This window comes from Nicotiana tomentosiformis, chromosome 6, assembly GCF_000390325.3.
Source record: "Nicotiana tomentosiformis chromosome 6, ASM39032v3, whole genome shotgun sequence".
Lineage (NCBI taxonomy): Eukaryota > Viridiplantae > Streptophyta > Magnoliopsida > Solanales > Solanaceae > Nicotiana > Nicotiana tomentosiformis.
In genome coordinates this window covers 38621788-38693876 of record NC_090817.1, presented here as the reverse complement: position 1 = coordinate 38693876, position 72089 = coordinate 38621788, and the positions used below count along the sequence as shown (strand labels likewise).

Genomic DNA, 72089 nt, shown 5'->3' with positions numbered 1-72089 from the left:
ACGGGTTTCTGGTTAATGTAAGCTATGGGAGAACTGGTTACTATTATTGGATCGGGTTGCGCGCCGCAACAGACTAATATTTGGTTATTGCATTTCATCTTTACTTGAAATTCCCTCGACCGTTTACCTGATTTTACTTGCATATCTTCATTATATGCTGGATTGTTGACTGAGCAGAACACTTTATAATAAAGAATTGTGATCATCAAAGTGGTTTTACTTGAGATTTTCTGTTTTGATCATGTATCTGTTCTATACTTGTTGAAATTATGAACTGCACAGGTGTTAGTGAGTATCATCTATAGTTCTTGCTTCATTTACCTCGCCGAGGTTAGTTAGGATACTTATTGAGTACATGGGGTCAGTTGTACTCATACTACACTTCTGCACCTTGTGTGCAGATCTTGGTGTTGATGATGCTGTGTGTATGGAGAGAGCTGTCATTGAAGATGTACATACGTTCTAGTTATGGCTATCACTTGTCCTTGGTAGCTTTAGATTTGAATTCTGTTCATGTACATTTCAAACATACGTGTATTTATTTCATATCAATTTTGTAAAATCTATGTCTTAGTAGCTCATGACTTGTACTACCAGTCCTTAGGGAGTTATATAAAATTAAGTTATTTCCTTCTTGACTCTTAGCATTATTACTATATTGTTTTTTATTGTTATTTGGCTTACCTAGCGGGTTGGGTTAAGTGCCATCTCGACGGGTTGGATTTTGGGTCGTGACAAAATATATCACATAAACTTAGTTTAACCCTCAAAATCATGAACCAACTTGATATTCCTAGAGTCGAGGGGTAAGGTCATTGCTTAATTCTTTTAACCTTCCAAATAGCAATATAGTGTTCCAAATATTTCCCGATCCCTTTAGGGTCCAAATTACCCATAACCATAAGTTATAAAATACTAAATAAACCTGTATAAAGTTTTAAATTAGGAAACTTGGTGTAAACCTCAAAATGATCGGTTGGATCGTTACATTCAACACCTTTTAAACAAATACTCATCCTTGAACGAGTTTAAAAATGTACCTAGGCTATCAAATAGGTGAATACATATGCTACGCATATCAGAATCAATCTCCTAAGTAGCCTCCTCGCTTGCTTGACCCTGACAAAGCACTATTCACTAAAGCGGTTCCCTTTGATCTTAGCTACTGAACCCGTTTATCCATATTAGCAATCAACTTATTGGCCAAGTTCTCATCCAATTATACTGTGCTGAAGTCCAAAACACGTGACTTATTCTCATTTTACTTTTGACACATGGATACATGAAATGCTGAATGTACCACCCATAATCAAGAAGGCAAGGCAAGCCTATAAGCCATCTCTCCAACCCTCTCTAAAAATCTCAAATGGACCTATGAACCTCTGACTCAACTTTCCTTTCTTACCGAACAACGTCACACCTTTCATGGGAGAAAATATCAATATTACATTCTCACCTCCATGTATACAACATCTTTTACCTTCTGGTCCGCATAACTTCTTTGCTTACTCTAAGTAGTGCAAAGTCACTCCTGGATTAACTTGACCTTTTCCAAAGTCTCTCGTACCAAATTTGTAACTTACCCTCGCCAAGCGTAAATTAACCAATAAGATAACGAGACTGCCTACAATATAAAGCCTCATACTATGCTATTTAAATGCTGGACTAGTAATTATTATTATACAGAAACTCTTCCAAAGGCAAGAACCGGTCCTGAAGACCTCCAAAGTCAATCACACATGGTCTCTATATATCCTCAAGGATCTGAATAGTCCGCTATGATAGGCCATTAACCCGCAGGTGAAAATCTAGGCTAAGCTCAACATGTGTACCCAGCTCTTATTGTACAACCCTCCAAAAGTGAAATGTGAACTGAGTACTCCCATCTGAAATGATGAAAATAGGCACCCCATGCAAATGAACTATCTCCCGGATATAAATCTATGCCATTTTTTCTCGTGAGTACATAGTCAAAACTGGTATGAAGTGCACAACCTTAGTCAATCTATCAAAAGTAACTCAAACTACATCGAACTTCTTCAAAGTATGTAGTAAGCCTACCACAAAGTCCTTAGTAATATGCTCTAACTTCTACTACGGTATAACCATCTTCAGAGTTAAACAACACAGTTTATAATGTTCATACTAGACTTGTTGGCAATTTAAATATCGCGAAACATGCCCAATAATGTTCTTCTTCATCCTACACCACTAATAATGTTGTTTGAAGCTATGATGCATCTTTGTAACCCCTGGATTAATGGATTATCGCGAACTATGAGCCTCCTACAGTATCAAATCCCTCAATCAATCAATATTAGGCACACAAATGTGACCTTATAGTCGTATAACACCATCATCACCTATGACAACCTTTTTATCACTATTGCTGCACCGTGTCCTTAACTATAAGAAAATAAAGATTATCATATTAGAATCCCTTGATTCTCTCAAATAATGGTGAATGGGCAACAACATAAGAAAAAACCATGCTAGACTTAGGAAATTGAATCTCACAAATCTGTTTGACAAAACTTGAACATCCATGTCCAAAAGGATGCTCCTCAACTGAAATGTATGCCATACTAGCCATACTCTCTTCCTTCACACTCAAGGCATCTACCACCATATTAGCCTTTCTCGGATGATACAAGATAGTGATATCGTAATCCTTGAATAACTCAAACTATCTTCACTGCCTCAAATTCAAATTCTTTTGCTTGAATAAATACTGAAGACTATGACGATCAATGTAAATCTTACAAGACACACCATATAAGTATTGCCTCCAAATCTTCATTGAAAGAATGACCGCCACCAAATCGAAGTTAGGGGTAGGATATTTCTTCTCATGCACCTTCAACTACCATGAATCATAGTCAATTACCATATCATCATGCATCAACACACTCCCAAGACCAATGCATGAAGCATCAAAGTATACTGTATAAGTTATTGACTCATAGGTAACATCCAAAGTGGAGTATTATTTAATGTGGTCTTTAACATATGATAACTCTCCTTGTGCTCATCAAACCATATAAAAAGAATACATTTCTAAGTTAACTTAGTTAATGTGCTATAATAGATAAAAACCCCTCCACAAAATGATAGTTGTAACCTGCCAAACATAAGAAACTCTAAATATTAGTAGGCGTAGTATGTCTAGGATAATTCTAAACTACCTCAATCTTTTAGGATCAATCTTGATACCTTCCCTAGACACTATATGACCTAAGAAAGAAAATGAATTCAACCAAACCTCATACTTGGAGAACTTAGCATAAAGCTTGTATTCTATCAAAATCAAAAGCACAATTCTCAAATGTTGCTCATGCTTCTCCTTACCACGAGTGTAGATCAAGATGTAATTAATGAATACAATAATGAAAGAATCCAAATAAGGCTCGTACACTCAATTTATCAAATCTATAAATGTTGTTGTGGTATTGGTCAATCCAAAGAACATAACTAGAAACCGATAATGCCCATAACTAGTCTTGAAAGTTGTCTTAGAAATGTCAAAAGAAATAATCTTCAGCTGATGGTAGCCAGATCTCAAGTCAATCTTAAAGACACCTTGGCACCCTAAAGTTGGTCAAATGAATCATTAATGTGAAACAGTGAATACTTGTTCTCAATAGTAACCTTGTTCAACTGTTGAGAGTCAATACACATCTGTATCGAACCATCCTTTTTCTTTATAAATAACACTGGTGCACCCCAAATGAGTAACACTCAATCTAATGAAATCCTTACTCAACAAATCTTGCAACTGTTCCTTCAACTCAGTTGGAGCTATACAATAGGATGGAATAGATATGGGTTGCGTGTCTGATACCAAATCAACACCAAAATTGATATCCCTATCAAGTGGGATACCTACTAAATCCAAAGGAAATACATCACAATTGGTATCGTATCAACAGTAGGAATCTCTACACTAGTATCTTGTTTGTAAGCTAGATATGCTAATCATCCCTTCTCAATTATATGTTGTGCAATCAAGAACGAAACCACCTTAATCATGGAGTGTCTAGGTGTCCCCCTTTATTCCAACCTAGGCAAACTTGGCATAGACAAAGTAATAGTCTTAGCATGATAATTCAATCTAACATGATACATAGACAACTAATCTATCCCAAGAATCACCTCAAAGTCTACCAAATGAAACAATAAGAGAAAACTAACATGTCAACCATTAATAGTAACCACGCAAGACCTAAAGACCCGATCAACAATAACATAATTTCCAACCAACAAAGATGCAAAAATATAAATATCAACCGACTTATGAGGCATACCCAAATATGATGTAGAGTAAGATAATGCATAAGAATCCATAGAACCAGGGTCAAATAATACTGAAGTATACCTTGAGAAAACTAAAATTATACATGTGATGATTGCTTCTAACGAAACTACCTCTAGCCTCCCCGAAAAAGCAAAGCAATGAGCTTGACCTTCACTAGTATGGGATGAACTCTGCTAGGTTGGGCACCATCCATGGCTGGCTAGGTAAGTGATGAGGCAACTGATCCAGAACCAAAGCCTGAGTGCCTTGCTAGCTGTGACTAACATTTGTTTGACGTTTGGGACAAATTTTCCTATATGGCCTAACTCTCCACAATCAAAACAATTTCTAGTGGAACCTCCATGCTATTGGGACTATTGAGACTATCTTGCAGGTGTACTCTAGGTACCCTAACCTGCTAGAGAACCATAAGATGTTTGGAGAGATGACTGAACTGTCCTACTAAACTAGTCTCTCCATGATAACCCTTGTTTCCAGACGAGGAACCATTAATACATTTGAGCTATGAGCCTTATTGGCCTCACGCTCATCCCTGTCCTATTTTTGAATGCGCTCAATCCTCTTTTTGATCACTACATCCTGGACAAAAGTAGTCCCCTTCTCGACCTTTCGTTCTATTTGCAGCCGTGAGCCCCTCAATGAGCCTCCTAACTTTCTCCTCTCGTAGGGAATCAATAAATAAACATGGTAAGAAAACTCTATGAACCTTACCTCGTACCAAGTAATTTCATTCCATCTTGGTGGAAATTCTCAAATTGACCATGCAACCAGTTTCTCTCTCAGTAAGCAAAATAAACGTCTCTAGGAAGAGATGTGAAAAATGAGTCCAAGTAGGTGGTAATGATTCGGCTAGCCTGCTCTTCTCATAAGTCCTCCACCACCGCTTGGCTTGGCCCTTAACTTGGATTGTAGTGAAATTAACCCTATTGAACTTGATAAAGCCAAAATTATGTAGAATCTCATGGCACGTGTCTAAGAAATCATAAGCATCAACTGCCAAGTAACTATTGAAATATAGAGGAAACAACTTACGGAACCTATACATCCTCTTGTTCTTCTCAACAAACATAGTAGCTCTAATTGCCGACTGGGTTACAACAATGGGCTATGGGGCAATAATAGACTACAGTACCCCAATAGGCTGAACTCCTTGAGTCTAAAAGATAGGAGCTTGCTGCTTTGGAGTGAGAATAGCTGGGGTATGGCTCCCCCTCCTACATGAGAAGTCGCTAAAGCTATAGGAAATACTCTGGCCTAGGTCATGCTCTCGAAAGATACCATAATATGGATCAAAGTTTCTTGAAGCACAAGGGTAGCAGTAAAACCCCCGGGAAGCTGTGCTGGACCCCGCCGAACAACTTGAATTGGAACTTACTCAACCTTTGGAGTTGCAATTGGATCATCTGAAGCAGCTTTAATATGACTGTGAGCATTTGTAGGTGCTCTAGCTTGAGGGGGTGTAACTATCTGAGCCCTGGCTTGAATTCCATCCAGTCCCCTGCCTTTGCCTCTACCTCTAGTAGTGGATGCAACCTCGCCCACTAGCTTCTACTCACTAGCCATCGATGCATGTGTCCTCACCATCCTTGAGAGAATGAAAGAGAAAGATTCAAACTTTGAGCTGAAAAAAGAATGCACGATATGGAAAGAAAAGAAGGTTTCCTAAATATCCTATAGCCTCTTGAAAATAAGTGTTGATATCTCCGTACCGATCGGTAAGACTGTATTAGACATCATTCATGACTAGTATCACGCGTGAAACCTATGCTCTAATACCATTTGTCACAATCCAAATCCCACCTTGGTCGTGATAGCACCTAATTCAACCCACTAGGCAAACTAACTAAGTCAACAATAAGATACCAGATAATATAATAAATCCAAACAGTTGAATCATCAATAATGAAGCAGTAATATGTCTATTATCATGCGAAAATAATCAAAATATCCCTAGGAACTGGTGTTACTAAGTCATGAGCTACTACAACTAAATAATACATATGTTTGAATAAGTACATCATTATTGAAATACAAATAGTAACATAATAATAAGACTCGAAGGCACTACGATCCAATCTAAGAAGCTCACCCTAATAGTCATAGACTACTCCTAAGCACCCTCTTGAGTATCACCCATACCTGGACTAGTATCTGCACAAAAATATACAGAAGTATAGTATGATTGCACTGAAACAGTACTAAGAAAGTATCACTGGCAATTTTCCCAATGAAGTAGTAGCGATGATTTAGTCAAAAGATACTTAGTTTAACTAACTAGGCAGTTCATATACATAACCATGATAGAAAAGAAGCACAAAAATAACATAACAAGATATGCACAAATACAACATGTAACAACCTATCTCGACTACTCATGTCTAATGCTTATGAAAATTGCATCAATTCAGCATATATAAGTGATATGCACAATAAAGCAAACAAGAATGCATAAATTGGCATAAAGGATCACATAAAATAGAATAAAGCTTCCATATTTCTGCTCAAACTCATCAACCGGTATCACAATCAAACTTGAGCGCACATTGGCGACACAATTCCGGTGTTTAGTGACTGTAGAGGGATGAATCCTTTTCCATACACACCGGGAACATGATATCGCATGCCCTATAGGAACATGTATGACATTCTCTAACTGATACTTCAATAGGAATATGGATTCACATGCCGTAACAGCTAACAAGCTCACAATAGTTTCAAATAAGTATAACTAAGTAGTTTAACCATACAAAATAGGTACATTAAATTCATAATGTTAAACAACATAAGAACGATGCCTGTAATATTATACTTACAAGAATAAAATGCTCAAGTAGTCATTTCACAAGTAAAGCAAGTAGAGGAAGTAAGGAATACAAAGATAATATTCTACCCCGAAGATGGAAATCCATGGTATCCGCATGTATGCTCATCACCTTGCATATACGCTACCCCATGCACGTGACAAATAGCAAACAAGGTCAATTTGGATAAAATTTCCCTCATTGAGGTTAAAGTCTCAACTTACCTCGATCCAAGCAAGCTCCACTCCTCAAGAATACTCTTGCCTCGGTCCAAATCCATCAAAAAAGCTATTAGACTCCTTAAATCAATCACAATATAAGGTTAGGTCAAAAGTCAACTCCAAGTCAAACCTGGTCCTACATGGTCAAACTCGAAAACCAAAGTCAAATCTCGTTGACTCCTAACCTCACAAGTCAAAATCTATTCTTAGATTTCCAATGTAAGGTCATTTAGACATTCAGATCATCATTTAGGTGTTTCTAGGCTTTCTCCAAAATCTTATTAAATTGCATCTTTAATTCATGTTTCTAAGACAAAATTAAAACTAGATTCGTGATATAATCGTATATTCGGGTTAGAATCACTTACCCCATCGTTGTAGATAATAAATTTTCTCAAAATATCTAAACCCTGATCTCCCAAGCTCTAAAAATGGTGAAATAAGCTCAAAATATAAAACAGGAGTTATTTATACAAGTGGCGGCACGACGTAGACCACGATGGATAGGTATGCAATTGTGCAGATTCTTAGTTTCTCACTTTACACCTCCCTAAATTCCTCAAAACTTACTCGAGTCCTTAGGGACCTCTCCAGACCATCTCGACAAGTCCAAATACCCTAAATTGACATATCTAATGACACAAAACATGAGGCAAAGAGCTACAACTCCAAACGATGACTCAAGTCAAACATAAGCATCTTAAAGTTCCATTTTTTTTATAAAATAGTGTCGAAACGCGCCCAAGCCCCTCAATCCTTAATCCAAACATTCAAAAAATCCCAGTATATCATATAAACTTAGTTGAAGTCTTAAACCATAAACCATGCAATATTTCTAGAGTCAAAATGTAAGGTTGCTACTTAATTTTTATAACCTTTCAAATAGCAAGATAATATTTCAAATCTTCCTCGATTCGTTTGAGGTCTAAACCACGCATACACGCAAGTCATAAAATACTAAATGAGCATACAAAAAGTTTTAAATTACGAAATATGGTACTAAAACTCAAAACAACCGGTTGAGTCATTATAGGTGGAAAAGACAACTTCATGAATTGGTATATGGGAAGCAAAATGGTGAAACTTTTCACATAGATTTATAGAAAATAGGAGTGTAATGTAAGTAAGGTTATTTCCTAGCGTGTGCATTTTCTTTTTCTTTTTTACGCTAATTTGTTTTTTTTTTCATTTGTCGCATTGACACATCAGTCGTGTGTGAACCTCACACATCTTCGGAGCTTTTGTATCATAAAAACATGATCAATATGCGCATTTTCGACTTGTATGTGGTGTTCAATAGGCTACACCTTTAGTAGGCATTTGGACATAAGAATTGTAAAATTTGAAACAATGGTGAAAATTTTTTTCAAGTGAAAATGGTATTTGAAATTTAGAGTTGTGTTTGAACATAAATTTCAGTTTGGGTTATTTTTGAAATTTTGTGAGTGATTTGAGTGAAAGTTTTGAAAAACAGCTTTTTGCATTTTTTCAAATTTTTGAAAATTTTCAAAATGCATCTTCAAGTGAAAATTAAAAATTTTATGAACAAACGCTGATTTTGGAAAAAAGTGAATTATTTTTGGAAAAAGCCAAATTTTATGTCCAAATGGGCCCTTAGTTAAAGTGTTTGCATAAAGAATTTTTGCTAGTTAGGTGGTCCCTATGTATTCTGACAATTTTGATTTGTGTACGGATTGAGGATCACTTTTATTAGTATTAAAGAAATAATTGTGTGTGATCGATCTCTCCAACAAGTTTGAGTACGCCAGGATCCAAATCCCATCTGGTCGTGATGACACTTAATCCAACTTGTTAGGCGAACTGATCTATCATAATTATAACTAACACTAAATATTATCATATACAAGTGGAAGACAAAATGCGGGAAGCGAAGCATAGATAACTCGAGCACGTGTAGAGGAGAAGTCTAGATGCCCTGGTTAGGAGGTCCAAGCGGTTGGCCTTCACAGGTATGAGAAGAGGTAGAAGACGTCCTAAGAAGTATTGGAAATAGGTGATCAGGCAGAACATGGTGCGACTCCAGCTCACCGAGGACATGGCCCTTGATAGGAAGGCATGGAGGGTGAGCATTAAGGTTGAAAGTTAGTAGGTAGTTGAGCATTTTTCTACTCGGTTCTAAGTGTGAGGCTAGCCTATTAGTGTCTTGTTTTAGTATTCTAGTGGCACATATTGTGTTCATACAATTTTTCCGCTCCGGTTTCCTAGTACATTGCCATTGTACTGATTATTGATATTGCTTTTTCCATTTATTTTTCTGATTCTTAGGTCGCTAGTACTATCTTTCTGGCGTCTGTTATTGTTAATGTTCTATTGTCACTTTTCATCTTCTTGTGTCGAGGGTCTACCGAAAATAACCTCTCTACCTTTCAGGATAGGGGTAAGGTCTGCGTACACACTACCCTCCCCAGACTCCACTTGTGGGACTATACTGGATTATTGTTATTGTTGTTGTTGTTGTAATCAAGTAAAAATGCATAATTTACAATAGTTACCCCAAGAACTGGTGTCACAAGTGATGAACGACTAAGAATGAGAGTAGAACATGGATATGAAAATTCAATATATGTTCGAAATATACAAAACAAATATACAAGTCCTAAATTACCGTGAACAAAATCAAAAGATTGCAACTGGAACAGTGGTACATCTCCAATGCTCACCCTCGAACTTTGTATCATCTCAGCCCCAATATCTGCACATAGGGTGCAAATGTGTAGTATAAGTACACTGATATACTACTCAGTAAGTATCAAGACTAACCTCAACAAACTAGTGACGGGGTTTTGTCAAAAGATACTCACTTGCATAACATGTGAAATTAATATACATAACAGTAACAAGAAGAAAGTATAGAAATTGCATATAAAGGTACGCACATATAGAGCATGTAATATGAAACACCCTATCTCAACTAAGCAAGTCCACTACAAGTAAAAAATATATCAAAGAAACATATAAAGTGTCATGACCCAAAATTCCACAAAAGGTCGTGATGACGCCTAACTGGCTCTCTAGACAAGACAACACTCAACAATAATAAATAAAGCCAATTATTAAGTCTTTTACTGATTTCTGATATAAATAACAGTGCAGAGCAAGCCTCAAAAGCCAATATTATAAATATAAAATCAAGGCAGGGTCTAAACATGACCATCACTGTCTAACAATACACTCCAAAAATCTAGTGTCACGGCATCACGAGCATCTATAAGAGTAAGCAATCTCAATACAATGCAACATCTGTCTAGAAAGGAAAATGCAAAGACCAAAATAGAAGAGTAGGGAATGGGGACTCCTTGTGCTGTAGATCGGATCAAGTAAGATAGCTCACCACAAAGTCTCTAACATGAATGCTCATACTCAGCACAACAAGTACAGCTAATACCAGCCTTAGAACCTGCACAAAATATGCAGAAATGTAGTATGAGTACATAACCACTGTACCTAGTAAGTATCAAGTCTAGCCTAGAAGAAGTAGTAGTGAAGGGCTGAACTAACACTTCGTAACAACTCAATAAGTATGTGAAAACATAATTGGAACAAGGAATAAAATATGATATCATCAATCAAGTTCACCAGTAGAAACATAGTAAATCTAAAATTTAGACATGTTTTTTCATATAAGAGATAGAAGGCAGTATCAGTTATCTTAGTTCCTTTCATAGTCATGATACAAGTCAATCAATAGTCATATATAAATAAGAGACACTGCATGGGTCAAAGTTAATAATGCATGCTCATGAAACAATACCAATACCTCACCACACAAGTCCATATATCCGACAGTGGCTAAGTGTCCAACTTGTACCAAATCTGGGTGTTTGCGCTCACAAGGCTCAAAGTAACATGGGTAAGTCCCTAACTTTAGAGGAATTGATCCAATCTAAAAATAATAACGTTGTAGCATGCAACCCGATCCAATCACATAACCGTTGTAGTGTGCAACCCGATCCACACACAATATCATTGCGGTGTGCAACTTGATCTAATCACAATATCATCAATAATCAATGTCCATTCATAATGTCCTTGGTTCTAAAGTCCTAAAATTTTATCAATAACCAACTCTCCAATCATGCATATACATGCGAGATGATATAACAAAGATGCACCAGGACATAATAATAAAATGCGGATGCATATTTACTTGAATAAGAGATGGCTACGGTTAATCATGTATTTCAACTTCATAAAAAAGTTTAATATACTTATTTATACTTCTTAAGTATGATCATGATATCAACAAGAGAAAAATAAACCAATAACCATCAAATTATAAATCAAGAAAGGCAATTGTATAACTTTGGCTAAATTAAAAAGCCCAACACGATAAAAGAAGTCAGTCATCTCAAAATCAATAAGTCATAGCCCAAGCATGGTGTCTAATCATGATTTAAGATTCATCACGTTGTCATAGCAACAAAGAAATATGGATAAACAATTCACATAGTCCAAAAAAGGCAAAATATAAATCTAACTCCATCTGGCTATGGTCATAATCTAGCAATGTATATACGCTCACTACCTCGCATATACGTGGCACCTAAATCAAGCAACAAATAGAAAATAGATCACCTATGGGAGAATTGCCTCTTACAAGGATAGACAAGAGACTTACCTTCCACCCGGTAAGCTTCTCCAAACGACTTGAATCTAGTAAAATATAATTCAATAATGTCAAACAAAGCCATAAAAATTAATTTTAAACAATAAAGCTTCATCTTTAATCAAATCCCCAAAAGTAAACCCAGGTCCACATGGTTAAAACCCGAGTCTAGGGGTAAATCCCGGCTATTCATAACCCCACGAGTCCAAAAATATGATCAGATTTAAAAATCGAGTCTAAATCGACCCTCAAATCCCCAAAATATGTTATCTTAAAGTGTACAAAACCCCCAAATTTCTCTTTAAATTACATGTTCTAAATGTATAAATCTACGGGGAATCAATATATACAATCAAATCCAAGTAGAAATTACTTACCCTCATAGCAGTAGTGAAAATCTCTTCTAGAATCGCCTCTTCCCATGCTCCAAAAATAGAAAAATGGCGGAAAATGAGCCAAACACGATATAAAGTCCCTGGAAAGATATTCCGCATCTGCGCCAAAAATAACGCGTCTGCAACATCGCTTTTGTGAGCATTGACTCACTTTTGCGAGCACCCCACCGCCTGACCATCTATCCTTTGCAAAAGCGAAGGCCGCATCTGCGGAACCACTTTGCATAAGCAGTGTCACATATCCGCAGGTGCAACCACTGCGTAGATCCTCCTTCTCCGCAAGTGCGCACAAAACTTTCCCAGGTGCAATTTCACACCTATACACCTTCCTCCCACAGGTGCGATGCACCAGAACCAAAAATGCCAAATAATACCAAAATGGCCTGTGAACCATCCCGAAACATACCCGAGCCGCTCGGGACCCCGTCCAATCATACCAACAAGCCCAAATACCTAATTCAAACTTATCCAAAGCCTCCAAACACTACAAATAACATCAAAACACGGAATTGAAGATCAAAATCTATCTTTTAACTTTCAAACAATCCAACTGCACCAAACATGTCTAAATCACACTCACAAATAAACTTTGCACACTAGTTCCAATCAAATCGAAATTCGATAACATCAAAGTCAACTTCCGTCTAACCTATGAACTCTCCAATTCTTCAAATTTCTAACTTTTTACAAATAGAGTTAAAATACACTAGGAACATCCAAAATCAAATCCAAATATACTCCCAAGTTCGAAATCACCATATGAACCTGTTGGAACCATTAAATCACCAATACGAGGTCGTCCATTCAAAAGTCAAACCTTAATTAATTTTTATAACTTAAGCTTCCAAAAAATGAAACTAAGTGTTCCATCACTCTCAAACCTTATCTAAACTAACGCAACCATCTCCACAAGTTATCAACATCAAATACACATAGAGAAAGCATCCAATAGTATATAAATATCAATACAAAATGATATGCACAGTCAACATTTACTCGAATTACATCACTAAGAGCCTAATATCAGGAACGTATGATAATGACTCAACTTTTATATTAATCGGTACTACCTAAGTGTTCAATAACCTACTAACAAGCCTCATGCATGTGTAAAATGCATAAAACATATACAAATGATATGCATGAATATAACATGTAAAAATACATGAATATGAATAAAGGATCTCTTAAAACAAAATAAATTTTCCACCTTTATTCTCAAACTCATCATTTGGTATCATAATCAAACCAGAAACCCGTTGGGCTCTGAACTTTTGCGCACACTATCCATATTCACACGCCGATAGGAACATAATCTCATATGCCCAAATAGGAACATAAAATAATCATGCTCAAACTCATACCTCAACAGGCACATGTAATGATATGCTCAAACTGATAACTCAACAAGAACGTGAATGCACAAGCTCAACAGTTCAATTCTTCATATAACAGTCTCAAATAAGCAATGATAACAAAGTATATATGATAACAAGGTGCATATAAAAAATAATATATGAGTAAGTAGTTTCATTATGTAAAATAAGTACATAAAATTTATAATGTTAAATTAGTATGTGAAGAATACATATAATATTATTCTAGTATAAATAAGACGCTCAAATGGTCATATAACAACTAGTCGTGACATATAATATCCTATCATATTAGACTAGCATATGAGCTATGCCTATAATATGATACTAGCATGTAAAGATGCATATATAGTCATGACACAAGTAAATCAAGTGTAGCAAATGAAGTGAAGCATATACCAAACAAAGCATAAAAAACTAACAATTACCCTAAGCATGGATAAACCTTGGTATTCGTATATACGTTCATCACCTTACATATACATTACCACCAACATGTAGCATCTAGTAAACAAGCCTATTTTAGGAAAACTTTCCTTAAGTTGAGGTTAAGCAAGACACTTATCTTTTCCCGGGCTACCTATATTCTTCAAAATCTGCCTTTTATTGTTCCAAATCTATCATATGAGCATGATCTAGCCCAAAGAATGTGTCATGACTCATAATCCCACCTAGTCATTATGGCACCTAACCCAACCCGCTAGGTAAGACAAATTACATATAACACAACTCGAACGAAAAATCATTAATAAATAACAAATAAGACTGCAAAAATCCATACAACTATCCCAAAGATTGGTAGTACAAGTTATGAGCGACTAAGAATAAGAATACAAGTCTGATTTGAAGAAAGATTACATCATCCATTTGAAATTTACATAAATAGAAATATAAGTCCTGAACTACCATGAACAAAGTGGTAACTTGTAATTGGAATGATAATACATCTTTAATTGTAGCCTTCATCATCCACAATAGCTAAACTCCAAAATTTACACGCAAGGTGCGAAAGTATAGTATGAGTACAAACGACCCCATGTCTTCAATAAATATCAAGACTAAACTCAAAAAAGTAGCGATAAGGTTTAGTAAAAAATATACTCACTTTGCATAACCTATGACTATCCAAGAAGATAGTCAGAGACACCTCGAATATCATTAATAAGGGCTCAAGTTGAGAATAAGGCAGTAAGCATGCTTTTTAAATAACTAAATCATGAATGTATAGTTGCACCAAATACGCATATCAATACAATTTTGCACCAAGAAGATCTAACTCAATTACTTTTACATGATCACGAAGAGGCTGCATAATAAAGTCATTTTCTCAGAAATTTCCAAATAGCATTTATATGAATGCTCCAACATGAATCTAAGAGTCAATGACTCAACATGTACATCAAATCCCACACTCTCCAAGTGTCCATTAATCCACTACCAAATTCCATGCATATGTAAAATGCATGAATGTACATATATCAATGTTTTGAATAAATATTTCTACATGAGTCTAGGATGTAAATGCATGCCCAAGGCTCAACTTTCCATTATACCCGTGTACTACTACATGTACCATCATAAGTCTCAATATTCCAATACAACCATGCACCCAACACAAAATCCATGTTTTAATTACAAGTCACAATACCTCATTATAATCCGGTACACAGTCCATGTACCCAACTCTGCCAATAAATCTCATGCATGTATGAAATGCGTTAGATAACATCTTTAGATGCTATATATAAAGATATATAAATATGCATGAGCACACTCACCTGACACATCATCCATGTGCTTGACACAAATCCATGTGTCCAATACCAAGCACTATACCAAGTGCCTATGCTCTCATGGCCCAACGTAATATGGGTAATTACATGACTCAGGAGGGACGAATCCGTATCCAAGCATCAACACATGAACCCATTGTCATGGTATAAACCTTGTGCCATAATCATCTAAATATCAATCCACTCATAATGTTCCAATGTCATAATTACATCAATCCGTATGAGACTCCTATTTCTAAGATGTATGCATATTCTTTAGAGTAAATGTAACGATCCAGTTGGTCATCTTGTGTATTTGAGCACCATTTTCCCATTTGATGCTTTTTGTATTATTAGTTATTATTTTATGAGTTTTGAGAATGGTTGGTTTGGTTCCAGGAAGGTTTTGGAGCGAATTGGAATACTTGATTCCGTTGTTGGAAGCTTAAGTTGTAAGAGTTGACTAAGGTTAGAATTTTGTGTAAACAAACTCGGATTCATATTTTGATGATTCCAATAGGTTCGTATGGTGATTCTGGACTTATAAGTATGTCCTAATTTGGATTTGAGTTTTAGGATGATTTAGCTGTATTTGTCGAAAGTTGGCAATTTAGAGGTTTAGAAAGTTCATAAGTTTAACCATGAGTTGACTTTGAGGCTATCAAGTTAATATCATTATTACAGGACTTGTAATAGGACTGTTTTGTCATTCATGAGCTGTATGCAAAGTTTGGTTTTATTCCGAGTTGGTTTGGTATGAATCAGACGCTTGGTCGTGAATATTTAATGTTTTGAGTTTGAAGGCTTACATGATGTGATTTGGTATTTGATTCGTGGTTGTGGATGTTATTTTGATATTTTGATCTTACAAGCGAGTTCGTGTGAGGCTTATATACTTGTGTGGATATTTAGTGTGGGCCCCTAGGGGCTTGGGTGGGTTTCATATTGTTTTGGTAAGTTCAGATTTTTGTTGGAGCTGCAGACCTTGTATTTGCGATGTTCTGCTCGCAGTTGCAAAATTCCACAATTGCAGCATCCTGATTGCTTTTGCGATGGAGGCCTAAGAAGGACAACTTCATATTACAACGTCCGCAGTTGCGTAAAAGAGTTCATTTTTGCAACGTTTGGTTGCATTAGCGAACTTCCTGGTCGCAATTGCGATGACCACTACTGAGGGAGTCTTCACATTTGTGAGGCTTGCAATTGCAAACCCGTGATCACATTTGCGACTTCTGCAACTGATTATTAAGGAAGGATTTCGGGACTTAGATTCATTTTCTCATATTTTGAACCCTAGACTTGGAGAAGGGCGATTGTTAAAGAGGAGTTTCACACAAGGCAAGAGGGTAAGTGATTTCTACTTTATTTTTATATTATATCTTGTTTTCCCATGGATTATTACACTTAGATTAAGGTAGTGTTTTTTGCAAATTATACTACTAGGCGGGCTGCCTAGTAGTTATTTTATTAATAATAAAAGAAAAAAGAAATACCACAAAGGAAGAGTACAAGTAAGAGGGGGGGGGGGGATAGAAGCTATAGTAGTGTTGCCTCTATGCCTTGGCTATGTAATCAAGCATGTGCGCCTCCATTGCCTTATAGTGGCAGCCTCATGATGAGGATCATGGTGTGGCTGCCGACAAAGTCTCACGAGGGTGAATGAACGAAAGCCATTTGGATACATTCCCAAAGGCATAGGACATAAGCAAACACATACTGAGCTAGACCTTACCTTACAATTCCTATTGAGGCAAAAACAACCTCATCTACTAGCATGCATGTAAAAAATAAGAACTATAATGAACTAAATATTCAATGATCATCATAGAGTTTATAACACACTCTATGATGATATTACACATGACGATGATAACAAAATGATAAAATAAAATTAGGAAAACATTAGAGTCTTGCCCCACTTTCTTCAAAATTGTGAACTCTTCAATTTATTGCTCCTTGTCTTCTTCTTCAACTCTCTTCAAAATAGCTTCAAACTTCATCATTTCTTCTTAGATCGATTGGACCTTGTGGATGTGGTAGGGGGAGCCCCCTTTTGCTTTGCAACTCGCATTGGGAGTTGCCTAATGGCAACTCCTTCTTTCATATTAGGTTTAACAATTGAGGCTTGAGATAGAATATTTGTGTTGATGTTCTTACATGAAGATTGCAGCACTTGTACACCTGCTGAGTGTGCAAATTTGTGTGGTGTTGGACTGCCCAATGCATCTAAGAGTGCCCTATCATGAGCTGTAATCATAGCCTTATTTGAAGGCACAAAAACAGGCACAAGCGGGCTCAATTATTTCTTAAGTGAAGTTTGAGTAGCTTTGTTACCTTGTGCCGTTGGTGAACCCACTGAAAGTGGGCTGCCACATTCACTTTCCTTGCCATCACTATCTTCAAAATCAACTTCATCATCATCCTCTTCATCCTCAACTTGATCAGCCCACAATTTTCTTTGGAACATCATGCTATGTAAGAGTTCTCTTTGATCTTGTGCATTGTCATATTGGCCAATTTGCACATTATTCTCCTCCCTCATATCCTCTTTTACCACATCATAATCATTCTCTGTGGACAGTAGGAGCTTCCCGGATTCAATACCATGCTCACCAAACGATTCCAAAGATTGAGAAGGAATCTTATGTACCGATGTATTCAAAGTGAGCAAAGGTTGCTTGGTCATAGGATTGGCATTCATCATCATGGCAAAATGAGTATCCTTGATGATTTTTTCTACATGTGGATTGGAAAACTGCAATTTAGGAGTGCTGGAGCTAAGTGCTTGATAGCCCGTTAACCCCTCTGCCAAATTGTTTACAGTAGCATTTCGTCGAGCACTAACATTCTTAACTGTTGGTTTACAGATATGTATAGTGTAGTCTTGTCCCGCATTGGAAGAGGAGTAATATCTCCTTGTAGTGTATAGCTATAAATAAGGACCTCTTGTATTGTATTTATCATCCAATATCAATAACATATTTTCTCCCGTACTTTCTCACATGGTATCAGAGCATTAATGAGAAAAGATCGACGTGCGCCATTCCAGCATTAACCGGGAAGAAAGAACTTAGTCATCGTGCAATTTTTTCTGGTGACCATTGTCTAAGTGAAAGTCACTTTTCTATCGGTGTTGTGCTAAAACCAACACCACCACGAGGTAGATTACCCTCCGATGACCAACCCCTGAAAATTTATCCGGCAGAAAAGCTGTCACGCTCCTCCACGCGTTGGCAACAACAACTTTTCGGTGAGGATTCTGGCCACTTTCCAGCCATTTGTTCGCGAAACTTCTTTAGGACATTCTTCTCTTCTCAAAATTCCGAGCCTACCCATCTAATTCAAATCAAATTCCGACCACTTTTATATTTTACGGCGTGAACAGTGACCTTTCCGACCATTTTTTTGAAACTATTTCCTCAGGACAGCTTGCTCGCAAGGGAATTCCGAGTCTATCCATCCTGGTTATGACAAATTTCGACAACTTTGGAATTCCGGTGAGCTACAGTGTTTCCGGCATCTTCCTTGCTAAATCACATGGACTCACATCTTGTCTTCCTTCTACAACTTGTCCTGTTACTGATTCACCAGATTTATTACATAAACGGTTGGGACATCCCAATTTGTCAAAACTTCAAAAAATGGTATCTGGTGTATCTCACTTGTCAGCTCTAGAGTGAGAGTCATGTCAGCTCGGTAAGCATACTCGCTCCCATTTTCCTCGGCGTCTTGATAATCGAGTAGAGTCACCTTTTACTTTAGTCCATTTAGATGTTTGGGGTCCTAGTCGGGTCAGTTCCACCTTGGGATTCCGCTACGTTGTTAGTTTCCTTGATGATTATTCCAGGTGCACTTGGATAATTTTGATAAAAAAATTGATCTGAGCTGTTTTCTATTTTCTAGACCTTCCACGCTGAAATTCAAAATAAATTTGGGGTTTTTATTCGCACATTTTGTAGTGATAATGCCCAAGAGTTTGTGTCTTCCCCATTTCAGCAGTTTATGAAATCTCATGGGATTATTCATCAAACATCTTGTTCGTACATATCTCAACAAAATGGGGTAGCTGAAAGAAAGAATAAACATCTTATTGAAGCTACTCGTACCCTACTCATACAATCTCATGCTCCGTTGCATTTTTGGGGGGATGCAGTTCTTACATCTTGCTATCTTATTAATCGTATGTCATCTTCAGCTATCCAGAACCAAGTTCCATTCTCTGTCATGTTTCCCCACTTACCTTTGTTCTCTATTCCACCCCGTATCTTTGGAAGCACTTGTTTTGTCTATGTCACGCCCCAAACTCAGGGAGCGCGACCGGCGTCAACCGAGAGAACCCGGCCGAGCAAGCCTATTAGATTTTCTTCTACCCAAACTCATCCATGAATAAAGAGTAGATGTACTCCATTAATCATTCACTAAAAAGATTTTATTAACAATTTCCTTTTCATTCCCATTAGCAGTTTCATTCATAATTTCCAAAACATTACGAGTTTATAGAATTAATGAAAAACATGATTTCCAATTATCAACATATAGAAAATTTCAGAAATCATATACTTCAAATCCATTTGAAATGGGAACTTCAAACACAAATGGTTTCTTTCCAAAGAATGAGGCATACCAACCAACAATAGAAACACATATGAAAAATCATAAACAATCAATACACCATTTACTCTTTCAATACTCTTTCCCAGAAATGACAATGTACAATTTTAACACATGAGTATATAGAACTCGAATCACACTGGATATATTTATAAAGCAAAGTATTAGTTAAAGCAGCCACTAATGGGCATGAATTTAGTACAAAAGCTCTTAGGCAAATTTTATTTTCCAAATCACTTTTAACACAGTTGAGTCGAGGCTCATTTCATATTCCTTATTGCATTCTATCAAATTATTTGCACTACTAGCCACAGTCATACCTTAAATTCTTGGCACGTTGGCCACACTTTATATCCCCAATTCACTTATTTCATTTCCAACAATCTTTATAGGTTATCAACAATAAGATATTTCCAATCAAGACTTTAGGCACACATATGAGCAATTTTTAGTCTTAAGCATATCGAGTTTTTTCTCTCTCACCCAATTGGTATACTAGTTCTCATTTAAAGCACGACTAAAGCCACAACATTTTAATACGCAACCCATACTTTAAAACTTACGGGAACATAATAGAATTCAATTCCAAGAGAGAAAATTTAGCCAACATACCTCAAATTCTTCCCTTATTGATACTACAACGATGCACTACACTAATAAACTTCAATCTACAATAACAACATCCAATGAGACCAATATTAGTAACAAATCCCATAGGTTCATTGTATTCATAAATTTCATCGCCAAGATTACCATTCACCTTCTCTATTATTTTCTCAAAAGTACTATTCATGCCATGAACTAAAGTTTTATAATCCAATCTTTCAACCATTAAAACTTGTAATAAATGCTTCAAATACTTCTAAATACTCATAATAAATTAGTTAGAAGCATTGGAATTACCTTTAGTAGATCAATCTTGAAAAATTACAACTTTGGTGATTTTTGTGTTCTTGAAGATTTGATGATGAAATCTTGTATTTGGATGTAAGAATGATGTTAGAACTCATGTATATTGAGTAATAATCAACCCAAAACATCACTAACAACTTACCTTGATCGATTGGACTTGATTTGAGCTCAAAATCGCCCCTTCACTTCAAGAACCCTAACCCCAAATACACAAAATACCCTCTTTACCCGACCTTGTATTTATAGGCCCAGATTTTTGGGTTTCAGATGCGGCCCTGGATGCTTCGCATCCTCACTTCACTCCTCTTTGAAGCTCGGATGCGGACCTGGACGCTATGGCAGCACTTCACTGCCAGTCTCTCTTTCAAACGCGGCCTCAGATGCTTCGCATCCGTAGGCTCCTCCGCTAGCCTTTGGTAATTTGGTCATAACTTCTTGTAGGAATGTCCAAATAACAATCGGTTTGAAGCTTTAGAAACTAGACTCAAAGACCTTTAATTGGATAGGTATATATATATATATATATATATATATATATATATATATATATATATATATATATATATGCCCGTCCAAAGTTTGGTCTTGTGCGTACTCATTTGGAAGTTTAGTCTATCATGAAATTTTCAACTTAACTTGGACTTAGGGCTTTACCTAGACCCCACATAACTTATAATATGATTCGTACACTTATTATCATATCCAATTGATATCCATCCCATTAATAGTCCTCGTCTTCACACAAAATAATATAATTAGCGCACATCGTCTTTCTTAATAGCGCTTCAGTACTTTGAAATTTTTCGGGGTATTACAGTCCATAACCTTACTCTAGAAATAGATAAGTTAGCTCCTCGTGATCTTAAGTGCGTATTTCTGGGTTTCTTGAGAACACAAAAGGGGTATCGATGCTACTCTCCAGACCTCCAGCGGTACCTTATGTCAACTGATGTTATCTTCTTTGTAACCCAATCATATTTTACAGGTTCAGGTCATCACTTAGATATTTCTGAGGTACTACCAGTTTCATCTTTTGGAGATTCAGTCACTCCAGCTCCACCACCTATAGCTCCAGTTCCACCACCTACAGCTCCAGTTATAGCTCCACCACCTATAGCTCTAGTTCCTCCACATAATCCAGTTCAACCTTCTGCAACTCCACCACTCTTGACTTATCATCGTCGTCCACATCCAGCATCAGGCCCAGGTGATTCACGCCCCACATCAGATTCTGTACCTACTGCGGACTTGTCTCCTCTTAGTCAACCAATTGCACTCCACAAAGGTGTATGATCCACACTTAAACCTAATCCCCATTATGTCGGTTTAAGTTATCATCGTCTGTCGTCACCTCATTATGCTTTTATATCTTCTTTGTCCACTGTTTCTATCCCTAAGTCTATAGGTGAGGCACTCTCTCATCCAGGATGGAGACATGCTATGATTGACGAGATGTCTGCTTTACATGCGAGTGGCACTTGAGAGCTAAGTCTACTGTTCGTTGTCGTTGGGTTTATGCAATCAAAGTCGGCCCGGATGGCCAGGTTGATCGGCTTAAGGCTCGTTTTGTTGCAAAAGGATGTACTCAGATTTTTGGGCTTGATTATAGTGATACTTTCTCTCCCATGGATAAAGTAGCATCTGTTCGTCTCTTTTTGTCCATGGTTGTTGTACGTCATTGGCCTCTTTATCAGTTAGACATTAAGAATGCTTTTCTCTACCGTGATCTTGAGGAAGAAGTTTATATGGAGCAACCACCTGGTTTTGTTACTCAGGGGGAGTTTAATGGGTATGTGTGCAGATTGCGCATGTCACTATATGGTTTGAAACAGTCCACTCGAACTTGGCTTGGTAAGTTCAGCACAATTATTCAGGAGTTCGGCATGACTCGTAGTGAGGCTGATCACTCTGTGTTTTATCGGCATTCTGCTCCTAATCTGTGTATTTATCTAGTGGTTTATATTGATGATATTGTTATTACTGGCAATGATAAGGGTGGTATTACTAATCTGAAGTAGCATCTCTTTCAGAACGTCTAAACTAAGGATCTGGGTAGATTGAAGTATTTTCTAGGTATTGAGGTCACTCAGTCTAGCTCAGGTATTGTTATTTCACAGCGGAAGTATGCCTTAGACATTCTCGAGGAGACTGGAATGATGGGTTGCAGACCTATTGACTCTCATATGGATCCGAATGCTAAGCTTCTGCCTGGACAGGGGGAGCCTCTTAGAGACTCTACGAGATATAGGAGGTTGGTTGGCAAATTGAATTACGTCACAGTGACTAGATCTGACATTTCTTTTCCGATGAGTGTTGTAAGTCAGTTTATGGATTCTCCCTGTGATAGTCACTGGGATGCAGTTTTTCGCATTCTTCGGTATATAAAGTCAGCTCGAGGCAAATGATTACTATTCAAGGATCGAGGCCACGAGCATATTGTTGGGTACACAAATGCTAATTTGGCAGTATCACCTTTTGATAGACGTTCTACGTCTGGATATTGTGTTCTAGTAGGAGGTAATTTGGTCTCGTGGAAGAGCAAGAAACAGAATGTAGTTGCTCGATCTAGCGCCGAAGCTGAATATCGGGCCATGGCTATGGCAACGTGTGAGTTAGTTTGGGTCAAGTAGTTGCTCAAGGAGTTAAAGTTTAGAGAAATAAGCAAGATGGAACTAGTGTGTGATAACCAAGATGCTCTTCATATTGCATCAAATCCGGTGTTCCATGAGAGGACTAAACACATTGAGATCGACTGTCACTTTGTAAGAGAAAAAAATACTTTCAGGAGATATTGTTACAAAGTTTGTAAAGTCGAATGATCAACTAGCAGATATTTTTACCAAGTCTCTTACTGGTTCTCGTATTAGTTACATGTGTAACAAGCTCGGTACATATGATGTGTATGCACCAACTTGAGGGGGAGTGTTAGTTTACAAATATATATATATAGTGTAGTCTTGTCCCACATTGGAAGATGAGTAATATTTTCTTGTAGTGTATAGTTATAAATATGGACCTCTTGTATTGTATTTATCATCCAATATTAATAACATATTTTCTCCCGTGCCTTCTCACATTAACGAAATCATCACTGCCTCGTTTTTCATTTACTGCTGGTACTTGGAACCAATTTTTGTGCTAAATTAGCATCATTTAAGGTTGGTGAAGTAATACCTTCCTTATCTGCTAAGACTTCAAAAACATTAGGACTAGTAATCATATGTGAGGCACTTTGACGAGAACCTGGATCACTTAATTGTTGTTGCTGTTTCTTCACGTCTGAGGGTGTTTTTTTTCAGTGTTGGGGACATACTTTGTTTAGCTGGAGATCGTGGGGTTAATTTCACTTATGGTCGTTCAACTATCTTTCAATTTCACTAAAGTCACTCAATTATTTTTTGTCACTTAAAAGTAACTAAACTTTATCATTGTCACTTAAAAGTCATTTTGGTTCAAACTCCTACCATAAATATGACATGGCATAAAATGTAATGAGAAAAATCCAAAAATAAATTCCACATAAGCTTAAATGGACCATACCCACTTTAGATCCATTTCTCCCTTAATGTGATTTGACCCATAACCCAAATGGTTTCGATAAAATAAAAATTTAATTCCACATTAGTTTAAAATAATTACCCTATACTACAAAATTCTTGCCTTTTCCGTTAAATAATGCCCATTTATAATTATTCTATACTAAAAAATTTCTTCTCTTGTTTGTATGCCCCATCCGATTCGTTTTATAACTCTACTGAAACCCATTTGGGTTATGGGTCAAATCACATTAAGGGAGAAATGAATTTAGTGGGTGTGACCCATTTAAGCTTATGTGGTATTTATTTTTGAATTTTTCTAATTAAATCATATTTATGGTAGGGTTTGAGCCAAAATGACTTTTAAGTAACAATGATAAAGTTTAGTTACTTTTAAGTGACAAAAAATAGTTAAGTGACTTTAGTGAAATTAAAAGATAGTTGAATGACAATCAGTGAAATTAATCCGGAGATCGTGTCACCACTGTCCAGCCATCCCCAGTTGGATTCCTTGAAGTTCCATCTCCCGTAAGCATGGTTCCCTTTGATCCATCAACCTGCCCAGCAGTAGCATAATTACTGCTGGAAATTTCGGCTTGTAAACCAGGCTCTTGATCCTCCTTGTTGCCCACTGTATGTTCAACACCTGCTTGTGTACCTGCTTGATGAGAAACCAGTGTTTTTTTCCCAGCTTCACGTAATGATCCTTCAGCTAATGAAGTTTGCACCTCACCAATCTGATCGCGTTCTAACGTAGGTCCAGCATTAGGCTGAGCAACTGCAATTATTTGAGAGTTCTTGCCATCTTTAATCCCTGCCGTAACACCTGTAGCAGCTGCACCATCCAATGCATTAACATGCCCTTCAACATGCACAACTGTAGCCTTGAGACCTGCTGGCTTTTCAATTAGTTCAACAGGTCGATCACCAGTTGCATTCAATGCAACAGTAGCCTCCAACTTTGGACCTACAGTAGCTGCTTCAATTCCAGCTTTCTCAACATGTCCTACCACTACAATTGTTGCATGATTCTTGGCATTGGTTGCTCGATCAGCTCCAGCGATCGCTCGACCTTTCAGATTTTTCTGTCCAGCTTCGAGATTTATCTGTTGATCCCTACTCGCTTGAACAGTTTCTAGAGCATCAACCTTACTACTGCTACCTTCTTGATCCACCAGTGCAACCCCTTGTTTGCTTATTATCAGCAGTAGCTCGATTCAAAACATCATCACGACCAAAGGCACCACCTGAAGCAGAAATCTGTAAAACACCAACAGTCCCCGTCAACATAGGATTAGAGTTGTCCTTCTCCTTTGTTGATCCCGCCTCAAGCTCTTGTGGAGCCCTACCTGATGCACCATCAACCACATCTTCTGTAGACTTAATAAGCTCCAGTTTTTGTTGTTTCTTTGCATTCAAAAAGTCCCTAGCATCTCCTTGTAAGTTTTCAATATGTTGGTCGTCTTTCTCAACTAAATCATCAGCAACTCGAGCTGTTGCTACTGTTTTTCCTTTTAACACACGACATTCTCTTTCTTCATGGATTTGGTGTTTACAATGACAACAATATGATGGCAAATTATCATATATAATTTCCTGGAAATCCTCCACGACCTTACCAGTTATGGAATCGACATGTCGAAGTCGCACCTTTTCAGGAAGTTGATCCAGCAAATCCACGATCACTTTCACTCTTGCTGTGCTTGGACGAGACCTTACCTGAGTTGCCTTATCAATTGCAATAGGTTTTCCCACTGTAGCTGCAGTAGATAGTAACGTCTTGCGCGCAAACCGTTCAGGTGATAATTTTGGCAGAGAAATCCAAACAGCTGCCTTCGAAGTTTCCTCGTTTGGATTGAATCCGACACTCCATTGGAAAACTCTATATTGATGCTCTTTTCCATTGTATTGAAAGTAGTTTACAGCTCTTGCCAAACAACACACTTAATCTTCATATTGATCACAACGAATTAAGAGTTGTCCGTTGGGCCAATAAACCTAACAAACAATTACCTTTGATGCCGATGATTTTTGGCAGAATATTCCTTAAAACCTATAAATTTAGTGCGTCGCCGGACAATTTAATGATCACTGCTTGGTGTAATCCTTCCTCCTTTGCAAATTCTTCACGTTCATCCATTGAAAACTGAATCGTAGGAATTCCATGAACAAGTTCAATGGGTTTCAAATTCGTTTTCGAGAGAGGGGCGGCAGATTGCTTGTAATTCAAGCTTGCTGCATACGAGATGATATTGTTAGGGTTTGGAATAGCTTCATTAGGGTTTGAATTCGTCTCTCCCACAACCAAAGGCTGGGGAGAGGCATTGGCAGCCATGGGAGCCCTAAGTCGCCATTCTCTAGAGAGAAAACGGGAGGAGAGAGTTTGTTTGTCACGCCCCGAACCTAGGCCTGGGCGTAACACGGTACCCGGTGCCTGACTACATGCGACCGAGCGAACCAACTGGCTGATTGAATCAACATGTGATATCATAACATACTGAATGCGGAAGATAAACTAATACATGCTGATCTACTGAAAGTCTGAATGATATAAATCAATGTGCGGAAACACTAACATAAGTCTGAAGTATATATGTGTAGCCAACATTGCTTAACATGAAAAGCCCGTGACTCTGTCTAACTGTTACTCTAGTCTATGAAAGCTCTAATGAAGTACTAAAAACACTGACTGTCTGAGAAATACTGAAGACTGTAAGGTAATGATAATGCCTCGAAAGAACTGGGGCTCACCAAATAGCTGGTACGAGAATCTTAGCGCTCTGAATCGTCAACCTGTAAATCATTACCTGCATCGTGAGATGCAGACCCCGGAAAAAAGGGACGTCAGTACATTTGAATTGCACTGGTATGTAAAGCAACTGAAAGAAAGAAATATAAATGCCAAAACTGATACTGAGCTGCTAACTAAGAATTGATAATTGATAACTGAAATGATAATTGATAACTGATAACTGATAACCGATAACTGATAACTGAAATGATAATTGATAACTGAAATGATAACTGATAACTGATAACTGATAACTGATAACTGATAAATGAAATGATACCTGAAGTGAATAAAGGAAATGGGTAGATTAAGGTATTTGGATGAGAATTTTGGTTTTGTTTTAATTATGTTTTGGAAAATAAAAATTTGGGGATTTGGGAGTCGATTTAAACTCAGTTTTGGAATCTAATCATATATTTGAACTCGTGGGGTTATGTGTAGTCGGGATCAATCTCTTGACTAGGGTTTTGACCATGTGGGCCTGACGTTGACTTTTTGGGAATTGGGTAAAGGTTGAAACTTTATTATTTGGAGTTAATTCCTACTATATTATTTGATGTTATTGAGTTGTTTCTTGCTATATTTGACCTAGACGAAGGTAATCTTTAAGAGAAAGGCTATTTTTGAGGGTTGATTCTTGCGCATTTAAGATAAATTTCTTACCTAGGATTGGCTTAAGGGTATTCCCCCGTAGACTGCAATGTTTGATATATGTTGAGGGTGACACGTATAAGAGGTGACAAGCACATATGCGGCAGTATTATTAATGGCCGGGATAGATTCTAGGATCTTATATGCCTTGTTTGGCTATCATGCTTTATTGATATCGTGTTTCTTTTCTATACTTGTTGACTACATGAGCTATTTTTCATGCTAGAAATCATGTCTAGGCCATTGTGTTTCTATTCGAGACATGATAGAGCTAATTTTGCTATGTTGAGCTATTTTCCGTAGCTGTAGTCATATTCCCCAATCATGATACTAAGTATATGGGTTCAATTATACTTATATTAAACTTTGCATTTGAAGTGCAGATCCAGGTGCTGCTGACAGAGCTGGTTGCTAGAGATTTGTACCGGTACCCGTTGGTGATTTCAAGGTAGCAATGCCGTTTCTTTCCGCATGTCTTGGATTCCCTTTCCTCAGTTTATGCTATTACTGCTTATGTTCTTCAGACAATATTGTATCTTTTTTCAGACTGTTGTATTTAAATATTCTATAGAGATCACATACTTGTTGACACTAGATTTTGGGATGGTTTTTTAGTTGTAGCGCTATTTTGACTTCCTTAATCTATTTCTATTCCATTGTTTAGAATTTTATTGATATTGTCAAAGTTTGTTTCTGAATATTATATGTTGGCTTACTTAGCAAGCGGTGTTAGGCGCCATCACAGCTCCGATGGGATTTTGGGTCGTGACAAGTTGGTACCAGAGCACTAGGTGGCTAAGGTCTCACGAGTCATGAGCAAGTCTAGTAGAGTCTTGTGAATAGGTACTGAGGCATTTGTACTTAACTTCGAGAGGCTACGGGGCTGTGAGGAATCTTTCTCTATTTTTCATTCTCTGTTGTGCAGATTTTTCTATTCCTAAGTCTGAATCTTTGTTCTTCCATTCTTTCATTGATGGTGAGGACATGATCGCCTGGTGCAGCTGAGTAGGTGTTGATACCCAGGCTGAAGCCGTGAGAGGCTGGGACTAAGGCAGAGGCGGAGCATGCATCATAACTAGGGTCCCTATTGGGGCAGTTGCCGTAGAGCTGCCAGTAGCTCCCACTGAGGAACATGTTCATGACTATGATGGGCCAGAGGTACCAACTCTAGTTCCTTAGGGTTTACTTATTTCACCAAATGTTTAGGATGCTTTGGTCCGTATGGTTGTTTTGTTCGATAGTTTGGCTCAGGCCGGGTCATTTCCTACTGTACCAACTACTTCCCAGGCAGGGGGTGGAGTGTAGACTCTAGCTACTCATACCCTAGAGTAGGTGTCCATTGGTCATCAGACCCTTAGAGTATTACGAGTTGGAGGAGTTTAGCCTAGTGTTCCCGCATAGCTTGAAAAGAGGCCCATGATGTCAGCCGATGAGCTGAAGAGATTGGATAAGTTCACAAAGTTGCATCCTCCTCACTTCAGTGGTACACCTTCAGAAGATGCTCAGGAAATCTTTGATCGTTGTCATGAGATTCTTCATAATTTGGGACTAGTAGAGTCTAACAGAGTTGACTTCACCGCCTTCCAGATACATGATCCATCCAAGAGGTGGTGGCAGGTTTACGAGCTGGGTAGACTCACATGATCACCTCCTTTTACCTGGGATCAGTTCTCCAGGGTATTTTTGGAGTCGTTTGTGCCCTGCACTAGGAGAGGGGAGCTAAGAAGGCAGTTTGAGCACCTTTAACAAGATTCGATGTCAGTTACCAAGCATCAGATGAGGTTAAAAAGTTGTCCCGTCATGATACTGTCTTTTTTCTTACGGAGAAGGAGAGAATGAGGAGATTCATTAATGGCCTTTACTAGGTATTCGTCTTGCTATAGTTAGAGAGGTAGAGACCGGAACTTTATTTAACCAGATCGTAGAGGTAGCACGTCGTACTGAGTGCACTGGCATTGAAACCAAAGAGATGTCGCAAGGTAGGGACAAGAGGGACTGACGTTCAGGAAACTTCAGTAGTGCCTAATTTAGAGGCCGATGTCGATTTGGGAGAGTCCATTATAGAAGGACAACTTATAATGCACTGTCACCCAATTGAGGTATCCTGGTTCACGGGGTTCAACTCTGGCCCAACAATCATTTTTGACTAGAAGATGCTATGAGTGTGGGGACTTGGGGCACGTCAGGAACTACTGCCCTCTTCTTCGTACAGGTCCAGTGCAACAGGAAGGTCAGACTATGATTCCCGTGATAGTTGTATCACCACGTGCTTTGCCAGCCTGGGGTGGAGGTCAACCAGGATATGGTCGTCCTAGAGGGAGAGCCCAGTCTAGCAGAGGTCGGGCTAGATGCTATGCATTTCTAGAGAGGACCGAGGTTGTTGCCTCTAATGCAGTTATTACAAGTATTGTTTCTACGTGCCACAAAGATGCTTCGGTATTTTTTGATCCTGGTTCTACTTATTTCTATGTGTCATCATACTTTTCTTCTTGTCTGGATATGCCAAGTGATTCACTTGTTACCCTGTTCATGTATCTACATCAGTTGGGGATTCTATTTTGGTGGATCAAGTTTATCGATCCTATGTGGTTTCTATATGTGGTTTTGAGACAAGGGCAAACATTCTATTGTTAGATATGGTGGAATTTGATGTGATCTTGGGTATGGATTGTTTATCTTTGTACCATGATATTCTTGATTGTCATGCTAAGACTGTGATATTGGCTATACTGGGGTTGGCGAGGTTAGAGTGGAAGGATTCTCTTGGTTGTACTCCTAGTAGAGTGATATATTTTTGAAGGCTCAATGGATGGTTGAGAAGGAATACTTGGAATATCTAGCCTTTGTTAGAGATGTTAGTGCTGATACTCTTATTGTTGGGTGAGTTCCAATAGTAAGGAAGTTTCTGGATGGGTTTCTAGTAGACCTATCGGGCATGCTACCCGATATGAATATTGATTTCGACATTAATTTGGTACAGGGAAATCAACCTATCTCTATTCATCTGTATCGTATGGATCTAGTAGATTTTAAAGAATTGAAGGAACAATTTCATGAGTTTCTAGATAAGGGGTTCATCAGGCCTAGTGTTTCACCTTAGGGTGCGCCTGTATTATTTGTTAAGAAGAAGGATAGTTCTATAAGAATGTGTATTGACTACAGGTAGTTGAATAAGGTTATCATCAAAAACAAATATCCATGACCACACATTGATGATTTATTTGATAAGCTTCAGGGTGCTAGGGTGTTCTCAAAGATTGACTTGAAATCGGGGTATCACCAATTGAAGATTAGGGCTTCAAACATCCCTATGACGGTTTTTAGGACTTGTTATGGGCATTATGAGTTTTTAGTAATGCTGTTTAGGTTGAATAATGCCCCAACAACTTTCATGAATTTGATGAGCAATATATTCCAAACTTATTTAGATTCTTTTATCATTGTGTTTATTGATGATATATTAGTGTATTCCCGTAGTAGGGAGGAACACAAGTAATATTTGAGGATTGTGCGTCAGGATTTGAGGGAGAAAATATTTTATGCTAAGTTCTACATGTGTTAATTTTAGTTAGACTCGGTGATATTCTTTGGCCACAATGTGTTTAGTGATAAAATCAAGCTGGATCCGAAGAACATTGAGGCAGTTCAGAGTTGACTCATACCTTCTACTGCTACTGAGTTCCAGAGTTTCCTAGGTTTGGCTGGGTACTATCGTGGCTTTATAGAGGGTTTCTCATCTATTGCAGCTCCATTGATCAAGTTGACTCAGAAGGGTGCTCCATTTAGGTGGTCGAATGAGTGTAAGGAGAGCTTCAAAAGCTCAAGATAACTTTGACTACAACTCCAGTTTTGATTTTGGCTTCTAGATTGGGGTCATATATTATTTATTGTGATGTGTCCCGTGTTGGACTTGGTTGATTAAGCAAGATGGTAGGGTGATTCCCTATGTGTCGTGCCAGTTGAAGTCCCATGCTAAGAACTATCCAGTAAATGATTTGGAGTTAGCATCTACTATGCATGCGCTCAAGATTTGGAGGCATTACTTATATGTCGTGTCTTGTAAAGTGTTTATGGATCACCGGAGTCTTCAACATCTATGCATGTAAAAAGATTTGAACTTGAGGAAGCGGAGGTGGTTAGAGTTATTGAAGGCTATGAAATCACTATTCTTTATCACCCGGGGAGGGCTAATATGGTGGCTAACGCATTGAGTAGGAAAGCAGAGAGTATGAGGAGTTCAACATTAATTCTAGTTATGGAGAGGCACTTAGCTATGGATGTTCAGGATTTGGTCAATAGGTTTGTGAGATTGGAATATATCGGAGCCTAGAAAAGTCCTTGCTTGTGTTGTATCTCAGTCATCCTTTTTTGATTGCATCAAGAATCATCAGTATGCTGATCCCCATTTGCTTTTCCTTAAGGACACGATGCAACGGGGTGATGCCAAGGAGGTGACTTTTTGTGATAATGGTGTATTGCGGCTTTAGGTCCCGATTTTTGTTCCTAATGTGGATGGGTTTAGAGAGTTAATTCTTGAGGAGTCCCATAGTTTGTGATATTCTATTCATCCGAGTGCTACGAAGATGTACCATGATTTGAAGCAGCATTAGTGGTGGCAGAGGATGAACAAAGACATTGTTGGGTATGTTGCGTGGTGTTTGAATTGTCAGCAGGTCAAGTATGAGCATCAGAGACTTGGTGATTTTCTTCACAGGTTAGATATATTGGTGTGGAAGTGAGAGCGCATTACCATGGATTTTGTGGTTGGATTGCCACCGGCTTTGAGAAGATTTGATGCTGTTTGGGTCATTGTGGACATACTGACCAAGTCTACACATTTCATTACAGTCATGACTCCCTACACTTCAAAGTAGTTGGCTAAGATCTAAATTAGAGAGGTTGTCTGCTTGCATGATGTGCTTGTGTCTATCATCTCGGAGTGAAGCACTAAGTTTACTTCGTACTTCTAGAGCTATTTAGCATGAGTTGAGCATGCAAGTTGAGTTGAGTACTACATTTCACCCTTAGACGGACGGGCAGTTCGAGTGGGCCATTCAGATTTTGGAGGATGTCTTGAGGACATGTGTTATTGATTTCAGAGGCCAACGGGATCAATTTCTGCCATTAGCGGAGTTTGCCTACAGCAACAGATATCAGTCGAGCATCCAGATGTCTCCTTATTAGGCACTATATTATATGCAATACTGCTCTCCGATTAATTGGTTTGAGCTTGGCGAGGCTAGGCTATTGGGAACATATTTGGTTAGTTATGCTTTGGAGAAGGTAAAATTGATTCAGGAGCAGCTTCGCACATCGCAGTCCAGGAAAAAGAGTTATGCTAATAGGGTGGGTGAGAAGGTTCTTCTCTGAGTTTCTCCTATAAAGGGTATGATGAGATTTGGGAAGAATGGAAAGTTTATCCCTCGATATATTGGTCCATTTGAGGTGTTATAGAGAGTGGGTGAGTTGGCTTACAAACTTGCTATGCCACCCAGCTTACCAGAAGTTTTTCCGGTGTTCCATGTTTATATGCTTCAGAAGTATAATGAAGATAAGTCCTATGTTTTGGACTTTAGCATAATGTAGTTGGATGACAACACCCATACTATTGAAATGGTTAGTCAGTAGAGATATTCCCACATGTGGCCTTTTTTCCAATGGTACTATAATTCCCATTCCTATCCCGACAAGGTGCAACCTTGAAAGGAATAAGGTGGAAGTAGAGTATGAAGAGTTTTCACAAAAGAGAAGGAATGGGTGAGGAATTGACACATGTAAATCCTTTATCAATTAGGAGAGACATCCCGTGCTAGGAAGCATTACTCATATTTTCATTCCAAATTCAAGAATACTACCGATACGATTAATTGGTCTGTGCGCCTCTCTTATTAATTTTTTGTATCCCCATTTTGGATAGGCAGGTTCAGAAGCTCAAGTATAAGGAGATCACATCGGTGAAGGTGCAGTGGAGAGGTAAACCAGTCATGGAGGCAACTTGGGAGGCTGAGCATGATATGTGAAGCAGATATCCTCACCTTTTGGCATTTCAGGTATGACTCTTAACTCATTCAAGGATGAACTTTTCTTTAAGAGGGGGAAAATGTAACGATTCGACAATTATTTTGTGTATTTGAGCACCTTTTTCCCAATTGATGCTTCCCATATACTTAGTTATTGTTTTATGACTCACATGGATGATTGATTTGGTTTCGGAAAGGTTTTAGAGTGAATTAGAACATTTGGTTACATTGTTGGAAGTTTAAGTTATAAATTTGACCAAAGTCTGACTTTTGTGTAAAAACCCTCAGATTCGTGTTTTGATATTTCTAATAGGTTTGTATGGTGATTTTGGACTTAGGCATATGTCCGTATTTGAATTTGGTGGTTCCTTGGATGATTTGGCCCTATTTTCCGAAACTTGGCAATTTGAAGGTTTAAAAAGTTCAGAAGTTTGACCATCAGTTGACCTGTAGGCTGTCGAGTTTGGATCATTTTTTCTGGACTTGTAATAAGTCCATTTTGTCATTTTGTACTTGTGTTCAAAGTTTGGTTTCATTCCGAGTTAGTTTGGTATGAATCCGACATTTGGTTGTGAATATTTCACGTTTTGAGTTTGAAGGATTGCATGATGTGATTTGTTGTTTGATTCATGATTGTAGATGTTATTTTGATGTTTTGAGCATATGAGTGAGTTCGTATGAGGTTTATATACTTGTGTGGATGGTCAGTGTTGGCCCCGGGGGGTTGTGGTGAGTTTTGAATTGGTTTCAGATTGTTTTGGCAAGTTCAGATTTTTGTTCATGCTGCAGACCTCACATTTGTGATGGTCTTCTCTCAATTGTGGAGGTCTGCAATTGCAAAGTCCTGATCGCTTTTGTGATGGATGCCTGAAAAGGCCAGCTTCACATTTTGCAAACAGGTGTCGCAATTGTGAAGGGGAGTCCGCATTTGCGACACTTGGTCGCATTCACGATCTTCCTGGTTGCTATTGCAATGATTGATGCTGAGGGAGCATGTTCGCTTTTGCGAGCCTTTTATCGCATTTGCGAGGCTTGCAATTGGGAGTCCTTGGTGGCATTTGCGACTTCTGCAACTGATTATTAAGGAAGGATTTCTGGACTTAGACCCAATTTCTCATATTTTGAACCCTAGACTTAGAGAAGGGCGATTCTTAAAGAGGATTCTTACACAAGGAAAGAAGCTAAGTGATTTTTACTTGATTTTGATATTATATCTTATTTCCCCATGGATTATTACACCTAGATTAAGGATTTTGGATGAGAAGTTTGGGAGTTTTGACTATATTTTGGAAAATGAATTTTGGGATCTGGGAGTCGATTTAGACTCAGTTTTGGAATCTAACCGTATATTTGGAGTAGTGGGGTTATGGGTAGTCGGGATCTACCCCTTGACTCGGATTTTGACCATGTGGGACCGGTGTTGACTTTTGGGAACTGGATAAAGATTGGAACTTTATTGTTTGAAATTGATTCCTAACATTGTTTCATGTTTATTGATTTATTTTTGGATAGATTTGAGCCAGACGAAGGTGATTTTTAAGAGAAAGGCTATTTTTTAGGGTTGATTCTCGTGCATTTGAGATAAATATATTGCCTATGCTTGCCTTGAGGGTATTCCCCCTTAGACTATAATGTTTAATATATGTTGCGGTTGACGCATATGCAAGGTGGAAAGAACATATGTGCGCATCGATTTATTCATTATTCGGGTGAATTCAAGGCTCTTATATGCCTTGTTTGGCTCTCATGCTTTATTGATACCGTGTTTCTTTTCTACACTTGTTGACTACGTGAGCTATTATTTACGCTAGAAATCATGTCTAGTCCATTGCTTTTCTATTTGAGACATGATAGAGCTATTTTTACTATGCTGAGCTATTTGCAATAGCCGTAGTCATATTCCCTAGTCATGATATTGTATCCTTGTGTTAAATGTAACGAGCCGACCGGTCGTTTTGAGCTCTAGCATGTCTTTCGGCGGTTTGAGACCTTGAGTAGATTGACTATATGTATTATGACTTGCACGTGCAGTCGATTTTGCTTTACGAGAAGTTCGAAGTTGATTTAGAAGAATAATTCTTAATTTGAAAGGTTTATGTTGGAAGAATTGACCAGTGTTTCACTTTTGAGTAAACGACCTCGGAATTGAGATTTGAAGGTTCCTATAGGTTCAAAGGGTTATTGTTGATACCGAATTTTGCCCTCATATTTTTATAAATATCATATAGGCTTTAAATATCATTCCTGCACCATCACCGATCTACAAAGAGTCATACAAGAAATTTCTATAATTTTTCATAATTTTAAAAGCTTTAAAATTAATTTTCTTGCATTTAAATTACTTGAATATTTATTAATTATCCTTTCAAATTATTTTGTGATGACTTAATCATCTAAATTTATTATTTGTGTCCACATATAGGTTTTATAATATTTTTACCTCATTTTGTATAGTTATATTTGTATTTTTAGGCTATTTATATAATTTTGCAATAATATCCTATATGTTATGCATAATTACATTTTTTCACATTATTTGTGCCAAATAGCATCTTTATATTTTTATAATGTTAAGATATTACTTTCAAATACTTTACTGCATAAATTAATATTTAATTATGTGTTAATTACTTTTTATAAATTATTTTTGATAAATTGCGTGTATTTAAATTATGGCCCAGCTTTAAAATAAATTTCAGACCAAAATAGGCAGCCTAGATACCTGGCCCAAACCAAATTACCCTTTGGCAAACCCGATCGGCACTCGTTTAAACGATCCGCCCCACTTCTATTCTAATCCTGGCCATTGATCTCAAATGATCAACGACCCACAACCATTCTCCCATTTTTAATTACCCGCTCTAACCCTAATCTTCAAATTTCACTCTGCCCAACCACCCCTAAATGCTCTCCTCTCTTCTCATACTAAACCCTAGCCGCCTCACCCAAATCCTAACTTGTACCCAAGAGAATATGGAGATCTTCCATATTTCCTTTCCTTTTTCTGTACTCACAACGTTTCTTTCCCATTTTCTTGACATTACTCGTTTGGTACTGAGTTATTTATGGAAACTCATCAACAGGCATTCGTTCGACTCCGATTTTGTATTATTGCCAAGTTCTTGACTTGATACATTCACTACCAGGTTATATGGGTTCGATTTACCAAGATCCTCGGCCAATCTTTGATTTTCGTCGAACTAGGGTTTGAAATTTCAATTTTTTCTTCTTTACCGGTTCTATTACTGATTGCATCTGATATTCTTTCCTTATTTTGTGATTGATTAATTGTTTTCCATGTTTTCTTGTTCAATTTCCACCACTATATAACCCTTCCCCAATTTCCCCTTATGGGGGACTTTAATCACATTAATCACTATCACTCTCTTACTCCTTCGATCTATATTGTTCTGAACTTTGGCTCTTGGCTGGCTGAAAGCCAAGGCCACTGGAATTTGGCTAATTGACCTTTCTTGGTGCGAGCACTGTCCGGGGTTCATCTGTAACCCTTGGGAACTCTGACGCACTAAGACTTTGGGTTCTACTGCTCTTTGTTGACTTTTTGGAGTACTATTGAGACTGTTCTTCCTATTTATCTGTTTATCAATTGTTAACTGGTAATATTCTCGGCCTTCGCAGTTTCATCCTCTTTCATCTGTGTTCATATTCTGTATACTCATGCCACTGAAACTTTTGTGAATCAATATGTTTCTATGCCATCTCTGTTTGCAGCCGTATTGGCCCTGAAATTGCTTTGTGACTCTGAACTTTTCTAGCATTAGAACTTTCCTAAAATTCCCAACTCCGAGATATGTCTATTACATATGTTTAATATGAATGATTTTTGGCTCTCTTAAGCTCATTTAGCCTAGTGTGTTTGTACTTGAATTCTTATATCGACTGCCTGGCATGAGTTTACTTCCTTGCCTTGTTCTGAACTCTTGTGATTAAACCAATTCATTCCAGGAATGTGTTATAATCCCTATGGAGTCATTCATATGTAGCTTGTTATCTTTATTAATGATCATGTAATTTTTTGATGTCATCACTACCTAAATCTCTTAAAAATAGCATGCCATGTTTCCTGTAATTCCATTGTGTGATCTGCTCGACTCTATGTTGCTAAGTGCTTCCCAAGGCTTTCTAGTGTCAATTTCAATGTTCAGCCTCTTTCTATATATGATCAATTAGCACTAGTCTTGATAATTACCTATCCTATTAACTTAAGGTTGATACTTTCATCCATCATGAATCCTAATGTCTGTTTGTCTTGTTAGCTTAAGGCTGACATATTATTTACCTGCTATGAGTTCTTAGAAACTTGTGTTGCAGTTAGTGTCATCTTGTTAAATCTCACGATCAACTAAGTAGGTTTGCCAAATTATGCTACCAGTATGATTTTTATGCAAGTTTTTCCTGTTAGAATCTTCATAGGAAGATTGTATTCCACCTTTTTCATGTGTATGATTCTTCTTGGGCTGTCGTATGTAATTCTTTGAGTTGGTTTTGTTTTGAAGCAATGTTTGTAGTGGTTTGGTGGTACCTTATCTTGCCCTTGTTAATCTTGTTTTTCTGGAATTACTTGCATGTATGTTTTTTGGTGCTTGTCAACTTAGCATGACCCTGTATATTGGTTGAAACTACAGTTCTTTTAGTTGTTAAAATTAAGTGTTTAAATTACTCTAATGTGTAGTTCTTAAATTACTCTGATGTGTAGTTCTATTACCTGTATGGCCAATCTGGTATCCGTTAGCTTTATTATTTGGCCCTAGTTTATTAGGCCTGCCTTTAGTGTTCGGGGGGTCTAGAGCGCACTGTCTGCACCTGGAATTTGGGCCCGTTGTCTGCATAAAGTTCTAAGCATATTTGAAGGCCCAGACATGTTATTGGGTTATTCTTTATTTGTATTTGAGCCTGTAATCATTCAATATGGTCTGTAATAATTTGTATAACAAATGATGGGGAGATTAATGAAAGGAGGGGATGAGGCATTCTAATATTTGCATGAAAGGGTAGAAAAAATGCCTATAGGGTATCTGTGTTATATTTGCTATTTCGTTCAACATGCCTTATTTGTTATTCTGTTTGGTACGTTGCACACTAATAGAAAGCATGCCTATAGGATGTATAACATATGCTTTATTAACCTAGATACCATGCATATAACTTCAAATAATCAATTGATCAATTGCTTCTATTACTTTAGTATACTGCCCATCCAGATATCATGACTATAGGATTCTAATCTTTAATCGACTATTTTCATTGTTTTCATTACACTGCCCCACCTAGATGATATATCTATAGGAATGAAGTGTTATAAAATAAAGCCTAATTGTCAATTGTTAGAAATCCTGCCTATAGGATGTTATTGCACGCATAAGAACTTGTTTATGAGATCAACGTTGTTAGTACTAGACTCTCAAAGTTGTCTCACTGCCTAATTATGTAACTATTAGAAACCATTCCTATAGGACGTTAACGTCTGCCTAAGGAGCATGCTTATAAAATCAGCATCAGTAATCTGGTAACTCTTATCGCTTTACTACCTCACCAACAATTAGAAATCATGTCTATAGGAATTGCGATATTTTAACCTGCCTATACGCTGCTTGTACAATGCTGGAAATCAGAATCGCCTAGAAATTATGCCTACAAGATCTAATAACTCTAATGCGTCTTAACTCCATAGAATATGTACTGCCTAAACGGCACACGTGCATTTGTTGTTTATGAGTGGAGGCTAACTTGGGCCTTTAATTGTCTTTACGTGAAGTCCTATCTGTTTTGAATGTCACCTAGTTTTATCATTTTGAGCAACCTAAGGTGAGTCTAGAACCGCCTAATAGTAGGTCCAAAGCCTCCTGGACCATAGGTATGGGACAAGTAGTGCATGCATAGGGTACGATTTAGAATTGAATTAGAGCTCCTTTAAGTAACAACCTCAACATAGTAATTGGGTAGTAGGAGATGATAGTCTGTGCCTGCTGAATAATATAAGCAACCCCCTACATTAAGAAAGTTGCGAAATATTATTTATGTTGTACGGGGTGATCCTTTAGGCTAAAAAACTTAGGACCCCCTTTCTTTATGTACTTGTTATTTACACTTAGTCATTTAACATAGACCAATGTAGTTGTATCCTTGTAGTCATTAAGATTTGTACCGATTCTCATGTGTTATAATAAGACTCTTTGACTTCTAAATTGCTCTTTGTTTATTTGATCACCTAGCCTAATCACATAATTCACATCGTTTAAAATTCGTTCGGGACCCATAGTTGTGGACCTCGAAGAGTGCCTAACATATTCTCTTTGAGATAATTTGAGCCCTTACCCGACCTTTGGTGGCGTTGACTAGTCAAACAAAGTTATTTTCAAATAGGTGCCCTAACACACCTTAAAATCATTAGGTGGCGACTCTTCTCTTTTAGTACCTATTTAAAAGAGTTGTCACACATCAAAACCCACATTCGCGAGAAAACGAGGCGCGACAACATGGTGACTCTTCTGGGGATATACTTAGGCTTTTACCATAACGAACTTGATTTATGTGGATTAATTTCTTTATTTGTTCTAAAATGCTATGACATGCACATCCCTTCCCTTATTCACCTTTATCTGATTTAAATTGCTATGACATGTATCCCTTCCCTTCTTCTCCTTTATTCGCTATGACATATGTGACCTCTCTCCATCTCCTTAATCTTGTCTAAGACTGCTATATTATGACTCTCCCATCACTATTTACCTACCTGCTTCATTACGTTCTCGCATATTTTCATGAGCTAAACTGACTTCTCTCTTTTGTCTTTCCTTTCTTTTCTCTTCTTTTCATGTTCGCCTTTACTATGTTATTTATTGCTTCTTAATACTTTTATCATGCAAATATTTGGCAATGTGCTATTATTCTTTGCATACTGAAGGCTCCACATCATAATCCATTCGTTCTTATTATCCACATAGCGGTGCTTGATGAGTTCCCGCGCTTTCTTGAAAATCACCCTTTTTAAATCGGAAAGGCTTATTTGCGGCAGACTAGTCGATCAATGGTGCAGTCGATAGTCCCGTGCCTTTCCCTCTCAAGTTGTCCACTTGGGAGTACCATTCTAGACCCTTCTATAAATCCCACTCCAATTTGAAATGTACATGCATCATGCTAAACCTAGTATGGGTTGAAGCGTTATTAACGTAACAACCTGCTTAGGTAAACCTTTTCCAAAGTCCAACGTGATTTCCATAATCCCAAAGGACACTATCATGTGATGTGCATTACTTGGAGAAAATATGCCAACATGTTGATCATTATTGCGTAAGTAGTCGAATTTGGAGGGGGAAAAGGCTAACTCTTATTTGTTTGCAGAAATCCCCAGGTTCGGTATGGTCCAGAATATCCCGCCTTTGCTACTTGACTGGTGGAAATACTGTGACAAGAATCATGTGAGGAGAGTACTTGGTGACCTGTCATCTTTGCTGAACATTCAACCAAATAGGAAATTGATCGAGGCCGCTACCATATTCTGGGATGAGAAACGAGCTATTTTTTGGTTTGGCAATATAGAAATGAATCCTCTCTTAGAAGAAATAGGGTTTTTTTCCAAGTTACCATGGGATAGTCCGGGACTTCTAGTACCAGAGAATCGCACTCCCCGTAGTTTTCTGAAAATATTGGGTTTTAAGAAGAATGATGAACTGCTCTGTCTGAAGAAATCATACATCCCTTTTGAGTTTCTTTACAAGCGTTATGGGCATAGCAAGTCATATTGTCTTCATCATGATGAACTAGCCATTACTTCTTCAGTATGGGTGCATCACCGAGTTTATGTTTTCATTATCTGCTTCCTGGGGTTGTTGATATTTCCAATGAAAGGAGGAATGATTCATACTCGCTTAGCCATGGTCGCCAGGACCTTAATGGATGGTATCGAAGGACAAACTTATACTATCATCCCAATGATCTTAGCTGAGATGTACCGCGCTCTAGATCGGTGCAAGCATGGGTTTGGACACTTTGAGGGTTGCAATCTATTGCTACAAGTCTGGCTGCTGGAACACTTTCAGAGGGGTGAGTATCGTCAACAGCTTCTGCGAAGGCCACTAAATGACTACATAGCCAACCATTACCCAAAGAAAATGACGTTTATTCCAAAAAGGTTTGCAAAGCCTGGAAATACTGTAAGTTGGGTGCGTTTCTTCAGCAATCTGACAGACGAGCAAGTGTATTGGATGTTTGAATGGTTTCCTAGTAGTGAGTTCATCATCAGATCAAAAGGAACTACTCACTTAGTACTGATCGGGATGCGAGGCAGTTACCCTTATGCTCCTATAAGGGTAATGAGACAAGCTGGAATAAAACAAGTCATACCTTGGGTTTTCCAACATGGTCCATTACAAGGAAGATTTAAAAGCAGATGTCATCCCGTTCAAGTTTGAAGCGCAACACATGTGGAACCAAAAGATCATTTTGGAGGAAGAAACTATTAAGCCAGACATGTATCACGCTGGTCATATGTACTACTATCTATCATGGATGGAAGGTGACGTAGCCAGGGACATCAAATCAGGAGTCAATCTGAAGGATAGGATCATAGATGAAGTGGCTGAGGCACAGGTGAAGTACAAGAGGCTATGTAAAAGGGTGTTCGAGTCCGAAGCTAAACATCTGGAGCAGCACAAAGTGAACATGGAGACGATAAGGGAATGGAAGGAGATTGCCACTAAGTCAACGGAAAGATTGGAATACCTGGAACAAGGACTGATGGAGCTAGAAGGGAATATGAGAAAGAGACTTTTGGATTGTCAAGGCATGGACGACGATGAAGGAGGAAAGCTGGCAAAAGCTTACTTATTGGTGGATATGCACGATCTGGGAAACATGATTGATGGGGTCAAGAGATCCAAGCATGGAGAAGGTCCTTCAGGGACCAAGTATATTAGGAGATGATGTTCTTTACGACTTTCTAGCTTTTATTAGATTTTGATGTAATAAGGCTAAATGCCATTAGTAACGTTATTATAATTCTCAATTTAGTAAAAGATTATTTTGGATCATTTTCGCACTAATAGAATGAAGCAAACGTTGGCACCAATTTTCTCTAAGTCTATGTGTCGCTTAGGCCTACCTTAGGCACAATGAGGCCCCTAAATTAGGACGCGAATTATTGCATGACTTTGTGAAACATGTTTAAATATTGCAAACACTCTTTTATTTCACCTTACTGACTTGGTTACCTTTTTTTTTTCTTTCTTTTTGATTATTCCCATTCCCAAAGGTTGGTTCATGTATACTGTCATCATCAGCAGACCACACTAGATCCAGAGGTCCTCCACCTCCTCCTCGATCTAGCGACCTGAAAAGCAAAAGCAAGGGAAAAGGAAAAATGGATGATTTAAGTGGTATCCAAAAAGGCAATGCCACTGTGGTGGAAAATGTTGAAACTTCAGATGGTAGAAGTACTTAGGGGCAGAATGAGTTGGTCTTACGTTTGGAGTAGAAAATCGTGGAACTACAGGGTGAGCTTGAGGAGGTCCGAAACCTGGCAAAACTTTCCCATACTCTCAATGTTCCCGACATCAGCCAGCAAAACCCGACTACCCAGAACTAAACATTACCACAAAATGCACAAAATCAAAATCCACCACCCATAGTTCCGAATCCTCCCGCACAACACCAGTATCATAATCCCGCATCTCCCCAGAACCTTAACCCGCCACCAGTGCCAACTCCTCAACAACACCACCATAATCCAACTTAATACCCACAAACACTACTTATCACACTCCCCAAAATGCACCACAACCTACTCCCGATCCCCAAAACTCGACTAACGATCACCCATATACCCAAGTTCCAGGAACTCATCAAAGCAATCCGATATATGTGGAAACCTTACCCCATACCCCGCAACAAAACCTATACATACCCGAACCGACTGAGAAGGACCTGCTCATTAGAAACATGGCGGAGGAACTCAAGAAGCTCACAGGGAGAGTCCAGAGTGTTGAAGGTGGGAAAGGCATTGGAGTCTAAACTATGAGGACCTGTGCATTCAGTCGGATGTGGAACTGCCAGAGGGTTACAAACATCCCAAGTTCGAAATGTTCGATGGCACTAGTGATCCAAAGGTGCATTTGAGAACCTATTGTGACAAGCTTGTAGGAGTGGGCAAGAATGAACAAATCCGCATGAAACTATTCATGCGAAGCCTTACAGGAGACGCTTTGTCTTGGTATATTAGTCAAAACACAAAGAAGTGGGTTAATTGGGTACGTATGGCATCAGATTTCATGGACAGATTCAGGTTCAACACGGAAAACACGCCAGACATTTTCTACATTCAAAACCTCTAGAAGAACCTGCCAGAAACCTTCAGCGAGTATGCTACTCGTTGGAGATCAGAGGCCGCAAAGGTAAGGCCATCACATGAAGAAGAACAAAGAATAAGTTCTTTGTTAGATTACAAGATCCACAATATTATGAACGATTGATGGTCATCGAAAATAACAAGTTCTCAGACATCATCAAGTTAGGGGAAAGAATAGAAGAAGGAATCAAGAGTGGTATGGTAACTAATTTTGAGGCGCTACAGGCCACGAATAAAGCTTTGCAATCACGAGGTATTTCAAAGAAGAAAGAAGTGGGTACCATGATGGTAGCCCAGGGTCCTAAGTATCCCCTCACATACCAAATACCTCCACCCACATATGAACCCTCACCCCTAAATACCAATACCCTACCGCCACCTACCATACCTACAACACGCAACCTGCATATTACCATTCACCTCCACTCGCCCGCCAATACTACCCAAAGCCACGTCCAAATTTTGACCGCAGGCCTCCTAGACAATACACCCCAATTGCTGAACCCATCGCCCAATTGTATAAGAGACTGAAGACCGCTAGGTACGTCACCCCTATTTATGTTGTTGTGAAAATTCCTTCCCAATGGATAAACCCCAACAAAACATGTGATTATCATTCAGGCATGAAGGGTCATACCATTGAGGAATGCCGCACGTTGAAAGACAAGATTCGGACGCTGATCGATACTAAGGTTATACAAGCAAAGGAAGCTGCACCGAACATCCACAATAACCCTCTCCCAGATCACAGAGGTGAGTGAGTGAATGTGATAGAAACTGACGAGAAGTGGGATCAGGAAGGGTCCATTGGACTCATTCAAGAGGGAGACACTTCTAAAACATCTTCGGTCACCCTCACGCCAGTTGTGGTACAAACCCAGGAACCATTTGAAGTTGAGGTAGCTATACCCTTCACTGTAATGGTAGCTCCCACACTATATTACAAGTATGATGCCGTCCCGTGGGATTATGATGCGGAAGCAAGAAGAAAGGGAAAAGCCAAAATGGAAGAAACAAGTATCGCACAAGGTATGACTAGAACTGACAAAGTTTACACACCAGAAAAACTGGGAGGGACAAGCAAGGAAGCTACACCTAAGCCGCATGTTGTTGATAATGGAAATTACGATCTTTGGAGGAAGATACAAGCAAGGGAATACTCTGTTGTTGACCACTTAAACAAGACTCCTGCTCAGATATGCATCTTATCATTGTTGCAAAACTCAGACGCGCACAAGTATACCTTGATGAAGGTGTTAAGTGAAGCTTATGTACCCGTCGGCATCACTAGTGGAGAGATGGTTAACATGGTCGGGCAGGTATTAGAGAGCCACAAAATCACTTTCCATGAAGATGAGTTACCACCAGAAGGACTGGGTCAAAGCATGGCGTTGCACATCACAGTGCAATTCGAGGACAAGTTTATTGCCAGGGTCCTGATAGATGGAGGTTTGAGTCTGAACATATGTCCACTGAACACTCTAAAGAAATTAGGTAAGGTCCTGCACGAGATACAAATGGGAAGCATGAATGTGAATGCGTTCGATGGATCTCAGAGAGTCACTATCCGAGAAAACAACCTTGATCTACATATGGGTCCAACTTGGTTTGATGTTGAGTTCCAAGTGCTAGATATATCGGCTACTTACAACCTATTGTTGGGACGGCCATGGATACACGCAGCTGGGGTAGTGGCTTCTACTATGCACCAGGCTGTGAAGTTCGAGTGGAATCATCAGGAGGTGATCATTCATGGAGATGGAAGCAACCCCATCTACACCAATCAGACCGTTCCAGTCAACGAAAATAGGAGGAAGTTGGGTGAAGAAAAATATCATCGCATTGAATGGGTTAATGCAATCGAAAAGGATTGATGGTGGAGCAACAAGATAGAAAGCATATTGTTGTGGACATGATATGAACCAGGAAGTGTCTCGGCAAAAAGCTTTAGGGGATCACTAAACCCATACAACCACAGTATCATGGAATGACCTTTGGACTCGGATATGAATATACTATGCATGAATATCAGGATTGGACACCGCCATTGCACGCCACTTATTATCCACTGGAACAACCTATACCACCTCTGCACCAGACATTTCATCAGGCTGACATGATATGGGGATTTGAGGAAGATGAGATTTTGGCTGGCATGAGAAAGCTATTTCTGGATGAAGAAGACATGGACTACAGTGCAAGTGTTGAGAAGGAGGAGGAGGAGGAGGGGGAGGAGGAGGAGGAAGACCTTACTATTCAGATAATGGAAGGGGGATCTATTCTCAAGAACAGGACTGCTGCACCAACGTCGAGTTCCTGGGTACCCTAGAATATTAGCATGAATTATTTTCAAATAGTTTGGAGAATTTAAGACATTTTTAGTATTTTGTTTGAAATAATTACTCAAGCCATCGAGTCGTACTTGTTGACATTTTAAAGTTTTATTAATGCATTACTGCTTTTCATATTTATTATTATTTTTTCTACATTTGTTTTAGAATAATTATTACATATCTTGATGAACCTACGACTGTGACATGTAATGAGACAACGCAACATAAGGACAGTGATTCGGAAGATCTGGAGGATGATATAATACCTGAAGAAATCATCAAAGAAGTAGAGAATTTTGAAAACAAACCAAAGTCTAATTTGGAGGAAACCGAGGCCGTTAACTTAGGGGATTTCGAAACAGTCAAGGAAACTCGTATAAGCATTCATCTACCACCATTAGAGAAATAAAAGTATATCAGGTTCCTAAAGGAGTATGAGGACATCTTTGCCTGATCGTACAACGATATGACTGGTTTAAGCACATCCATAGTAGCTCACAAGCTACCCATCAATCCCATGTGTCCACCAGCAAAGCAGAAGCTCAGAAAGTTCAAGCCGGATATGAGTTTGAAAATAAAAGAGGAGATCACCAAGAAAATCAAAGCCAAGGTTCTCCGAGTGGTCGAATACCCAACATGGTTAGCCAACATTGTCCCACTTCCAAAGAAAGATGAGAAAGTTAGAGTATGTGTCGATTACCGAGATCTGAACAAAGCGAGTCCTAAGGATGATTTCCTGTTGCCCAACATACATATACTGATTGAAAACTACGCCAAGCATGAACTCCAATCCTTCATCGATTGTTTCACATGATACCATCAGATTTGGATGGATGAAGAGGATGCCAAAAAGACCGCCTTTATCACACCATGAGGAATATATTGTTACAAAATGATGTTGTTCTGTTTGAAGAATACTGGGGCCACCTACATGAGAGCCATGATGACTATCTTCCACTGTATGATACATAGGGAAATAGAAGTGTACGTGGATGATGTTATCATCAAATCTAAAAGGAGTTCAGATCACATAACAGACTTGAAGAAATTTTTTGGCCGGCTTCAAAAATATAATTTGAAGTTGAATCCTGCAAAATGTGCCTCCGGAGTCCCTGGTGGAAAGTTGTTAGGTTTCATCGTCAGCCGCCGAGGTATTGAGTTAGACCCGTCAAAAATCAAAGCTATCTAAGATTTACCGCCGCCAAAGAATAAGAAAGATGTGATGAGTTTTCTAGGGCACCTCAATTATATCAGCCATTTTATAGCACAATCAACGGAGATATGTGAGCCAATCTTCAAAATTCTAAGGAAAGACGCTGCAACAAGCTGGACTGAAGAATGTTAGAAAGCTTTCGACAAAATCAAGAAGTATTTATCTAAACCGCCCATATTGGTCCCACCAGAACCAGGAAGACCCCTGCTGTTTTATCTATCTTTGTTAGATGGGCCTTTGGTTGCGTTCTAGGATAACATGGCGAAACTGGAAGGAAGGAGCATGCAATATATTATATGAGCAAGAAGTTCACACCTTATGAAGCCCGGTACTCTTTGTTGGAACACACCTGCTGCGCTTTGACATGGATAGCCCAGAAGTTGAGACATTATTTTTGTGCGTACACCACATATCTCATATCAAGGATCGATCCGCTAAAATACATCTTTCAGAAACTCATGCCTACGGGTAAGTTAGAAAAGTGGCAGATATTGCTGAGTGAGTTCAACATCGTCTATGTAACTCAAAAGGCAGTCAAAAAGGAAGCATTGGCGGAACACTTGGAAGAAAATCCCGTAGACAAAGAATACGAACCATTAAAAATGTATTTTCCCGACGAGGAGGTATCGTTTGCAGGAGAAGATATTACCGAGGCATACGATGGTTGGAGGATGTTCTTCGATGGCGAATCAAACTTCAAATGAGTAGGTATCAGAGCTGTCTTAGTGTCAGAAACTGGTCAAGACTATCCGGTATACGTAAAACTCAGGTTCCCATGCACCAACAATATGGCAGAATACGAGGCCTGCATCATGGGAATCAGGTTGGCCATCGACATCAACGTTCAGGAGTTGCTGGTAATCAGAGATTCTGATTTATTAGTACACCAGGTACTAAGAGAATGGGCCACCTAGAATACCAAAATACTGCCATACTTGCATAGTGTACATGGGCTGATCAAGAGGTTAACAAATATAGAATTCAAACATGTTCCAAGGATTCAGAATGAGTTCGCAGAAGCGTTAGCCACTTTGTCTTCCATGATTCAACACCCAGATAAGAATTTCATTGATCCTATCCCAATAGGAATTCATAAGCAGCCAACTTATTGTGCACATATTAAAGAAGAGATTGACGAAAATCAGTGGTTCCATGACATCAAGGCATACTTGGAAAATAGAGAATATCCAGAACACGCTACACACATCAAAAGCGCATGCTTCAAAGATTGGCCAACCATTTCTTTCAAAGCGGAGGAATTCTGTATAGAAGAACATTTCTTTCAAAGCGGAGGAATTCTGTATAGAAGAACTCCCTACCTGGGATTACTGCGGTGTGTCAATGCCAAGGAGGCATCTAGATTGCTTGAGGAAATACATGCCGCAACTTGCGGACCTCACATGAATGGTTTCGTTTTGGCCAAGAAGATATTAAGAGCATGGTATTTCTGGATGACTATGGAGACAAACTACATCAAATATGTTCAAAAATGTCACCAATGCCAGATACATGCTGATATGATACGAGTGTCACCCAACAAATTCAATGCAACGAGTTCGCCCCAGTCTTTCTCTGCTTGGGGAATGGATGTCATCGGACCAATTAAGCCTGCTACTTCAAATGGACACTGGGTCATTCTAGTGGCTATAGATTACTTCACAAAATGGGTTGAAGCCGTGTCCTATAAGGCGGTAACCAAGAAGGTCTTAGCAGATTTTGTATGTATTATCTCCTGTCGAAAAGCGAAAAAACCCACTTCTTCCCGCCGCATCCGTCTTCAGGACGATATATCCATAAAGATGCACATCTTAGTGGGGAAAAGTTTTTGCCCCCGCCTCTTTGTTGGACCGCCGGCGCGAACACAGTGGTCTCTGACCAGGACCAAGAACCAATTCAAATTTGGATCTTGACATGTCGGTGGTTTTTGCTCTTGGCGAGGAGACCTTAGGATAAGTTGCTAAAACAAACGGGATGGGAGGATCGACCCGTTCAGATAATTCTGAAGAAAGACTATTGGCAACAGGTAGAGAGATTTTTTTTCCTCTTCAAAACACAAGGAAATACGGGCAGGGGCTCCGCTTTATACTAAGAGAGTGTGGTTGGGTCTGACTCCGTTATAGGGCTAGTACGCCGAGCAGCTTCGAATTCTGCTGTGCCGGTGCACAAAGCAAGCACACAAAAAAGGATATGTCAGTGACCTAGCATGACAAAGCACTCTACGAGGGCACCGAGACCTTATTGTTTGTCGATTTGGAGTACCTGAATCAATCATTACTGACAATGCCGCCAATCTCAACAGTGACTTGATGAAAGCTATATGTGAAACATTCAAGATCAAGCATCGTAAATCTACAACATACATACTGCAACTGAATGGAGCCGTAGAGGCCTCCAACAAGAACATCAAGAAGATATTAAGGAAAATGGTGGACAACTACAAGAAATGGCACGAAAAGATACCATTTTCTTTACTCGGGTATCGTACCACAGTTCGTATATCAACTGGGGAAACTCCTTATCTACTGGTTTACGGTACTGAAGCCGTTATTCCCACCGAAGTGGAAATCCCTTTCTTAAGAATCATATAGGAAGCCGAGCTCAGCGACACAAAATGGGTACGGAGCTGGTATGAACAGCTAGCTCTCATTGATGGAAAAAGAATGAACGCAGTATGTCATGGTCAACTCTACCAGAATAGAATGACAAGAGCTTTCAACAAAAAGGTTAGGTCAAGGCAATTCACACAGGGGCAATTGATACTAAAATGGATCTTCCCACATCAGGATGAAGCAAAAGGGAAATTCTTACCTAACTGGAAAGGCCCTTACATGGTTCACCGAGTATTAACAGGAGGAGCACTTATACATGCAGAAATGGATGGAGAGATTTGGCCAAAACTCATCAATTCGGACACAGTCAAGAGATACTATGTTTGCACTTTGTATTTGATGTAATTGAACTATGCTTGACCTGATTCCCGTTTAAAAGGGAATACATAGGCAGCCCTATGGGTTCGGTCACATCATAATAAAATCTTCATTCCCCAATATGGTCTGAAACTGGGGCAAGAACTCGAATTTGCTCGATCTCATCATGTTTAGAATCTCCAAGGAATGTATCGCCAGAAGTATGCATTTAAACTGGGGAAGAATTTTGAGAAGGATCCTCAAAATTCCGAGTCAAGGAGGTTGCAATGTCTCAAAAGTGCTTCACAATCATCAATTCAACAAATTATTCGCCCTCATGTATTATCAAATATTTCAAACAACTACATTTTTATAAACAATTTATCAAATGCATGTTTTTCGAAAATTTTATTTTTATAGCAGCCAGGCGTTACTCGGGGTGACTCAAGCAGGACCTCCAAACAAGAGCAAAGGCAAAGCAAGGAATCGAGAGCACGAATCAACCTCCCCCCGCAAAACTCACGATTTTCCTTTGGATGCAGGCACAATGAACATAACAGGAGTGTCCGTAAATACATACACATAGCAAGATCACTATCTTCACACCGACAAAAGTCGCCAAACACAAACACATCAAGCTAAGAAATGCTTTTTCCTCTCACATTTAGTTATTGCTTTTCTCGCATAGGGTTAAGCACTTCCCTCATCCATGCATGCGGCTAAGCACTGCCTCCACAATGCATAAGGCTAAGCACTGCCTCCACAATGCATAAGGCTAAGCACTGCTTTTCCTTGCATGAGACTAAGCTCTGTCTCAATTCCTTGCATGAGGCTAAGCACTGCCTCCACACTGCATAAGGCTAAGCACTGCCTTTCCTTGCATGAGACTAAGCACTATCTCTATTCCTTACATGAGGCTAAGCACTTCTTCCATACTACATAAGGCTAAGCACTACCTTTCCTTGCAAGAGATTAAGCATTGTCTCCACTCTTTGCATCGGGTGAAAACACTGCCCTCATCCTATATGGGACTAAGCCTTGTCCCGTCTCGTTCTCTCATATGACTGAGCATCACCTGTTCGATCGATGTTAACACATACTTGCATTTCATGGGCTGAAACATCACCATATTGTCCGAAGGCATCATAGTCCAAAGGCACCATCCTCATAGCCTGAAGACACTATGCCATGGCTTAAGGATCTCTCGAAATTGCATATCATTATTCAAAGGCATCATAGTTCGGAGGTACCATCCTCATAGCCCGAGGACACCATTCCATAGCCTGCAAATCCCTTATCATACGCTTCATGGCCCAGGATGTCATGGTCTAAGGACATCATCCTCATCGTCCGAAGACAAACTTCATGGTCCAAAGGAAATTTGCATCATGTTTAAATTACGCAATAACCCCATATATTAGCGTGCATCGTGTTTTAAGTTTTACAGGTAACTCGGGAGGTAACCATTCTACAAACAGGAGCAATTCTTGCTCCGATTTTCATTCACAACGTTCATATCCTTTGACTATCTCAAACGTAGCTGACAATCAGTAATTGTTTACTCTTTGTCCCGTAACCGCCCAAACATTTACCTCAAATATTCGCAATGTTGAAATTCGCATTCATAGCTCCACCTGAAATTATCTATTACTTAAGACACTATCTAACCCAAAAGATCCTTTTCGAAACATATATATGACCACTCTTATAACAACTCCATCGGTTTCATTCGCTACTGGATCCAGAACTACACACGACATGATTTTCGTAACACCAGGGATATGTAGGCAACTCAAGAACCAGGGTTCGACCTCTATTTTTCTCAAAACACATCATTCCTCACTCACTTCAGACAAAATTGGTCATTATTTTCTTTACCTGACAACTCTTTCATCATCCCCAGGTAAAGAGGCGCAGCTATTGATACCCATTTTGCCCTTATACTTTTATAAATGTCATATAGGATTTAAATATCATTCCTGCACCATCACCGATTTACAAAGAGTCATACAAATTTTTTTTTATAATTTTCCAAAATTTTAAAAGCTTTAAAATTGATTTTCTTGCATTTAAATTACTTGAATATTTATTAATTACCCTTTCAAATTATTTGGTGATGACTTAATCATATAAATTTATTATTTGTATCCACATATAATTTGCATAATATTTTTTACCTCATTTTGTATAATTATATTTGTATTTTTGGTTATTTACACAATTGTTTAATAATAGCCTATATGCTATGTATAATTACATGTTTTCACATTATTTGTGCCAAATAATATCTATATATTTTTATAATATTAAGTTATTATTTTCAAACACTTTACTTCATAAATAATATTTTATTCTGTGTTAATTACTTTTTATAAATTATTTTTGATAAATTGCGTGTATTTAAATTATGGCCCAACTTTAAAATGAATTTCAGACCAAAATAGGCAGCCCAGATACCCTAAAACCCTTGGCCCAATTCCCTCTGCCTAGACAAAACGATCTTTTGGCAAACCCGATCGGTACCCGTTTAAATGACCCGCCCCGCTTCTCTTCTAATCTTAACCGTTGATCTCAAATGATCAACGACCCACAACCATTTTCCCATTTTAAATTACCCGCCCCAACCCTACTCCTCACATTTCACTTTGCCGAGCCGCTCCAAAATGCTCTCCTCTCTTCTCGCATTAAACCATAGCCGCCTCACCCAAATCCTAGCCTGTACACAAGAGAATACGGAGGTTTTTCATATTTCCTTTCCTTTTTTTGTACTCACAACGTTTCTTTCCCATTTTCTTGACATTACTCGTTTAGTACTGAGTTATTTATGGAAGCTCTTCAACATGTGTTCGTTCGAATCCGATTCTGTATTATTGCCATGTTCTTGACTTGATACATTCACTACCGGGTTATATGGGTTCGATTTACCAAGATCCTCGGCCAATCTTTGATTTTTGTCGAACTAGGGTTTGAAATTTCAATTTTTTTTCTTTACCGGTTCTATTACTGATTGCATGTGATATTCTTTCCTTATTTTGTGATTGATTAATTATTTTCCATGTTTGCTTGTTCGATTTTCCACCACTATATAACCCCTTCCCAATTTCCCCTTTTGGGGGACTTTAATCAAATTAATCACTATCACTCTCTTACTCCTTCGCTCTATATTGTTCTGAACTTTGGCTGTTGGCCGGCTGAAAGCCAAGACAACCGGAATTCGGCTAATTGATCTTTCTTGGTGCGAGCAATTCCCGGGGTTCATCTGAAATCCGTGGCAATTCTGACGCACTTAGACTTTGGGTTCTACTGCTCTTTGTTGACGCTTGTAGTACTGTTGAGACTGTTCTTCCCATACTTTCCACGCATCATGAGCGGATTATTTCTCCCTCTGAAACTCCAGCCAAATTATTCAGGGATGACGGTAAACCCGTTTGCAAATCACAAAGCAGATAACTCATCGATCTTCGTCTAGCTCCCTGACTACTTACTAATAAAGGGAAAGAATAAAAATGGGTAGAGCAAGATTCTGTACTGACCGTGAAGACGTGATAATTCATGATTCCCAACCAATTAGTCATCTGAATCTTAGAATGTGCTAATGGTTGGGGCCCCGCCCAAGCTTTCTCGATCAATAGAAAAATTGACCCTCCCCCTCTTGTTTATCTGTTTATCAATTGATAACTTGTAAGTTCCCTGGCCTTCGCAGTTTTATCCTCTTTTGTCTGTGTTCATATTATGTATACTCATGCCACTGAAACTTTTGTGAATCAATATGTTTCTATGCCATCTCTGTTTGCAGCCGTATTGGCCCTAAAATTGTTTTGTGACTTTGAACTTTTCTAGCATTTGAACTTTCCTAAAATTCCCTACTCCGAGATATGTCTATTACACGTGTTTAATGTGAATGATTTTTGGGTCTCTTAAGCTCATTTAGCCTAGTGTGTTTGTACCTGAATGCTTATATTGGCTGCCTGGCATGAGTTTACTTCCCTGCCTTGTTCTGAACTCTTGTGATTAAACCAATTCATGCCCGGAATATGTTCTAATCCCTATGGAGTCATTCATATGTAGCTTGTTATCTTATTTAATGATCAAGTAATTTTTTGATGTCATCACTACCTGAATCTCTGAAAAATAGCATGCCATGTTTTCTGTAATTCCATTATGTGATCTGCTCGACTCTATGTTGCTAAGTGCTTCCCAGGGCTTTCTAGTGTCAATTTCAATATTCAACTTATTCCTATATATGATCAATGAGCACTAAGATTTATAATTACCTATCCTATTAACTTAAAGTTGATACTTTCATCCATCATGATTCCTAATGTCTATTTGTCTTTTTAGCTTAAGGTTGACATATTATTTACCTGCTATGAATTCTTAGAAACTTGTGTTGTAGCTAGTGTCATCTTGTTAAATCTCATGATCAACTAAGTACATTTGCCTAATTATAGTACCAGTATGATTGTTATGCAAGGTTTTCATGTTAGAATCTTCATAGGAAGATTGTATTCCACCTTTTTCATGTGTATGATTCTGTTTGGGCTTTCATGCAATTCTTTGAGTTGATTTTGTTTTGAAACAATGTTTGCAGTGGTTTGGTGGTACCTTTTCTTGACCTTGTTAATCTTGTTTTTCTGGAATTACTTGCATGTATGTGTTTTTGGTGCTTGTCAACTTAGCATGTCCCTGTATATTGGCTGAAACTGCAGTTCTTTTAGTTTTGAAAATTAAGTGTTTAAATTACTCCGATGCGTAGTTCTATTGCCTGTATGGCCAATATGGTATCCATTAGCTTAATTACTCGGATTGTTTGGGACTGATATATTGGGCTTGCCTTTAGTGTTCGGGGGGTCTGGAGCGCACTGTCTGCACCTGGAGTTTGGGTCTGCTGTCCGCATGAAGTTCTAAGCATATTTGAAGGATCGGACGTGTTATTGGGTTGTTCTTTATTTGTATTCTAGATTGTAATAATTCAATGTGGTTTATAATAATTTATATAACAAATGATGGGGAGATTAATGAAAGGAGGGGATGGGGCATTCCAATATTTGCATGAAAGGGTTGAAAACATCTCTATAGGGTCTCTGTGTTATATTTGCAATTTCGTTCAGCATGCCTTGTTTGTTATTCCGTTTGGTACATTGCACACTAATAGAAATCATGCCTATAGGATGTATAACATATGCTTTGTTAACCTAGATACCATGCCTATATAACTTCAAATAATCAATTGATCAATTGCTTCTATTACTTTAGTGTACTGCACATCTAGATATCATGACTATAGGATTCTAATCTTTAATCAACTATTTCCATTGTTTTCATTATACTTCCCCGCCTAGATGATATGTTTATAGGTATAAAGTGTTATAAAATCAAGCCTAATTGTCAATTGTTAGAAATTATGCCTATAGGATGTTATTGCACGCATAATAACTTGTTTATGAGATCAACGTTGTTAGTACTAGACTCTCAAAGCTGTCTCACTGCCTAATTATGTAATTGTTAGAAACCATGCCTATATGAAATTAATGTCTGCCTAAGGAGCATGCTTATAAAATCAACATAAGTAATCTGGTAACTTGTATCGCTTTACTACCTCACCAATAATTAGAAATCATGCCTATAGGACTTGCGATGTTTTAACCTGCCTATACACTGCTTGTACAATGCTGGAAATCAGAATCACCTAGAAATTATGCCTACAGGATCTAAAAACTCTAATGCGTCTTAACTCCCTAGAATATGTACTGCCTAAACAACCCGCGTGCATTTGTTGTTTATGTGTGGAGGATAACTTGGGCCTTTAATTGTCTTTATATGAAGTACTATCTCCTTTGAATGTCGCATAGTTTTATCATTTTGAGCAACCTAAGGTGAGTTTTGGACCGCCTAATAGTAGGTCCAAAGCCTCCTGGACCATAGGTATGAGACGGGTAGTGCACACATATGGTACGATTTAGAATTGAATTAGAGCGTCTTTAAGTAACAACCTCAACATAGTAATTGGGTAGCTTGAGATAATAGTCTGTGCCCACTGAATAATATGAGCAACCCCCTACCTTAAGGGAGTAGCAAAATATTATTTATGTTGCACGGGGTGATTCTTTAGGCTAAAAAAAATAGGACCCCCCTTTCTTTATGTACTTGTTATTTATACTTAGTCATTTAACATAGACCAATGTAGTTGTATCCTTGTAGTCATTATGATTTGTACCGATTCTCATGTGTTATAATAAGACTCTTCGACTTCTAAATTTCCCTTTGTTTATTTAATCACCTAACCTAATCACATAATTCACATAGTTTATAATTCGTCCGGGACACACAGTTGTGCACCTCAAAGAGTGACTAACACCTTCTCTTTGAGGTAATTTGATCCCTTACCCAACCTTTGGTGGCGTTGACTAGTTAAATAGAGTTATTTACAAATAGGTGCCCTAACGCACCTTAAAATCATTAGGTGACGACTCTTCTCTTTTATTACCCATTTAAAAGAGTTATCACACGTCAAAACCCGCTTTTGCTAGAAAATGGGACGCGACCATTATTTTGGACTTAGGTATATGTTCGGGTTGAGTATCAGGTGGTCCTAGAGTGATTCAATGCTTATTATCGAAAGTTTCCATTTTAGAAGGTTTTCGAATTTGCTAAGTTTAACTTAAAGTGGACTTTGGTGTTATCGGACTCCGGGCAGTGTTATGGGACCTTGGATAGGTTCATTTAGTTGATTAAAACTTGTAAGTGAAGTTTGGTCGCGATCTGGAATGTCTAAGTGTGACTCCGACGCGTTCGGCAAAATTGAAAGTTTCAAAGTTAAGGAAAGGATTTTGATCATCGATTCGTGGTTTTGATGTTATTAGTGGAATTTCTAGCATTTGGATAAGTTTGGATAAGGTATTGGGACTGGCTTGTATGATTGGACGGGGTCCCAGGGGCTTCGGGTGTGTTTCGATCCATATCGGTGTGCTTTGCTGCTGCTATTTGTTGGTTCTAGTTTTGTTCTTCGCCAACGCGGTGGGTAGCACACGTTTGTGAAGAAGGATTTTGACCAAGAGGTGGTTTGTGCTTCGCGTTCGTGGTGGAGGAGTCGCGTTCACGAAGGCTTATGGCTATGGTACTTCGCGTTCGCGACTGGGGGATTGCGTTCGCGTAGGAGAGGCTGGATCTGGAGATTTGGCCTACGTGTTTGCGAAGGCCTGGTCGTATTTGAGTTGGTCATCGCGTTCGCGGGATCTCACTCGCGTTTGTGAAGAGGACTTTTGGGCAACTATAGATTTTGCCCTCACGATTGTCGAGGGTACTTTCGCGATCGCAAAGAGGAAGGACCTGGGCAGAATATATGTTAGCAATAAACAATTTGCTCATTTGAACTCATTTCTCTCTTGCTAAGGCGATTTTGGGCAATTTGGAGGAGCCATTTTCATCGTCTATCATGAGTAAGTGATTCCACCTGTTCTGAGTTAAATACATTGATTATATGTGGATTTTAATTTTAAAATTGTTAGAAATTGTAGGATTTTTGAAGAAAACCTAGAAATGATATTTTTGAGTTTTGACCACAAAATTTGACATGGAATTGAGAATAAATTATATATTTGAGTTCGTAGCGCTATGGGTAATATTTATCTCGAGAAGTTTTGGAATCGGGGCACGTGGGTCGGTGGTTGACTTTGTTGAATTTTTGTGTAGAGTTGGAATTATTTCTTATTGATTAAATTATGAATCTTTGAGTATATTTTGATTGGTTTGCACGTTTTTTGACTAGATTCAGATGGTTTGGAATTGATTTGAGGTGTGAGAGAGGAGTTGGGGCCATTTATCAAATTGAGCGAGGTAAGTCTCCTGTCTAATATTGTAAGAAAAAATTTACCTCGTAGGTGCAATATTTGTTATGTGCTACATTTTATAAGAGCTACGTACATATGAGGTGATGAGTGTCCGTGCGTTTGCTAGATTCTTGATTATGTCTGGGTAGACTTAGACTCACACCATATTTCAATTGTACTACTTGAGTTATTCTTGCATGTTTAAATGCTTTATTATATATTTTAGCCGGAGAATAGACTTGCGTAGGTTATCGAACTTTGCTAATTTTGATACATGACGTGCTACTTGATTAGTCACGGAGATTATACTTCCTTTTACGGATTTATCATACGTTGTACATATTAGTTCGAAAGTTTCTTGAATTTCATAACTCACACATATATTCGTGAGTGGGGCCAGTGACCCATTTAAGTTTCACTATTCCTATAGGATCGGGCTAAACGCCTTAGTAGTACTATTATGAATCGAGTTGTACGACCTCAACAATATTATGAAATACGTCCACGGATCGGACCGTACGATCTCGGTAGTGTACACTATTCTTGGGATCAGGCCGTACGACCTCAGCAGAATTGTGCATAATATTCGATAAGGAGTCAGCGTACATGTGAATCCTTCTAACTTGAGACGTGATATGTTATTGGTTATTGATCATATATATATATTCCAATCGAGGTAGTATCCGGTATTCGAGGACTTCGTATTTACTCTTCTGTTGAGGACCATGTTATGCACATATATCTGTGTCACGACCCAAAATCCGAACCGTGGGGTCGTGATGGCACCTAACATCCACTTGTTAGGCAAGCTAACATTAGCTAATTACTTAACCAATTTTAACAATTTATAACACATTAATGATAATTAACAACTGATAAACTCAAAAATGAACGAAATATTTATATAAATGATGTGGTACTAAAACTACTCCCAGAAATCCAGAGTCACATGTACATGAGCAACTAGAATACTACAAATATGGTTTGAAATAAAGTACCACTGTATGAAACTAGATAAACATTAAACATGATAGAAGGGGACTTCAGGGGCTGCGAATATCGAGTAGCTCTACCTCAAGTCTCCTGCAATAGTCGAATCCGAGCAGTCTCCGCTACACGCCGTCATGACCAACACCGGGATCTGCACAAGAAGTGCAGAAGTGTAGCATGAGTATAACCAACCCTATGTACTCTATAAGTATTGAGCCTAACCTTGATGAAGTAGTGACGAGGCTATGGCAAGACACTCACGATAAACATGTAATAACGGAATATGAAAATATAGATAAAATGGTAAACTCATAAAAACGGACCTGAGGGTCAACTACCAGAGGACCCCAGAATAACGTGATCTCAAATCTCATATCACAATACCAAGATAAAACTCTACAACTACAAACAACTACAACACATCAAACTCTGTTGCGGCGCGCAACTCGATCCCAACACTTAGCACAATAACTGTTGTGTCATGCAACCCGATACCAATATCATGTCATGTCATTATTTGTTGCGGCGTGTGACCCGATCCCAATATCAATTCATCTCAATACCGTTGCAGAGCACAACCCGTTCCCAATATCAAATCACCAACATAAACAACTCAACACCACTATATATGAAATCTCAACACAAAAGGGAAATGAAACTTGCGGAACATTAAGGGACTACCAATACAAATGGAGAATAATAAATACCTCGTAATCCCAAACCTTGATAATTCATTAGTACAAGACTAGCTAAATGGCTCACATAATCAGAATAACATAATAACATGCATCAAGTAATATAAGACAACAAAAGCAAGTAAAACATGAGATAATAAAAATAAACAATTAACGCAAGTAGAAACATATAGCAAGTAAGCAGATATCGGGTGAGAAATGAACAAATCGAAGCAATTAACAATTACATAACAGATAACAAGTAAAGCATGTATAACAAGTAAGGACATGTAGCAATTAAATCATGTAACAAGAGATAACATGGAATAAATGAAGACATGGAAGTAAATATCCGAATCCTGCATGCTTTAATCCCATGACGACGTATATACACTCGTCACCTAGCATATACGCCATTTCCCCACACAATTCACATAACAAATAGATCAACAAGTCCTAATTCTCTCAAGTCAAAGTTAGACACGACACTTACCTCTTTAAGCAACCAACTAAACAATCAATCACGACTTTTCCTTTCGAACAAGCCTCCAAACCAACAAAATCTAGCGAAATATCATTCAAACAATTCAAAATAAGCTTTAGAAGTTACCCACGATTGAAAAAAGATTCAATCTTTAATGAAATTAAAAAGTCAACTATAAGGCCACGTAGAAGTACACCTATGAGTTGGGGGGTGGTAGATAAGTTTTGCGGATCGCAAGCTCATCGTGGTACATATTTTTGGACTTGAAATGCATCGAGGAGTTGGTGGAATACAAATTTGCTGAGAAGTGCATTTCTACGGTAAAATTCGCGACCACGAATTAGTTTTGCAGACCGCATAACCATCGTAGGGTGAATCAGGTAAAATTTAATTTTGAGGGATTTTCCACGGTCAATTATGCGACAACATAATTATTTCGCGGGCCGCACTTTCATCACAAAACCAGCATGAGGATCTTCTTGAGGGAGGTTTCGTGGCCACAGATCTCTCGCAAACTGGGCCAGGGCAGCCCGGTTTTGGAGGACATTTTCACAGTCCCTTTTGAGGACTGCAGAACTATTCTACAGTGCATTTTGCAATCATAGATTGGGTTCAGAGTGTCCATTTTATGTATTTTACAACCCGACTCTATTTTGATTAAAAGCCATTAGGGCTCGTTTTGAAGGCAAAAATCAGGCATTTTAGAGAGAGGGAGAGCTAGCTAGAGAGAAAAGGTGAAGTTCACTCACTTCAACAATCCACTCTTTGATCAAGATTTGGAAATTCAAGGGAAGAACTCACAAAGTCTTCTTCTAATAGGTAAGGTTATACCCCTAGCTCTCAGTTTCGAAATTGGGCTGAATATAGGTAGTACGAATTATAATTCTTGAGAGTGGGAGTTGGTCATTTGTGCATTCATGTACCATCAAGGTGGTGGGGAGGTTGTTGAATTGATATTGGTGAGATATTGATATGGGGATTGGTTGTGGGGTGACGGATTACCACCATAGGACCTTGTAGTCGAATTTGCACCTAGTGTTCGATGAAATGCCCAAATTAGCTGAAGCTATGAGCACCTTCCTAATTATGGATCAATTTTATTATGTATCTATAGATTGAACTCACTAGGAGTTTTGGAAAGTTGTAGTTTTTCTAAAGGAAAGCTCAATTGAGGTATGTTGGCTAAACTCTTCCTATAGATTGGGTTCCACGAGTTACTTATGAATTCTAAGTACGGTTTGACCAAGCATCCGCCATTATTGTGATCAATCGTCACAAAAGTTTTGATGCATCACATGTCTAATTTCTCAAATAATGTCTTAATTGCTCATATATATGTGTGATGCCCTCCCTTGGGGAAATAGTCCAAATATGATCGATTTATCGAACGCGTATGAATTAAATCCATGGCTCTTCCTTGTAAATATTTTCAACGTGTTCTAAGCCCTTATGTATTCATTGATTTAAAGATATCATTTTTCGGATGCCATACAAGTGTCTTTAAATGCTTCATAATCCATGACAAATTAACGAATGAAAGCATGAAATATGAAATGCGGCCATCGTGCCAAGAATGATGCTTTACGTGTGAGGCCAAGAGTGCCACTGAAAATGAAAGGAAGTATGAAAGGCTGTGAAATGTATGTGATCCTTTTATGATAAATATTTTTTGGAGTATCATTAGGTCACCAAGGAAGGTTGGGTTATAAATGCCCAAGGCTGAAACTACACGTGCCGATGTAGGGATTAATTGAGGGACAAGTTCCCGTTATACTATATTGAGATCATTCCTCTTAATTGGGATGAGTTGATAGCTAACAAGGACCATGTCTACCCATATGCCATTGTGGTGAGACGGCTTAGCCAATTGGGTGGAGATCGGACACCATGCTGCGCACATGGTGATGTTGTGTTTCTAGGTCAATCCTTATACTTTAGGGAGAGATGGCTTAGCCGGTCAGACAATGATCGGAATCCATGCCATGGGAATGGTGGTGTGTCAGTACTAAGGATCTCCTAACTTAAAATGAAAATGTTTACTTGAAGTTTTATTTTGTTTTAACTTGGCATTTAAATATTATTGAATTATCTTACTGTTTCCATATTTCTCGCCTATTATGTTGGCATTCCATTCCATGAGAAGTTATTTAGTTTTACTTACTAGTACTATTCGCTATGTACTAACGTCCCTTTTGTTGGGGATGCTGGATATTTAATGGATGCAGGTGGTTCCATAGCAGGCGACATCGATCATTGCTAGCAGTACACCCTCTTCTCAGCGGATTTTGGTGAGCCCCACTTCTTATCGGGGCCTTGTGTCATTTGATCCTTGTACATTGTATTTTGAGGTATAGCCGGGGTCTTGTCACCGACACATTCATACTACTCTTATGTTCCATTTAGAGGCTCCATAGACATAGTGCAGTTTGTGTTTTGATTTGGGGAAATAGACTATAAATGTTGGAGTTGTCGGATGTTCCAGTTTTTAATATAAATTTGTAATCATTTGGTAAATATTAATGAAGTCCCCACAAGTAATGGAACTTGGTACTTTACCTTTTATCCTCTTATGTCTATCTCTTGTCTTTGTTTCTAATTTATTCATGAGTAAGGTTGGGTAGAAGGCATCAAGTAGGCGTGCTAGATTGGGATATCTCGGTTGAGCGCCGGTCTCGCTCCCCGAGGTCAGGGCGTGACATCAACTAAAGTCAACCCCGGGCTTGCTTGATCAAAATCCGAGATCCGGAATAAAACCCGATTAACCATTCATCCCCGAGCTTGGTTATGTGAGTTTCTTTAAAATCTAACCTCAATTTGAGGTCTAAATCTCAATTTTATGAAATCCCTAATGTTACACCCTATATTTTCGTATGTAAAAATGCGTCGTAAGCAAACTAATGTAGGACAAAAAAATGAGATAATATTTAAAAGTATATAAAGTAAGTTAATCATGTTACCTCTGAGGTTACAAATATTGAAGATCATGAACAACAAGTACAAAGAGGGTTGGACAGTTCAGAAGCTAAAGCAATTAAATAAAACAATGTTTCATCGAAAGTCGACAAGTTGGGAATGTTATAACATGTACCTTTGGGGTGAGACTAGGGTGATTAACATGATAAAGAGATTATGTTATGATTTATATTAGTCGTATTACATCCGTGTGTTATGTTTTTAAGTCAAGCGAGTTATGGAACAAAAGTCGATGAAAGTCATCACAAGTTACATTCATAAGTTTTACTGAAACTTTGGGTCAAATGTAACTGCAATTTTCTCCCAATATACTTAGAGTTATGGTGTGTTCCACCCATCAAATTAAAGATCTATGAGTCTATTTTCCAACGCATTAAACCATTTGTCAATACGACATCGGAGTAGAGAGATATGTGCATTTTTGCGATACTGCGCAAGCTGCTAGGTGACAAGTAGGTGTGTCACCTACTTGCTTAAATGAAAGCCCAAAAATGGGCCATTTCGGGTCGTCCAAAGAGGCCTTTTAAGGGCCTATTTTCTTCATATATTAGACTTAAAATAGAGCATAATAACCAGACATAAGCTCTGCAAAGAATCCTCCCAAAAATTTCCCACAAACCCTAATTGATTTTCTCTCCCTTTCAAGTTCCAATTGGAGGTAAAACTTAGAGTTTGAAGAACCAAGATAGGAGCTGAGTTATCCAACAAATAAGGTGAGTTTACTGCTCTCTTTCATCCATTTTTTCTTCTGTAAATTCATGGTAAGTCGTTCTATACTTGTAAGAACTCACGGGATGGTGATCGGAAGCCGTGAGTTCGAGTTATTCACTTGTAGCGGACTGTTTTGTGGACTGTTTTGTGTTGCTGTTGGGCTGCGTGTTTTATTACTATTTTGTGGAGTTTTGGAGGAGGAAGGGGGTTTATAAACACCATATAAATGTAGGGTGGTTGGCTGGTCGTTCGTCATAACATTTTCGGGTCGTTTGACACTACTACGGTGGTCGTTTTGTGTACGAAGAGATTGGGGTGTGTTGGGCTGTTTTGTAGTATTTGATGGTGTATATAGGGCTGAAAAATGATGTATATATATGTTGTTATTGTTCTGTCCTTGTATTGTTGGTGTTATCTTGAAGTTGGAGGAAGGGCATATTATAGGGGAGATGCTGCCCGTTTTAATACAAAATAGGTTTGTCGTTCGTTGTGCGATAGTTGTACCTTTCGTAACTTAACGATAGTATTATTATCATTCTTGTAGATTAAGGTGCGAAGAGGTGAGTTCAACTTGGTGATTGAAAAGATTGTGATAAGGTATGTTAAGGCTAAGCCTTCCTTCATTTTGGCATGATCTCGTAGCTACATGTGTTAGTAATGAGACAAAAAGAGAAGTTCATATTCATGAATTTATTCACACTATTCTAGTCTCATAAGTTACAATATTATTCCTTATCGAGACTCTATATTCAATTTTAGTATTGTCTTCTTTCAGTCAAGAGAGCAGCAAGCCTATATATACAGTATTACAGTATTTTCATTACCATCGAGCTATAATCGATGGGCAGGCCCCTATTGGGCAACCTCTGATCAGATGGAAAGTTATATACCGAGCCTACTGTGGCCGAGCGCCTATGAGCGAGCCCAGCATGGCCGAGATACATAGCCTAGTATGGCCGAGCGCCTATGAGCGAGCCTACTATGGCAGAGCAGTTATATATACCGAGCCTTATAAGGCCGTACCAATTATTTTACTTACTATATTGAAGGAGTTGAGTCAGTATCAGCAGGTAAGTATATCTCCAGATCATCTTTGACTCCCAGTTAATTTCAGTTATCATATTATCAGTTCAGTTTCAGATTTCAGTTATTTTATTGCCTTACATACTCGGTACATTATTTCGTACTGACGTCCCTTTTTTGGGGGCGCTGCATTTCATGCGTGCAGGTTCAGACAGACAGACGGGTAGACCTCCTCAGTAGGTGTTTTCCGAGTTCCGCCTGATCGGTAAGCTCCACGTCTTTCGGAGTTGCCAGGACTAGAGTTTTGTGTACATCTTATGTATATCTGTATATATGTTATGGGTAGGTCGGGGCCCTGTTCCGATCACAGTACATCTATCAGTAGAGGCTTGTAGGCATATCCTGTTGGTTAGTGCATTATGTTGGGTTTGTATAAATTGGTGGTTTGTCAGCTGTAGTAGCTATGACGGCCTTGTCGGCCTAGCTTTATATTGATATTTAGTTAGTGCTAGTTTCCATTCAGTTTTATATTTTGCTTCGCAAATTGTCTTGCAAGGTGGCCCCATGGCCAAAGTATGACATTATGTGTTCAGAGTCCCTTAGTCGCAATTTGGTACGCCAGGTTAGGTGAGGCACGGGGTGCTTGTCTCGCTCCTAGGTTCGGGGCGTGACAAACTTGGTATCAGAGCAGTTCTGTCCTAGGGAGTCTACAAGCCGTGTCTAGTAGGGTCTTGTTTATAGATGTGTTGTGCACCACATTATATAAGCAAGGAACTACAGGGCATTTAGGAGTTGGTTACACTTCTTTGAAATCTAAATCGTGCTATAGAACTGAGTTATAGGAAATTTGAATTAAACTTATGTGTTGGTGTTTGCATGCACAGATGACGGTGACTAGGAAGACTACGGCTAGCCAGAGGAGAGATACAGTAGTAGGTGAGGGGACCAACAGGGTACCCCCAGTAGATGGGGCCCAGTCTGAGGCTCAAGGGGAGACCCCTACTCAGCCATTACCGGCTCCTCCACCAACTACGGAGATTCCTAGGGAAACCGCACATCCAGTTCCCCCTCCACTTCCATCAGATCAGGACTTAAGGAGTGCGGTGCATTTGTTGACACAGTTGGTAGCTACCCAGCAACATGCTAGGGCATCAGCTAGTGCAGGAACTTCTGAGGGGTCTGGGAGTTCAAGGGTCCGAGAGTTTATTGCTTTGAGTCCCCCAGAGTTCACGGGGACAGATCAGAGGGAGGACCCGCAGGATTTCATAGATCAGCTTCACAGGATCTTTCGTGTTATGCATGCCACGGAGAAAGAGGCAGTTGAGCTAGCAGCTTTTCGACTCCGAGATATAGCCATCCTTTGGTATGAGGGATGGGAGAGGTCCAGGGGACGTGATACACCTCCAGCTATTTGGGAGAATTTTTCAGATGCTTTCCTTGACCAGTACTTACCGCGGGAGATCCGACAGGCTCGAGTCGATCAGTTTCTAGCCCTCAAGCAGGGTAATATGAGTGTTCGAGAGTATAGTCTCCGTTTTGACTCATTGGCCAGATATGCACCATCCATAGTTTCTACTATGCGGGACAGGATTCACAGGTTTATAGCAGGGTTAGCCCCAGAGTTAACCGAGGCATGTGCCACCGCTGCATTGCAGGATAGTATGGATATCTCCCGGATTCAGGCATTCGCCCAGAATATAGAAAGGGGTAGGCGTCGGCAGCAGGGTACAGAGAGGGCTGAGCAAGGGCAACGTAAGAGGATGAGATTTCCCAGGTCTCAGGAGCAATCTCAGGGTAGTTATAGGACCCAGTACTTCGGACGGCCACCTAGGCCTCCGCCACCTCAGTTACAGGGTTACGGGTATGACCGCTATACTCAGTCAGGACCAGGTGAGAGCTCACGGGCGTCGGGTTTGCAGCGACAACGAGGTTCTGCGCAGACATGGTCATTTCCTCCGCGGTGTGACATCTGTGGTAGAGGACACTTGGGTCAATGCCGAGCAGGTTCTGATGCTTGTTATACATGTGGGCGTCCGGGGCATATGATGCGAGATTGCCCAAATAGAGATTCTGGGGGAATGGCACAACCAGCGAGTTCAGCAACAGGATCGTCTATGTCCGTGCATCCTTCAAGGCGTGAGTCTCAGTCTTCGGCTGGTAGAGGTCGAGGCAGAGGTAGAGGTTCCAGTTCAAGTGGTAATCAGAACCGTATCTATGCTTTAGCGGGTCGACAGGACCAGGAGTCTTCACCAGACGTTGTGACAGGTATATTAACCATTTGCTCTCACGATGCTTATGCTTTGATAGACCCAGGATCTACTTTATCGTATATTACCCCATTTGTCGCGAGGAAGTTTGGTATAGTGCCTGAAATACTAAGTGATCCTTTTGCGGTATCTACACCGGTCGGAGAATCGATTATTGCTAGACGGGTTTACCGAGGTTGTACGGTGACAATTTGTAGTCGTCAGACCTCAGCTGACCTAGTTGAGCTAGAGATGATGGACTTTGATGCTATCATGGGCATGGACTGGTTGGCAGCTTGCTATGCCACAGTTGATTGCCGAGCAAAGGTAGCCAAATTTCATTTTCCGGGTGAGCCAGTCCTTGAATGGGTAGGTAATACACCAACACCCAGAGGTAGGTTTATTTCCTATCTGAAGGCGAGGAAAATGATCGCAAAAGGGTGCATTTATCATATTGTGCGAGTTAGAGATGCAGATGCTGAGATACCTACACTTCAGTCTATTCCCATAGTCAAAGAGTATGCAGATGTGTTTCCAGATGAGCTTCCAGGTATTCCTCCAGAGCGAGAGATTGATTTTAGCATCGATTTGCTTCCAGGAACTCAACCAATATCCGTCCCTCCGTATAGAATGGCACCTGCCGAATTGAAGGAGTTGAAGGAGCAGTTAAAAGATTTGCTGGAGAAAGGTTACATTAGGCCCAGTACCTCACCTTGGGGTGCACCGGTACTATTTGTGCGGAAGAAAGACGGCTCGCTGAGGATGTGTATCGATTATAGGCAGTTGAACAAGGTAACTATTAAGAATAAGTATCCACTTCCAAGGATCGATGACTTGTTTGATCAGTTGCAGGGAGCTAGATGCTTTTCCAAGATTGATTTGAGGTCGGGGTACCACCAGGTCAGAGTTCGGGAAAAAGATATTCCGAAGACAGCCTTCAGGACCCGATATGGCCACTTCGAGTTCCTTGTCATGTCCTTCGGGTTGACTAATGCACCCGCTGTATTTATGGACTTGATGAATAGCCTATTCCGGCCATTTTTAGATCTGTTCGTGATAGTATTTATTGATGATATTCTGGTTTATTCCTGTTCAGAGGATGAGCATGCGGACCACCTGCGAGCGGTACTCCAAACCCTCCGTGATCGTAAGTTGTATGCTAAGTTTTCTAAATGTGAGTTCTGGTTGAAGTCTGTAGCATTCTTGGGGCATATTGTATCAGATGAAGGGATAAAGGTGGACACTCAGAAGATTGAGGCCGTGAAATCTTGGCCTAGACCTACCACTCCGACAGAGGTTCGTAGCTTTCTAGGCTTAGCAGGATACTATCGGAGGTTCGTAGAGGGTTTTTCTTCCCTTTCGGCACCATTGACGAAGTTGACACAGAAAGAAACTAAGTTTCAATGGACAGAGGCTTGTGAGCGGAGTTTCCAAGAGCTTAAGAACAAGTTGACCTCAGCTCCAGTTCTAACACTTCCAGAGGGTCTAGAGGGTTATGCCGTGTATTGTGATGCATCAGGTGTCGGGTTAGGATGTGTCCTGATGCAACATGGGAAGGTAATTGCATATGCTTCAAGGCAGTTGAGGAAGCACGAGAGGAATTATCCGACCCACGACCTCGAGTTAGCTGCGGTTGTCCATGCACTTAAGATATGGCGGCATTATTTATATGGTGTTCATGTTGATATATTTACTGATCATAAAAGCCTACAATATATTTTCAAGCAGAAAGAGTTGAATTTGCGACAGAGGCGATGGCTTGAGTTATTGAAAGATTACGATGTTAACATTCTCTACCATCCAGGGAAAGCTAATGTTGTAGCAGATGCCTTAAGTCGCCGATCTATGGGTAGCTTAGCACATGTAGAGCCCGAGAAAAGACAATTAGCTAGAGATATTCATCAATTGGCTTCGTTGGGGGTTCGGTTAGTAGATTCTGAGGATGGTGGAGTTGTAATCCAAAACACTGCAAAATCATCCCTCATAGCTGAAGTCAAGGAAAGGCAGTACGAGGACCCAGAGTTGGTCGAGTTGAGAGAGCGAGTTCCGCAGCAGAAGAAGCCATTGTTAGAGCTCAAGGGAGATGGGGTTCTCAGATACAAGGGTCGTTTGTGTGTTCCAGATGTAGCAGGGCTACGAGACAGGATTATGTCAGAGGCACATTATTCATGGTATTCCATCCACCCTGGATCGACGAAGATGTATCATGACATTAAGGATATGTACTGGTGGAATGATATGAAGAAGAACATTGCTGAGTTTGTCGCCCAATGTACTAGTTGCCAGCAAGTGAAGGTAGAACACCAGAAGCCCGGAGGGCTAATGCAGACTATAGAGATCCCGACATGGAAATGGGAGGCGATAAACATGGACTTTATCATGGGTTTACCTCGTTCTAATCGTAAGTTCGATTCCATATGGGTGATAGTCGATAGGCTCACGAAATCAGCTCACTTCCTACCGGTCAGATCTACATATACAGCAGAAGATTATGCAAAGTTATATATTAAGGAGATAGTGCGGCTACACGGAGTACCAGTTTCTATTATATCTGACCGTGGGGCTCAGTTTACAGCACATTTTTGGAGGTCATTTCAGAGAGGTCTAGGGACTCAGGTGAATCTCAGCACAGCTTTTCATCCACAGACTGATGGACAAGCCGAGCGCACAATTCAGACGCTCGAGGATATGTTACGAGTATGTGTGTTGGATTTTAAAAGAAGTTGGGATGAACATCTACCTCTTATCGAGTTTGCATATAATAACAGTTACCACTCCAGTATCCAGATGGCTCCGTACGAGGCTTTGTATGGGCGTAAGTGCAGATCTCCTATAGGGTGGTTTGATGTTGGAGAATCTGGGTTACATGGGCCAGACCTGGTTCAGCAGGCCGTAGAGAAAGTAAAGGTTATCCGGGAGCGACTGTTGACAGCTCAGAGTCGTCAGAAGTCATATTTTGACGTGCGGCGACGAGACTTAGAGTTCAGGATTAATGACTGGGTATTCTTAAAGGTATCACCTATGAAGGGCGTGATGAGGTTTGGCAAGAAAGGAAAGCTTAGCCCACGGTATATTGGGCCTTATAGGATCATTCGGAGAGTGGGCCAACTAGCTTATGAGTTAGAGTTGCCCTCAGAATTGGAGTCTGTCCATCCGGTTTTTCACGTATCTATGCTACGGAAGTGCATTGGCGATCCTACCCGAGTGGTGCCCACGGATGATGTACAGATTACAGAGGACTTGTCATACGAGGAAATTCCAGTTGCCATCCTAGACCGACAAATCCGCAATCTACGAAATAAGGAGGTAGCTTCCGTAAAGGTTTTATGGAGGAGCAAGAATGTAGAAGAGATGACGTGGGAATCGGAGGAAGAAATGAAGTCTAAATACCCCCACCTATTTCAAAATGAAGATATGGTTCGAGATGGGACGCTACAACATAGCTCTATGTAGGCTAGCAGGTCATCAGGTAAGCTTTTATTTTTCACTTTCAATATTTATGATTTACGGTCGGTGAGGCAAATTGCTGCTATTTATAAAGATTGGCCATGTGTGGCATGCATAGTATGTTTCTGGCTACGTGCAGGTTGGTTTTAACCTAGTGTACGAAGGATACTCTGGAAAAAGTTTCCAAAGTCTCCAAGAGTAAACATTCGAGGACGAATGTTCCCAAGGGGGGAGTGATGTTACACCCTATATTTTCGTATGTAAAAATGCGTCGTAAGCAAACTAATGTAGGACAAAAAAATGAGATAATATTTAAAAGTATATAAAGTAAGTTAATCATGTTACCTCTGAGGTTACAAATATTGAAGATCATGAACAACAAGTACAAAGAGGGTTGGACAGTTCAGAAGCTAAAGCAATTAAATAAAACAATGTTTCATCGAAAGTCGACAAGTTGGGAATGTTATAACATGTACCTTTGGGGTGAGACTAGGGTGATTAACATGATAAAGAGATTATGTTATGATTTATATTAGTCGTATTACATCCGTGTGTTATGTTTTTAAGTCAAGCGAGTTGTGGAACAAAAGTCGATGAAAGTCATCACAAGTTACATTCATAAGTTTTACTGAAACTTTGGGTCAAATGTAACTGCAATTTTCTCCCAATATACTTAGAGTTATGGTGTGTTCCACCCATCAAATTAAAGATCTATGAGTCTATTTTCCAACGCATTAAACCATTTGTCAATACGACATCGGAGTAGAGAGATATGTGCATTTTTGCGATACTGCGCAAGTTGCTAGGTGACAAGTAGGTGTGTCACCTACTTGCTTAAATGAAAGCCCAAAAATGGGCCATTTCGGGTC

The 72089-nt window shown here is 39.1% G+C and overlaps 1 protein-coding gene across 1 annotated transcript; it reads left to right on the top strand.

The window, feature by feature from the left end:
- Window positions 1-29427: 29427 nt before the first annotated feature.
- LOC138893828 (uncharacterized) lies at window positions 29428-34028 on the top strand. The gene is made up of 5 exons (XM_070178492.1): window positions 29428-29638; window positions 30221-30412; window positions 30553-30722; window positions 30809-30888; window positions 33926-34028. Exons 1-5 carry the CDS (start codon window positions 29428-29430, stop codon window positions 34026-34028), a joined length of 756 nt encoding a protein of 251 aa, XP_070034593.1.
- Window positions 34029-72089: the final 38061 nt, after the last annotated feature.

Coding starts and splice junctions, on each gene's coding strand:
- LOC138893828 (XM_070178492.1), top strand. CDS start 29,428: ATGTCAGCCGATGAGCTGAAGAGATTGGATAAGTTCACAAAGTTGCAT. Junction 29,639..30,220: donor GTGGCAGGTTTACGAGCTGG/GTAGACTCACAT, acceptor TTCTTCGTACAG/GTCCAGTGCAACAGGAAGGT. Junction 30,889..33,925: donor GCTGATACTCTTATTGTTGG/GTGAGTTCCAAT, acceptor CATTTTGGATAG/GCAGGTTCAGAAGCTCAAGT.